Source organism: Plectropomus leopardus, chromosome 21, assembly GCF_008729295.1.
Source record: "Plectropomus leopardus isolate mb chromosome 21, YSFRI_Pleo_2.0, whole genome shotgun sequence".
NCBI lineage: Eukaryota > Metazoa > Chordata > Actinopteri > Perciformes > Serranidae > Plectropomus > Plectropomus leopardus.
Genome location: NC_056483.1, coordinates 23,082,347 through 23,154,435, shown reverse-complemented (window position 1 = coordinate 23,154,435; position 72,089 = coordinate 23,082,347).

Below are 72,089 nucleotides of genomic sequence, written 5' to 3'. Positions count from 1 at the left end.
AAACATGAATGACGACACATTGCAGAATGGTTGCTGTTTGTGGTTAATCATCAATCTGGTTAGCCACTGGCCGTAAGGTCGATAGCTCATCTTGTTAAAATTAGAACATAATAGAATATGAATGTGGACACACACCTATGCAATTTCCTCTTCCATTCAGAGGTGTGAAAGTAGCATGGATCATTAGTGATGATTTTGAAACCTGAGTTTGAAACCTAGCAGAATGAAGAGCCCAGGCTCATCTTGTCTCAGCCCATCTTTGGACCACAGGCTGCCTTAAAACTCCTCTGCTCCTAGAGCTATGAGGTAGGGAGAAGGTGAATGCAGTACCAGAAAAATGTTTTAGCTTTCAGTGGAAAAAAAAATACTCACATATTCCCCAATTCCTACAAGATATTTGGGCATTTATTCTACAGCACTGTTTGTTGTTTCTGAATGTTTAAGGGTGATCTTGTAGATTGTTAAAGTTACACTGGTGGTTTCCAATCAGAGGGAAACTCCATTGGGGTTGCAAGATGACTGGAAGGAATTATGAGACAATAACTGAAGTCAAAAGAAAGAAGAAAAATCTGCAGCACTAAATTTGTATATTTTTCAAGCCGTTATCTATCTTATCTGCGAGGGAATTTGGAAACAGGGTAGATCACTCCTCTGTTGAACTGCTTACAAGGCGCTGACATACAACCTGTAAAAAGAGGTCATAAGCAGATGTTGACTTGTATATATTGAATAAGCTTGGCAATATACCATATTTTTTTTCTGCAAACTTTTGTTGTATGGTTTTTATGCTTTATTACTTTATTGGTGCTGCAGAGCTACAGGCTACAGTAGATAAGAATCTCCTCAGATAGGCCTACCTTGGCCTCTTTAAACATAGATTTCAAATTGCATAATGCCAGATTCATTGCTAGTGTATGGGTGTTATGAATGTGCACTATTAACTCAGTGAAAAAGTTTTCTATCATTTAGTGTGTGCAAGGTTGGTAGACCCAGTTATAGAAAAGAAAAACATTTAAATTGCATTTAGAAGTACTCTTTAGAACTTCTTCTAAAACTGCTTCAGAGAGCACTTACTGATGCTCTGTGAAAGTGTTTCATTTTGTCCAACAAGGACTAAGACTTCTAAGTGAAGCATTGCTTGCTTTACGGACTTTCACATTCATTTTTCATCTTTTTACATACCACATTTATTTTGCATTCTGAAAACTACTCATCAGTTTGACCTCATGTCACAGAAAAAACAAAAACAACAACAATAACAAAAACTATGTTGTGTATATCTTCCGTAACCTGAATGTTGCTAATAACACCACTTAGCTTATAGTAGTCAGTTTTTATTATTAACATAGACACTCGAACTGCACTGGTTAAATATCAGCTAAATACTATTCAGCATGTGCATACAACGGTAATATGTTATGTCATATAGTCAATGCATAAAGTCACATCTTTGTTATTCTTTTACACACACACAGAGTATCCTGAACCTCCTCTCTGGTCCGCAGTGCACATGTGCAACTCTCTGATAGCAATCATACTGCTTTCACAGTTTCTCTCCTCATGTTCAGACATATCATCACTAAGACAAACACATTGTGCATTTCATTTCCCCGGATTTTGACAATGTTGAAAAACAACTACAGATATTTCTCTTTGCAGTTGCATTTGGAAATTTGCTTTGCTACTTTTTGAAAGCTCCACTCTATTGTAATTCAGTTGCAAAAATGGATGTCAGTTTCAGTCAATTTTGCTTTTTTGCCCAGCCAACATTTGTATGTGGGGCCCATGTGGGTAGTAGGTAGGCTGAAAAATGGGCTCTACATTGGATTGTCCACAGATTCCATAATAGCATGCCAATTGCCCAAATGGGTGAGTTTACCCAAGTGGGCCCCACTTTGCTTATGCTCAGGCTACCTGAGGTTCTTATGGGGCCTGCTAAGGTAAACCCACCCATGTGAGCAATTGACGGTGGGTCATTATGGAACTCATGGACAGTCCCATACAGGATCCATTTTTCAGCCCATTTATTAACTAAATAAGCCCTATATAAAAACGTTGGCTGGGTAACAGCACAACACCGATAAACCAGCCAATAACCAGTTAATTTTTTCAGAAAAAAAAGCAAATTAATGTCAAATACTAAGTGTCCTTTCCCTTTGGTCCATTCCACGACACAGTCAGATTTAGCACCACATTTCAAAGTGCTATTCACTTAGAGATAGTGAAACTTTAATGTTCTGTGATGTAAATGTATTGCCTTTAAATTTATTTTCTATTGGCTTGGCTGACAGACATGCAGCTAGCTGCATTAATGTGCAGAAACATGGTGCCCACTGCCCACCCTCTGGTCTGAACTGGTAAACTAGCCTTTGCCGCTTTGGCTGGGCACCACCCGGGTCATGTGACTCCCGCATTGCTTCCCTTTCCAGGAGAGCTTCAATGTTTGCCGATAAGCCCGCCAGTCCCAACCCCAGAGAAAAGATTACATTTGCACAATTTATCCATATGATTCAGATCTTACTTGGGAAGAAAAAAATAAAACACTCAATACATCATTTGTGAATCAGACTGATTAGGAAACATCAGGTCTGTGTCACATGTGAGTTAGAAAAAACAAGAACTGGGACACTTGAAGCAGCAGCACTGCCAGATTGGAAGTGATTGAGTCGCGACTCTCCAGTCAGGAGTTATTGCCTCTGCAGACTAATTTATGGAGTCTTGTTAAATTATCCTCATTGCCAGTCAGCTGAGTGATTTAGACAGATAGGGAGTTTACATAACTGAAGGTCAATGATAGAAAAGTACTCCACTTTAGGCCAGTAATTAAAATTTTGTCAAAATGCTTGCCATGAGGTCGTGTTTATTTCCAGTTCTACAGGGAGGCTCATGAGAGAGGATCTGCTGAGTATCTGTTGCAGACTTTTAGAAAATGATTTCATGTTAATATTGGTGCCTCTGAAATGAATAAAGATGTTTAGACATGTTTGAGGACACAGTGAACGTGGATGGATAGAAATGCACTTTAAATAGACCTGTGAACGTCTTTAACCCTTTAAATGCTCCTTATATTATTTTGTTACCGGCATTGTTTCAACCTGACACCGTCCAGCGGCGTATCATGTTTGCACGACAGGTTCTGTATGACTGCATTATTTCCACTGAGTCAAGTCTGTTACATAAGTGCCTTGGGCAGAAAGATGCATTTGTGTCTTTTTAAAATGTGGCTCAAACTACCAGATTTTCTCACTTAATCAACTGCTGAGTTGTTTTTCACATCTGTTCCTTTGCTACTTGAACACATAGTTGGCTGGTTATACCAGCATAGCACTCCTTCCTCAAACCACCACCACCAATCAATCTGTCTCAATAAAACAAAAATGTTTGCCCAAGATGCATGAAGCAAAATTAAGTGTAAATGGGGTTGTTGATATACAGAGACAACACACTTGTGTATCCTTTGAGATCATACTCAAGAGCATTTCCATAGGGCATGTGTGGATACAACCATGGAGGATGAATTAGGCTTAAATGAGGATTTCAATTTGAGTGCTTAGTTTGAATTTGTTATATGTCTAGAAAAGTACCATACACTATGAGCATAGACCTGATGTGTTTTTTTCAAAGCATCATTGCAGTGTTGTATTTGTATTTGTTATGTATTCTCCATTATGGTGGTCAATGCATGCCATATGAATTCCCACATTCTGGTTGCAGAGATTTGACTGAATCGAAATCATTGAACATGGTGATCAACACTGATGAACAAAGAGCAGCACTTTCTCTCTCCACAGGGGCGTGTTGAAAGCAACTAAAGACAAGGATGAATATTTTTGTGCAGGGCCATCAATCATAACATTTAGAAGCAGAATTGGAAAATGAGTATTATGATATAACCCCAGAGGACATACTTCTGAAAGTAAACCTCCCTACAACAATGATGCAATGACCAGAATACGGTGTGTGTGTGATTAGTGATTAGTGATTAGTAATTATTGCGCTGAGTAATTAGTATTTGGAAAGTGCCAGTCATTAAACATTGATCCAGTGTATGTGCAACACTGTACAATATGTATCTACAGCCACTCGCCAGAAAAAAATGTTGGCACTGTATGTTGCTGCAAACCACGAATACATGAATGTGTGTATGTTTCATAGGTATTACATCAACATTGCTAAAGTGACAAGATATGAGTTGACATTGTCATTGGGAGGTAGAGGGGATGGTGTGTCACCTATGTGGTATGCCTGCCAAGCAGCAGAGACCACTGTTCAAGTCAACACAACAATCAACAAAATTAGTTTTAGAAAGTCATCACCATGTTTCAAGCATCTTTTTAGCCATTGAGTTGACAATTGAGTTGGTGTCTACACACAAAATATATAGGCAACTCCAAATAATCTATTCTAATACACAGTATAATAGAGCTGCAACAGTCAATTTAGTGACTGGTTGTCAACTATTGGCTTAATCTTCAATTATTTGGAAATCAATGAATTGGTTTGAGTACATAACAAATAAAAAAGTCAAGATTCTCTGATTTCAGCTTCTTTAATTTTAATATTTTACAGTTTGGTGGCTTAAACACTGCTGGGAAATGTTGCCATGTGCCGGTAACATGACCCAGGTTCAATGCCAGAAACATTGGTGGAGGCACAGCCACAACTCACCAAAAACACAACCAGGTTTGCTATTTGTTGGTTTCAAACAGTAGTCTGCAGTTTAGCAGACATCCCCTGCACCTCCAGATTGCAAAGTCCCCTAAAAAATTATTTCAAGATTTTCCTCTGACAAATGACATGCACTGACCGTCACTGGGCTTGTCTACATCATTGTTCAGCAATTTTCCAGCACACACTGAAACACCAAGCTGTTGTTTTAAGATTTAAACACTCCAGAGGCCATTTTGGTAAAGATTCATTTTGGGGGGAGAAAAAGCATTTCAGTCTTGAATGAGGGCTGAAATTGAGAAAAAGAGATTTGAACACAAATTAGTTCCACTTGGGAAAAAACATTGTTTCCGTTTTTACCTCTGCTAAGGAAGTTACATTTGAATCCCTGCTCCTGTTTGTAATGTTATTTAATATTATTTGACAAAAACCTGTTTGGAGCAGCAGTTCATGGGCCAAGGAAGGGATCAGTTATTGATGTAGAGTATTCAAACAGAACATTGAAACAGTTTTTCCCCCTTTATGACTATAAACTGAATATCTTGGGTTGTGGACTAAACAAGACATTTGAGGTTTTCATCTTCAACACGTTCTCATCCCAACGCATCATATATTGCTGCTTTGCAGTGGACTTCCACATCTTCATATTATGTTCTAAGTATCCCTCTGCATTTGCTTCTTACATTATAGGATGCCACAACTGCCATGTCAACGCAAGCACAGGGTGGGATTACGCTGCATGTTATGTTTAAGCCACAAAAGCACATAGCAACCAACTCTGGGACTTCAACAAAAGCACATGATGGCACAGATGGGTAAGATTAAGGTAGAGAAAAAAAAAAAAAACATTCAGATGGGACACAAACCACAAGACTCCACCACCCCTTCCCCCTGCTGTGTAAGAGCCTTTGTGGTGCTTATATAACGTTGTTACCGGCAGTATTGTCCAGCCTCATATCATGCTGCCTCAGCCGCTGTTTAGTAAAACCACAAATGGCTCTGTCCAGCTGTGTTCTCAGCTAATTTAACAGATGCAAAAAGTGGCTTTTGGCATTGGGATCTTACGCTGTCAGTACTTCAAAAGCGACTTTGAGTGAGAACAGGTCATCATCTTGGGCAGTGGAAAACACTGACAGAAATTTTTCACAACTTTTTGACATTTTATAGATCAAACTACTGATTGATTGATGGAGAAAATATCGACAGAACGAATGACAACAGAAATGTTAGTTGCAGCTTGACTGTATAAATTCTTGGGCCAAAACAGGCATTTCCCTCAAAAGAGAGATTTTTAGTTGGTGGGTTGATGCAAATCTAAAGACTGTCATTATGTAGGAATGTTCGGTAAACATCCCTGCATTTAGGGACTAATTCGATTAGCTGTGTTTCTAAGGACAAATCATTCTTTGCCATCCAGACTAGGCTCTGTTCATCCCGTCTATCTGTGTGTGCACGTGCACCTGAATAAAGCACATTCTTTATGAAAGCCATCAAGGGAGTGAGTCACACATAATGAACGACTTGAATAAGCTGAAGATTTTGTAAAAAGTTTTGGTGAGCAGAATGACGGCAAATAATTGGACAAGACATAAAACATGGGAATAAAACCGCGCTACAAGAAAACCCTGAAGAGCTTCATTACCACCAAAGACAGGAAGAGATGGCCGCTCTGCGAAAATAATTGAACCAAGCAAAAGTCAAGCTGGTGGAGGGAGGAAAAAAAAAAAGGAAATGCAAAATATGATTGCATTAGCTTCGGGGCAGAATATCAATTGCCTTTGACTATAATTTAATAAGTCACTAATTAAGTTACTGTCCAACTTTTTGGAGCCTGCTTTGTCTGACTGACTCACCAGGGAGTTTGTCCCGTCCTCCATGGACTCTAAGCTGAGCTGTCGCCCTCCCTCCCCCTCGTGATGACAGCAGCAACAGAGATAAGAGGACTACGGGAGTCAGACTGGACTAGTTGTCATTTCCCAGAGCTGCATGCTGCAGGGCAGGCCACATCACACGACAGTTTACTCTGCGGTGGGACACATCCAGCCTAATGAGCCACAACCAGATGGAAACAGGTCATTAATACTGAGCTGATGTTTGAGTCTCAGGGCATAAGAACTGGTGTGAGATAGTTTATGGCTGGTGATGGGTGCATAATAAAGAACTACTTGTAGACTGGGTTCATGTGCTTTTTTTTTCTAAAATACAAATCCAGTAAACTGACAAACATTATAAACAATCAGCCGCTCAGGGGTAGTAACAGAGCAGGAGAAATGTTGTACTATTAAAATCCTCTACTCTGAGTTTATCTGTACCTGTGTAGTTTAAGAAATTGTGGAAAGTAGGCTGTCAGAAGGACAGGTTTGGGGATGATGGGGAGAGACAAGAAGTTTCTTAAATGTGCCCTCTTTTTGGTCACCAAGCAGTTCTCACAACAAAATGTCCAAATTAGATTCAATTCGTGTAGTCTTGAGAGAAAAGAGTTTAACACTCACACCCTCAGATGTGTGCCACTCACGTGTGAAAGGTTTTCAGTTGTGTTGGTGAATGGTTTTCAGTTGTGTGTGTGAGTGTAATAATTTCAGTTGTTTGTGTCAGAGCATTTTAGTTGTGTGTGTGAAAGTATTTCAGTTGTGTGTGTGTGTGTGTGTGTGTGTGTGTGTGTGTGTGAATGATATTGGTTTCATATGTGAATATGAGAGGTAATTCTGAATAATGTCTCACATGGCCCCTCATAGGTTCCGTCCGGCTGTGCCCTCAAGTGATGCCACCCATGCACATTGCATGTGTGCATGTTGGTACCGTCCGTATATTCCTGGCATAAAATAACAATGGCACCAGTTCTGTCTGAGTGCTCTCAGATACGTCCAGCCGTGCTCTGGTTGGATGTGGAAGATGGCCTTTGGCGTCACATTTGTATGCTGAAAGTCCTGACAGAGTGGACATATTCGACAAGTTCGGAGTGTGAAAGGGCTGGGTAGTGATAATGAACATGTTTAATTTCCCTCTAGCCTAACTTTTTTTTAAAATATTTGTTCATTATCAGTTCCCATAAATAACTGTAAAACATTGTAGTGATGAGCTGTGATTGTGTCCATTTTCCAAGTGAGTATTGTACATTATCTGTTTGTAGAATGGCACTTGCTGAAAAAAAAAGAGCCCTGCTTATGTATTTATTTATTTATTTATTTATTTACAGCTGCCTGGAGCAGGTGTGTATTATTGAGGAGAGAGCAACACAGACAGGAGCTGTGCTTCAAGTGGTTTCTGTAGCGGCACCTGATGCCCTCTGAGAGGGGAGTGTTTCCTGCAGCGCATTCATAGTCCTTTGCAGAGGGGAGTGATGTACACTGCCAAAAAAATCTACTTATTTAGTCTCACAATCCACCTCTAAGGCTTCCATCCATCCATCCATCCATCCATTTTCTATATCCACCTATCCTGCTGAGAGTTGCATCACAGCATGAACAAGTCATCAGCTTACCACAGGGCCTTTAAACACTTTAACAAGAGACTAAATCAGCATATAGAATTCTACGTACCTTGTAGACAAGTTTATCTGGAGTCTCTGTCCCTGCAGTTTGCCACCGACTTCCTTTGTGCAGAATTCTACTGAATCTGCATGACAACGATCCTCTTGGGCCAAAACAAAAAGGTAATGAAAAGTGTCATCCCCTACATGCTGAGTTAATTTAAGGTTTTGTATAGATGCTTTTGGCTATTCTGCTCCTCCCACACAAGGACATCAGTTTCCCCACAGGACAGCCTTCTGTGGCAGATCCAGTCTGGACTGTTCACCAACACAAAGTTTCCAAATCACCGTGGCAGAAAGCGCACTGCTTTGACTTGAAAGGGAGGGAAGGTGATTCAGTGGGTCATGACCAAATGCCCACCACCATCTCTTCCAGCTGGGCTGACGTCAAAGGAGTAGTATTAATAATGGCTGCTTACTCTGAGTCAGCGGATGTAGACTGTGGCTATAAGTCTGCTGTAGGGCCGCTATTTAGGCCAGCATTCAACAACAACAACAACCTCAGAGCTAACAACCTACACACTAAAAGTGGCAGGTTTTAACAAAGATTTGGATTTTGCACTAAGACATGCCAACTTTTCAGTTCTTTTGGACAACAAATGTACAACGAACAAAACAACTTTGCAATGCACCTCTAAAAGGCTCGACCCCATCTTGTATGACTCATGTCCTATATCGATCTGTTTTCTGACACAGCCAGTCAGAGTCAATTTGTCATATTTTCACGATGGCATTCTCTTGCCCTAGTGACACTGACTTCACCAATGTACTGATATATCAACATGTTTCTATCCCAAATTGTCACACATCACTGCTTTATCTATGTACTTTTGCATCTACATATTACACTCAACCTGCGTCTGCTGTTGATGTTCAGGGATGCCAACCCCAGGACATCAACAGACCCACATGGTTAGGATCCCACAGCAAAAGCATGTGGTTTATTTTGGGCTCAAAAGCACATGGCAACCAACTCAGAGACTAAAAAAAACAACAAAAGCATATTGTTAGGTTTATGCAACAAAGGCACATGGCAACTGACACCGGAACATAAACAAAGCACATGGTTAGATTAAGGCAACAAAAGCACATGGTTAGGTTAAGGCAACAAAAGCAAATGGTTAGGTTTAGGCAACAAAGGCACGGGTGGTTAGGCTTGAAAAAAATCATCATCCTTTGGTTCTACATTCGACCAGGAAGTGAACAGCAGGCTTCCAGGTAAAACTCAGAGATTTGTTGGACCCATTCACCACCCCTCCTGCCCACCCTATAGGGACCTTCCAGCTGCTTATATAACACAATTTCCAGCAGCATTTGAGCCTGATGCCATTCAGCAGGGCATCATACAGTTGCACCAGGGGCCGTCCAGTCAACTGGCCAAGTACCATAACGCTGCGAAAGGTCCCATCTTGTCCATATTACAAACTGACCCCGTCCAGTGGTCTATCATACTGCTGCAAAAGGTGGATTTTGGCGTCAGTGTCTGACAAAATCACTGACAAAGTGATGTTTCAGGTCTATTGGTGCAAAATGTAATTTTTTTACCAATTCAGACCAACCTGATCGGTACAACTTCACACAAGCTTCTGAGGTACTGTAATACATTCTGCCAGAGCCACACACAGCCAGCAAATGGTAGTTGATTTTAACAGGTCCATTTATCAAATTATGTTTGTCTTTTTAACACTGGAAGTTTGTAGACATGCAAACGTTCCACCAAAACATGTTCCTGCACATTTTCCAAGGGCACCATTGGTGCTTCCTGCACCATCCAAGACAGTTGTGATTGGTCTAGAGAAATACAAACAACTCAGAGAATCCCCCCCCCTATCTTATTTCTATTATAATTAACTGTCACAATATATATTCAAGTTATGTATTCTCACTAGATGCCTTTTCAGGGGTATATTTTTCTCTGAGCACATAAAGACACACTCTACTCTTATATGGGAGTTATTTTCTCACATTGCCTCTATACCTGTGCCCGACAAAGTAGTCAATTTCAGGAGAACAATGGCAAAAATCTCTTTTTCTTCTTTTAAGTTGACAAACAAGAAATCTACACAGGCAGCCCAGATGACCAGATCATTATTTCATGAATGCAGTGTCAGCAGTGGCTACATCAATGTTTAAAATGAGCCATCACAGATGAAGTTAGAGGCAACAAAAACTTGTCCTTCGAACATCACAGCCATACAGTCGACTGTGCCTGCAGCTACGGACTGTGACTATCGCTGCTCTGCTGAGTTACAATTGCACCTCAGTTCTCCTCCCACTCTCTATGGTCATCTAGGCTGTGTTTTAATTCAGCCCAATTCATAGGATAGTAGTTCTCATCTTCACATTTTTTCTGTTTCAGTTGTCAGACAACTGAATGAAATATTTATTTAATTGCGGCTCTTAAACATCACATATTAACCAGCAGTCATTCCTAAGCTGCTGCACTGCAGTGATCAAATCATTTTATTATCATCGCAATGTCGTCTGACAAAATCAACATAAATCTGACTTAATGACAACAGCTCTGTGGTGCATTCAGATGTGATGACATTTTAAAATGATCAACTACAGAGCAAGTTAGATGCCTTCTTCTTAACTGTGACAAACAAAACCCGACCAACTAACGTACTAATTCAGTCATCACATATTGCCGCTTTGTCACTGCACTCTCTCTCTGCATGTTACACTATGGGTATCATTCTGTGTCTGTTCTTTATGTTCCAGGATGCCGCTACTAGGTCAACATAAGCACATGGTGGGATTACACTGCACATGGTTATGTTTAGGTGACAAAAGCACATGGCAGCCAATTCCAGGATGTCTCTAAATGCACATGCTGGCAGGGATGGTCAGGAAAGTCCAGGGTTTGTTGGACCCATCCACCACTCCTCCTGCTCGTCCTATAGGGATTTTTGTGCTCCTTATATCATGTCATTACCAGCAGTGTTTTAACATGATGCCATCCATTGTATCAGTTTTTACCTCTGCTATGAAAGTTTTCATCCTTGCTCCTGTTTGTAAGATTGTTTAACAGGATGTTTGAAGAACATGTTGGGAACAGCTGGTCACTGGCCAAGGAAATGTGAGTGTGGAGATTTGAAACAGAACATTTTTTTTTTTAAATTGTGCTAACTCATGAACTACTACACTTTGCTTTGATCAAACATGCATCCCACAAATTTCTGCCACGTGTGTGGTTTAATCCATTCTGGGTGCAAGTTAACCCTTTAAAACCTGCAGCAACTTGACTTTTCTTGAGCTGTTTTTAGAAGCCTTTTACAATTAATCAAACTCTGAACTTTGTGCAAATGGTTTGATTTCTTTTTTTAAAACATGGGGAAAAGGCAATGAGCAGTTTGTTTAGAAAAGTGCAACACATTGCAAGAATTTAGTAGATTTAGAAATGTATTTATTTTTTTTAAAGCTAGGGAAAAAATCTCATGGAAAAAAGAATAAAAGCAAAGTTAAAACTGTATTTCTTATTATTGTAACTACATATTTAAATTCCTTCATTACATTATACTTTTAAGCACTTTTCCATATCTTTTTGGCCATGGTTTTGTGTTTTTTAAAAACTATTTTTCAGGTAATTTTCTTGTACGTTTTGCTTGTTTCTTGTCAATTTGTGGGTCATTTTTTCTTTCGCTGCTCATTGCCTTCTTCCCATTTCTTTGAAGATATCCAGAAAATTTGCTCAGGTTTCAAAGGATAAAACATTTCCAATCATCTTCTTGCTTTACTTTAAGCACAAGGCTCTGGAATACACAATCCACAAAGATTGAGATAAAAAAATTTCTTGTTAACATGTAGTGTTTGTTATTTCCGACATCTCCAATGGATTCCACAAAAAAGGCCCACAAACAAAGCATTTGACAGAGCAGCCTCTGCCCCGGAGTGGGTTTTAGTATACATGTATTCATGTTGCTGTGTCCTTCCTCTGTGTTTCATAATAAAAGCCCCATTCTGGATCAGTGGATTCATGCATGAAAAGTTTTATCTTTGTTCATAGGGGCCTGTTTAATCCTCCCACAAAGTTGGAGGATACTTTCCGTAACCTTGGAATTGAATAAATTGACAGGGATGTGTAAATTCAGCTTTTTGCAGATTGTCAAATTAAAGTTTTCATGTAAAGAAAGAGAGAAAGAGAGTAAAAAAAAAAACAAGAGCAGCATGATTCGACACTCTGGCTCAAATTTTGGCGGTGGCGGTTCTTCCCAGTCACAGCAGGGATGCAAAACAAATCATATCCACTGGCAGTTGTCCTTGAATCCCAGTTTGGAAGCATCGCTGGTGCCCAGTCCTGCTCGTAAACAGCATAATCTGTGGAAGCAAACAGTCTGCTGCTTAACATGCGCGGCACCGTTCCCTGATCTGGCAGCCACACGTGGACAATGTGAATGACCTCTGATCATAAAACAGGCTGCCTCTGTAAGACAACGCCTTGAGATGCCGCGTTATCACCTGGACTCTCGCCATCTAACAAGACCTTTTAATAGAGATTGGTTTATCTATTTATGAGGATTTATTGGAAGGAAAGATATTTCCGGCAGGCTTGATAAGAAGCCTTAAGGGAGGTGCAGGGGGCTACTGCGTGTGTGTTCTTGTCACCCAAAGACTTAAATGTATGTGAGGGACTGTTTGCCTGAACGTGAAAAGCATCTTTTAGATGCAGTTTTCAAGGACATTCACACAGGAGGCTCTGAAAGTGCACTCCCAAACACCCATACAAATGAGAGCTATACACACACTCGTACAACAGTTCTACTACTGTTCTGAGAACCTTCAGTACATGTTGAATAACCCCAATTCTTACCTTAAACCCAGTATCTTTCTCTTAAATTAACTGATACCCTTGACAAAGACTACAATTGATCCCAGTTCCTATTTTAAAGGCTTAGTTCACATGGTTACACATTTTCTTATTTACCTAAAAGTGTTGTTGATTTATGCAGATAGTCAGAGATGTTGAAAGGAAAACTGCTTGTCACTGCACAATGCAACTACTTGAAAATCAACCAAATTGTGGTGGGGAGTGGCAGAAGGGATTTGATAGAACACAAGTTATATTTCAGTCTACTAATTCTGTGTGGCACTTAATTGGGACTTTATCATCCTGTTAAATGGTCATTATCCGTGGTTGTAAACCTCATAGATATGGGTCAGTAGGGGCCTGCTGCACCTACTTGTGCTTTCAGGAGGCCACCCAGCTAGCAAGGAATGTTCCCACAACATTGGCTAACGTTACTTACAAGTTGCAATAGTATTTTAAAGAAAATATTTTAAAATAATGGTTAAATAATGTTTAAGAATAACGTTTTAAGAATGTTTATCATTTCAAATAATGCCCCTATAAGGTTTAGTGCTGACTAAAACATATTGTTATCACTGCAACATTCTGAGGATGTTTTGGTGATGTTGAGAGATGACAGATCATAGGATGTTATTTTATAAAATGTTTAGCAATGTTACATGAGCACAAAGGAGGAACATTTTTAAAGAAACATTCAGAACATGTATTTGAGGCCTGAGAATACAGACCATTTTAATGAAAATGTAATGTAATGTGATATGTTAAAACAAAAGAAAACCCTATTTTTAAGAAGAACGTTCTGGTAACTAAAAGAAAACTTGCCACTGTAAACATTACTAAAACATTGCATTGATTGCTTTGTACCATTGTCAGATTGCTTTTAGTACCAAAAAAAAAAAATATTAGCTGGGTAATTAGCCCATTCAAAGGCCATTACCAGTTTGTAACCTAGTCTCCTGGGTGAAGTCCTGTGTTTGCACTCTCATGGCCTAATAATGGCTTTCTTAACCTGATAGTAGGTATGGCAGCACCCCTACTAACCCATATAATGGTTTTCATCACTGATAACAGCCATTTAATGGTCTGATATCTCTATGCTGCCACTTCAGCCATATTTCACAAAAGTAAAAGAAAAACAAACTGCAATTGTGGCTTAGAATACAATGACTGGATTGCATCTATAACATACCACTGACAACTAAAATATGCTAGTGATTTTAAAGGAGAAAGTGTTAATTGTCTTGATGGAAAGAAAACAGAAAAAAATCATGCCAGGTATTATGTAGGACAATCCTTTTATAAAACATATAGTTGTTTTTTATTCAAAGGGTTAATCACCTTTAAACTGTCATTTAAAGTTTTTCATCTGCATTGCTGACATGTATCCTGCCAATATAATTTAGTGAACAGCTCAAAAAAGTGTTTGTGTACTCTGTAACTTCAGATTTCAAGATATCCATCTCAAAAAATTTGGCTTGCATAACATGACTTTCTTTAGAAGAAAGCCATTTCAGCTGTTTGTGAAAGTTGGATGGCTGAAGTGACTCTTGACTGTGTTATGTCATGCTCCATTATCGGTATATTGTGTAAAAGAATGAAAGAGAGAATTATATTCTGCACAGTTCCATTTGTGGACTATGTTGCTAATGATATCTGACCAAATTTCTGAAGAGCTGCGCCTTCTCTGACAATGTGAGCATCAGTGAGCTAAATGAGAGCGGGTTGCATATGCAAAAAAAAAAAAAAAAAAAACCTACACATATACACAAACACACACACACACACACACTAACACAGTTCTTCCAAAGTGTGAAGAGTGTGAGTGCTGACACTGAAAACTGATAATCAGCATTGTTCAGCAGTATGCGATACAATAGCAACATTAAGCATATATACCTGGCAGGCAGAAATGTGCTAAAAATGTTCTGTTTGACACTATGATGTCTTTTTAATTGTGCCTTAGAGGAAACGAATGAAACTTCCTCCCCTACCACACAATAAAGCTGTCTAATATATTCTTTATCAAAGCTGTTAATACAGTGGGTACTGTGAAGAGCTCTGGGGTTACAGTTGTAGAATGGAAATGTTTTTGTAATCTCTCCTACATTTCATTCTGTCGACTTTTGCCTGGACAACTTCTGCATCAGCACATTCCGCCACATACACTCACAGCAGACAGGAAATCTGTACTTCCTTTGTTCAAATGTTCAAGCTTTTATTACCTTGAGGGATGAAATGAAAACCAATTACATCAAGGTATTTTCAAAATTAAAGTCATGTTAAAAAAAAGTGAAACTCATTTTGAACACAAACTGGAATAAGTGTGGGAAGCTTAAATACCTCAGCAACAAAAATGAGCTCACTGGGTGTATTTGAATTTAAGGTTCACTAATCACATTCTGAAGCATGACCAAAGCTAATTTGCTTTCAACATCACCTTAAGTGAAGTTCTTGAAATTAGACAAATTTAAACCAATGAAAGCGGAGAAAAGGTTATTATATCCGGTGTGTAAATTTTAATATGCAGATTTTATTATTTGTGCACATTCTTATCCTCCATGCTCATGCACAACCACAAAGTTTCATTTACACGTCATAAAATAGATCGTTAAGTCTTGACTAAATGGCTTAAATTGATTAATTTATAAAAACATACACTGACCCTTTGAAACCTAAGAAAATTAGTTTGATTATTTATTTATTTATTTTGCAAAAACAAGAAGGCAAGGGCCAACTAAACAGAAGATGGCCCAAAACATCAACAAGAAAAAAAAGAAAGAGAAAAAGAAAATAACCTTAAAATAAGCAAAAAAAAAAAAAAAAACGAGAAAAGTTTTTCACCTTTTACTCGTTACCTCTAACTAATTTCTTGCAATGTGTGTACCTTTTCTTGCCAAGTTGCTCACAGCTTTTTTTCTTCATGTTTTTGAAATAAATCAAACTGATTTGCACAAGTAACCAGGAGCACTGGACCTAGGTGCTCCCTGTAAGCCCACATGGCCCTGTAACCATTTACATGTAACTGTAAGAGAAGAACAAACAAGGCATAAACAGTCCTTTTAACAGCTAAAATGTCTGGGAATCCAGCAGGTCAGGAGACAAAAACATTTTAAGAAAATTCTGTTGAAGTTTTAGACACAGTGGAAGCGAAATTGAAGATCATTTCTGGAAGTCTCAGATGAGACTTGTAAATAAAGCAACAACTCCTCCAACATGTATGACCACATAAATCAATGGTTCCTATCCTACAACCCACAGAAGTGTTTCATAAAACAGCACCCTAATGGTGTTATACTTAAATGACATAATAGATCATATATGATCATTAATGGTTGCACTTTTTAATACTTGGTTAGGTTTTGAACAAACCCCAAAAGAGATCAGGGTTTGACTTATAATAATTATGTTGGTTAAAAAGTGATGTAAGGTGACCTATCTCACCTGACATAAGACACATACGTCCCATGATATATGACATGTCACATGATATTTTACATTAAATAGATAAAATAACTCAACATTCACTCTTGGTTTTACATGGGACACAAACAGCAGTCTACTGGATGAAAGCTCTGTGTTTGTTTGATCCAACCACATCACCTGACTTCTTCACTATGCAGACTTTGTCACTCTTTGTACTATGTCACCTGACTTTCTCCTTCATTCCTGTTTTAATGGAATTCACCACTTAACAAACCCAGCTGACCACCAACTTTGCTGGTGTTGATATTTGGTTGAATTTACGTTATGACATCAGTTGATTCCAATTTAGGACGTCTAATTCCAACTTCAATTTGATGTACTATCAACAGATGATGTTGACATTTTATTCTTTCTCAATTTTTTTATTCTATCTTGATTGTGTTTAATTCTGTAATTAGTGCCAATATTTCTGTGTTTACTACTCATATTTTTTTTAATTGTATTTACTGTGATTGGTATTGGTTATTACTGTGATTTTTGTTTTGTAATTGTTTCTCTTTTGTATCTGCTCTTAACATGGCACTATTGGTTGCCTGTTATGTTGCTTCTGCAAGTAACTCCTCTTGTTTTTGCTTTGCCTTGTTTGTCAAAGCACTTTGTACACTCTGTTTTAAGGTGCTACATGAATTAAGGTCCTTGGCTCTTAAAACATTCTGAGCCTGGTACAATGCACCAAAGCAATGTTTAAGTAACATTATTAGTGGCAACTTTTCTAGAATGTTCTGCAATGTTCTCCAGTCCTCAATAACATGTTGTGATTGTTGCTTTGTTCTTCCTTTGTTCTTGTGTAACATTGTGGCAACATTTTCTAAAAGAACATTCTATGATCTGACACCTCTCAACATCACCAAAACATGCTCAGAATGTTGCTGTAATAACTATATATTATTGCAAGTTGTAGGTAACGTTAGCGAGTGTTGTGGGAACATTCCTTACTATCTAGGATAGTGATTATTTAAAAAAATAAAAAACAATAAAAACAAAAACAAAAAAAACAAAACCCTGAATGCTGACACACATCTATTTTGATAGAATCCTGGTGTGATTCAACACACTTTTACTATCCCTTTACCAGGTACTCTAAGGGAGGTGATAGTGCACCTGAAATTTTAAAACTTTAGCTTTGATTATTTTACTTTTCTTTTTTTAATTTAAATCTACTGGATCTCCGATCTGCTTAATATGCATTAAGTGACCAAATATTAATGTGGTCCTTATAGTTTTTAAGGATAGGACAAACCACCTCACTGTCAGTGTATGTAAGTGCAATGCTAATACGTCAAGGCAGACCATATTTGCCATTTTGCACACAAATTAAAATTGGTGTCTGAGTGTTGCCTCGGACATGCTCTGATAGCCTCAATCGCCTGCAATCTTCATTTCCACACTCTAATTGATGTAATTGTCAATTAATCATGCTTTAATGCATTCACTTATGAATTTGATTACACCCCGTGTTAAATGCTATTCACCTAAGCTTGTTTAAAAAATCGTCTAAGTGACAGCAGTATTAATAAGATACTGCCATCCATTTTTCTTTAGACACTTTGTTTGCTTGCATGGTTCATTACATTGGCCTTTTTTGTTTTTTAGTGGACAAATGCCATCATAATTTCCATCAAAAGTTCTGCTTTTATACCATACTGTGACAACATGTTCTTAAAATACAAGTTAAAAAAGAAATCAATGTTGCCGAGTCAAGTCATGTCATAAAAGATCACTGATAAAAAGTAGGACTTAACATGGCCAAGAAGTTGACAGCGATCTTGAAGATATTATTGTTGAGAGGCTTAGGTAAGGACAGAGATATAAAAAGATTGTGAAGAGCTTTCACAGAAATATTGCGGTGATGGAACCTTCAGGCCACCGTGCTGAGATGGATGACCGTGAAAGAAGCTCATCAGGAAGCTGCTCCGAGGTCAGCAGTAACCTGAAAACAACTGCAGGCCTGGGTGGCACTGAGTGGACGCTACATACATACAATAACACTTTAAGTATTGTTCCTTGCTTTAGCTTTGCAGTCCATCTTCACTGCTTTAAACATCCATACATATGCCTTAAAATACACTTGAATTATTTCAATCAGGAAGACTGTCTTATTCTATTTATTTACATTCTCTCTCTTTTTTGTCTTTTGCCATTTCCAACCTTTCTCCGCTGCTGTCAGCTGTCTTTTCATTATCAGTTGTGCCTTAGGATGGTCACAATAAATAGCAAGTCTTAAATGTGAAGTTTTATCACACAACACAATGCCAAAGATGTCAATTTTGAGTGAGCATGCCATCGGCATGCTGACCACAAAACCATCCACCAGAGCTGCTGCCCATGAATTTAATGTTCAATGTCTCCAATATAGTGTTTTAGAGACAATGTGTATTTTTGGGACAAATCAAAAGTTATCATCACCCTGGTTTCCTTGACAAAAAACTAATAATTTTTCCATTGAATTTTGGATTACACATTACACATGTTCAGCAAGATAACCTTCACAAATAAACAGCACTTTTAGGATTTTTTAAGCACAAATATAGTTGCCAGAGTACAAAGCTAATGTTAGGCTATAAATGAAGTACACTACAGTTGAATGACTTCAGCGTTGCCACCGTTTGCCATGATGACATTCATAGTCTCTTTAAAGGACTTTTTGGCAACCACCTTTTAATAGCGTAATAGCTTTAAAATTTACATTTGAATATAATGTAAGAATCCTTACTTTAGACATCTAAAGAAAAAAAGAAAAAATAAATTTAAAAAATAACTTACTGACTTCAGGACAAGGGAACATAAAGTGCCATAATGCTGACAATTTTTTTTTTATTTTGGGACTCATTCAGGCAGCTCTTTATACTGTTTCTTTGAATTTGGCAGTACATCCAATCATCCTCACAACCACATGACTGCAAGATCATCAAAGACTAACCACATAGACAGCTGATGCAACAGTAAATTTGCAAAACCAAAGAATCTCTTCCGAAACTGTCAGAAATGGTCTCAGTTGCCCGAAAATTGGGAGAAAATATCAGAGGAATTTGCGATTATGTTGCTGCATGAGGCCTATTGTGTAATGTGATCAAACTGCATGAATTTAGAGTGGCCTTTTTTTGGGAGCATCCCGAAGCACACCTGTGTAATAATGATGCTGTTTAATTAGCATATTGATCTGCCGCACCTGTCAGGTGAATGGATAAGAAATTTTATTGGGTGCAAATTGGTTTAAGCAAATTTGTGAATGAAATCTAACAACTAAGCCTTGAATGTGCATAAAAATGTTTAAAATCTTTTAGTTCATCTCATGAAATATGAGAGTAAAAAGAAAAGCGCTCCTTTAACAAATCTTTCTGTGATATGAAACAACTTTCCCTTTACACTTTGTTCCTTTGAGAAGCAAATTATTATAATCACAGTTGTGCTAATCACTGTAATGAGGTACAGTACCAATAATGCACTCCTAGCTGTCGATCATAAACAGCACTCATCATTCAGTCTCCTGCCCACGACTGCAGTATAGTCTTACTATGATTTAAGTGATAAGTCAGATTTACATGAGAAAAAAAGCATAATGTCATGGGTTTCATCTCAGGCCTTGCGGTAATAAAAAAAAAAAAAAAAAAAGAAAAAGATCTGAAATGTTGAAATAGTGTGTAGACTCTGGATACCCATTCCTTAACAGCCTCGAGCTCTGCCAGCTCCATAATCCAGCATGCGTGAAAGCTTTGGATCATCAATTTTCTCTCACTTTAGCTCGAAATGTGTTGATAAATAATTTAGCCGAGAGAAAATGATAAATAATATAGGAGTCAAAATATTATAGCATTTATTACAGTGTCCGGCAGAAGCCACGCTCTGTGGCCTTTCCCACCTCCTCGGCTGCATTTCATACGTACAGTAACTTGTCTTGTGCAGCAGCTCACCTCCAGGCAAAGCATCTGCAGTCTGTTCTGCAAAGTCAGTCCTTCTAACTCCATCATGGGGGTGTCTCTCCTTCAGCCGCCACAGCAGACAATGAACAGCCCCACCTCCCCTGTAAGACTTTCCAATTAAATCTCTTCCATTTGTCGACTTGGAGATGCCACCTTTAAGTGAATTATGGTGGAGAATGGAGACGGATAAGAGGGGAGGGTTATGAGGGGCAAGGAAGCTTCTGTGTGCCATGTGTGAACTTAAGATAATGTATCCTCTCAGCTCTGAAAGGAGCAGGATTGATAGATGGATAGAGGGAGAAACAACAGAGGAGATAGACAGAGAGAAAGGAGAAAGGGAGGGAGAGTGATGCATGACCCCCAATTTCTCAAGGCTTTGTAATAAAAGGCTGCTGTGTGGTGTTCTCTGTCTCTGTCACATTAAAAGTAAATAAGACTAATAGCAAGATGCTGTTCAGGCTGGAACGCCCCAAAGTGAAACGTGTGTGTTTGTGTTGCAGGCGTGTGTATATTTCACCTGTCAAAAACAGTGTCTGGTTATATTGTCGTTCAACGCCTCCTGCCCAAACAGCGCCAGCCTCATTATGCATTCATGTGCTGGCAGGATTATGAACCACTCAAACGTCCTCCCCGGGATGGGCACTGAAGTCTGGGACATTTAGGATTTTAGGGGGAAATGGCCAAACTGTGACGCAGTTCCATCAGCTTGCACTGTTGATGGTGGAAACTTTTCAAATCACATTTATCAAAAGTCATCAACATCACTCTGAGGAAGAAGAAGAAATCTACCACACAATATCACCAGTTTTTGTTGTTGGTATGTTAATGGTTTTCTAATGCCAGACGTCTTGGGGTAGTGGAAACAAGGACAGCATGACATTGAAAATCCTGACACTGCATCATTTCTCAAACATAGATGTATAGATATAGACTGGAAACACAGCCTGTGCTCATTCCCAGGTCATGAAATGTTTTTGTTATGCCCCTTGTTGGTGATATTACAGCCCGTTATTATTCCATAGTTGTCAATATTGCCATGTCACTGATTTCGGACACTTTTGGCATCCATATGATACGGCACCAGACAACATCAGGTGAGAATGCAGCTGGGCAGAACTAGTTGGGGTGTTATTATATGCCGGCGGACACCTGGACAGCATCTGTTGTGTCAGCTGGATAAGCGGCAAGATGGCTTCAGGTTGAAATGCTGCCAGTAACGACTTAATATAATGAATGCAAAGGTGCCTATAGGTGGGGCAGGAGGGGCAGTGGACGGATCAAGCAAACCTGGGATTTTCATGCGGAAGTCCAGTGTTCGCTTCCTGTGTGTTGAAATGCGCTTCTTGTATTTTTCCACCATGTGCTTGTAATGCAATGTAATGAGCAGACGCCAGAGGATACCTAGATTGTAATATGTAGACACAGAACTCCAAAGTCAAGTGGCAATGTGAGACGACTTGGGATAAGAATGTGTGTAACAGTGATGCAAAGGGCAACCTTTAGCCTATCTATGTGATGCACAGCTGTAACACATTATATCATGTGATTAATGTTATGAAACCATCACAGGGAGGTTGAGGCAACAAAGCCATTTAGGATGCAATATGTATCATATGGTTGTGACAGGTTCTATTCAGTTATGTTCTCAAGTGACTCCATCCAACGCCATTGCACACAGGTGCGAAAGATGGCTTCTGGCATTGGGATCTTACACCAAAAGCACTGTCAAAGCAGAGATATTTGACAACTTTCAAATGAGAATGGGCTGGATCAGAAGCGCCTCGATAGCAGTGTCTATCCTGTCTATAGCACCCTTCATTGTACTCATTACTCCTCATTAGTTCCAGCACACTGTTTAACAATGCTTTAAAATAGCTTTAAAATAGCTTAACAATAGCTTGACAATGGCACTAGTCCTAATGTGGTGCTGATTGGCTAAGCAACCCCTCTAGCAACAATTGTTTGTTTTTTTTTGTTTTAACCAAGAAATGACTGACTCATGTCACAATGTCAACTTGAACTTGGCAGAGTGGGTGGATTACAAGGTCTAGACTCAGCCGAGCATTTCAGAGTTCATTTCAGGTAAGCAACATTATTTAGTTAATCAGATTGACAGCACTTTTATGGTTGTGCTTGTTTTAACCCAGGTCTTTCCTTTGAGCTTCACTTTGTGATTGAGGTCGGGCTGAGTGGCAGTGTAATCATCCTGCAACATATGAAAATGCTGGAGCTAATTGGACTCATGGGACTCGAGCAAGTGGGCTGATTTGGAAGGTGGGTTAGAATGAGTTGTTAGTATAGTTTGGTTTTTTTTTATTCTTTTGTTTCCCTTGTCATTGGCAGTTGAGTCCTTTGTTTGAGATTTGAATGCTGGGGTTTTGCTGAATTTAATTAAGAAGGGTTTTGACAGTGGCAGTTTGCTGACTGTGGGCAGGTGGACAAAACCTGAGTTTAGCAATATTGTTCGTGCATTCACTACTTTTTTGTATCAAAGTTTGGTTGCCTGTGCAGTTTCATTCCACCAGTGTACTTTGAAAAGTGAAAGAACTGTATGATGCTGTGTCCTTACCCTGAATCACTGTGAGATGATCAAGTACAGCTCTACATAGCTCAAGTTGTAGAAAAGTGTGATGTGACCATCAATGGTATCACACAGTTCATGCAGAGAGAAGGCAGGAAGTAGGGTGTCTGCATTTTCCTGAGCTGTTTTATCCATGCCTGTGCTCTGTGGTGATATACAATAGTTGTCTGCGTCTGTGTCAAGCCAAGGTGCTCCCATAAAGAAGTCTCTTCTTGTACTTCCTTTTTTGCTGGCTTTTGCCCTTGTAAAAAGTGATGTCAAGTATTGTCCAGACTTAAATGCTGGCACTCCTTGGTCCGTTTGTCGATTGACATTTATGAGCATGGTGCCTCTCTGGCTACGTTGCAGTCATCCTTCCTAGCATTCTGCACAATGGAGGCAAGGGCAGAAACAACTTCTTAAATTGAGTGTCAGCAGCATGTGGCAATAACTTTTTCAATTGGATTCAGGCATGCTAGACAAGCATATCTTTCACAATACTTGTCTGTACAACATTTCTTATTCTGTTGGGATATGTGATACTTTGTGTTCTTGATGTGCAAGCTGATGATTCAGTTTGGGGCAAGAATCATGTGGTGTTTTGTAGCCAGAATTAAACTGCTGTAGAAGCAATGTTTATGTTGCACGAGGTGGTATGGTGCTGGTCATATTAAGACAGGCTATTCTCATGAATTGTTTTGTACGTGTTCCTACGAAGAGATATCCATCAAAATCCATACTTATGTCACGTAATGATAAGCCAGTTATTTTGTGCATAGCTCATGTATTTTGGAATGCTGCCAGCACGTTATCAATGCGCTGACGGTAGTAAAAAAGTAAGAGGTCCTATGCGGTCCAGGTTTGGGCATTGGATGGGTCAAAAACACAGGACTGTCCTCTGGGACTAACCATGGAGAACAGTGTTTGGAATCATGTGAACTTTTAGTCGAGTTTAAATGATTTTAAGGTACATCCTCACCCAGCCTGTTCTCATTCTGAAATCATCAAATACAACTACATTGTCAGTGATTTTGGCATGAAGTACTAACACACAAAAACTGGCAAAACATGTTGCAGCAGAATGATTAAGGGACAGAAAGGACGGTTTTGGGAGGTGCATTGGTGAAACTAACCCATGACTTTCACCTCAGAGGCCAGTTTTAGCTTCCCGTAAGGATGTAGAGCCAAATAATGATGATTTGTCCTAAACCTAATCATGTGCTTCTGTTGTCTAAACTTAACCACCGGACCTTTCTAGCCTAATCCTAAACATGTGCTTTTGTTGACATCCCGGCATTGGTTGCACCATCTCGGGGTGTCAACAGCAGACACAGGATGATACCTTGAGTGTAATATTTAGACACAGAAGTCCATTGATAAAGTGGCAATACATGAAAACTTATGAGAATGTGTTGCCTCATCATATTTTTTTTTCTTAACCTAACCACAGTGACCTGCTTTAACCTAAATACGCCTAACCTCATGTTTTGCTTAAACCTAACCTCTGTTACTTCATGCTTATTTCATATTAAGAACATTCATAGGGTGCTAATTTGTAGTATATGACACAAATGGTTGGGTGAGGATACACTGATTTGGTATTTACACTGATTTACACTGATTGATTGATTTCACTGATTTTGGTAAGTGTACACTCACAAAAACTGAGATTAGGAACCCTTCTGATAACAGTTACGAAGTTGGCAGGACATTAAAAGTTACACAGAGTTGACACATTCCATCAGCTTGATGCTTAAATCTCTGCTATTTGGTGTGTAAAAGATTTAAACACAACCAGCAGCGCCGGAGGAGCAGATTCCAAGCTTCCACAACCATGTTCACAGGGATGATTTAAATTTAATGTAATCATGCCTTGTCCTATGCTAATCCAGGCCCATAGGAAGTGGCTCGGACCAAGCCTTGCACATAGGAATGTCCTGTTTATGTCCACACTCCGTGTTCAAAGTGGCAGCTAACATGACATAAGGATGAACTCGAAACTTTGACCTCAGGCAGTTTTGTTCAGCTCCTAAGCCTGGTTTTCATGCTAATGGTCAGCTCAACATTTCCCATGGCTCTAATCTTTGTCTGCGTTCAAACCTGACAGATAGGCTGTGTGTATGTGTGTGCGTGTGTGAAAGAGAGAGAGAGAGAGAGAGAAGCTGCCACTAACGAGTTCCCTCCTGAGCGGTATGTTTTATTTAACAAACAGCCAGACCACAGTTCCAGTTGACACCAACAGCCATAAACAACCATGAAGTGAAACTGCAAGGCTCAGCCAGAGCTACATTAAACATGAGTAGCGCTACATAGATGTAAGGCAAAGAACTAATTTACAGCAGCTTTGTCTGCAATATACAGTAGATACAGCATCTGTTCTTTTAGCAGCTCGCCTCCTTCTGCATGGATTAGAGTTAAAAGCATTACAGTGAAGGTCCTTGGACGAATAGACCGTATAAGGGCAGACTAGAATATTATTTTTTGGTGCAGCTGCACTGGCCATCTGGAATAGCGGTGCAGTGTTCCCTGAGGACCGGTCAAGCTGTAAGCAGCGAGTCCAGAGACATCGATACTGAAACCAGGCCTGTAGCTCACATTCTCTCCCTCGACTAACAGTGGGAGTTGAGCTATTGCTGGACGACAGGGGCTAGATGTCAGAAAGGTCAAAATTTAGGACAAAACAAAATACTGCAGCACAGTACATTACAATAGTATCTCCTAAAAAAACCTAAAAAAAAAAAAACTTGCATAAAATTTTGGCTGGTGATGAGGGGCAAGAAGTGTAAGGTGTAGTTTGGATTTTTTGTGGGGTTGTAGTAGGTCCATAGTTAGTGTATTGGATACACTAGATGTATGTCAGCACACCTCCATTAAAGGTAAGCAATGTATAGATGTGGAGGGCGTCACCTAAAATGTTTAAAGCAATTAAAGGGAAACTCAAAACAGCTCAAGTTTTCTATTATTGCTTTTGTCAAAGCTACCAGACTCCATTGAGAAAAACAGTAATTTTAGCTCGCTGAACATGGGAGCTGCTGGTCTATTGCTGCCTTAATCACTTAGTATGTTTGTGTTATTGTGTAACTTCAGGTCAACCATTTTAAATGCCAAAGTCACACAATAGCTCAAGCAAAAACCTGATAGAGGCAGTGACCAGCAACAGTAATGTTAAATCCAGCCCGTTTTGGTCCCTAAAGTTTTATATGCTGCTGCTTTGTCAATGATTTTGGCATGAGCTGCAGGCCAAAAGCCACCTTACGCGATATAATGATACGTTGCTAGGCTGTATCAATTTATAATGACGCCAGACCATCAGGCCATCATATGCCACCAGTGGGGTTGATGACAGTTGCTGCAGCTTTATGATACATGGACAGGCGGGATCAGTTGCTAACACAACCAGATGGAGCCTGTTCTGGCCTCAGGTTGAAACCTGCTGGTGACAATGTAATAAAAGGAGTTGGCAGGAGTGAGGGTGGATGGGTCCAACAAACCCTGGGCTTTTAACTGGGAGCCTGTTGTTCACTAATATGAATGTCAAGAAAAACCATGATGTTATTATCATAAGCTAATAATCCATGCCTTTGTAGCCTATTCTTGAACCTGTGCTTTTGATGACATCCTGGTATTGGTTGCCATGTGTCTTTGTTGCCTAATCCTAATCAAATGCTTTTGTTGACTTCCCGTTATTAGTATCCATGTGCTTTTGCTGCATAATCCTGACCATGTGCTTTTGTTGACATCCCAGCGTTGGTTGCGGCACCCCGAATGTAGATGCAGGAGGATACCTGGTACATAATATGTGGATGCAAAATCTACTGAAAAAAATTACAATATGTCATTAGATGTGATGAGAATGTGTTGGTGAAATCACTGTCATTTTCAATGAAGTCTGGCACTGAAGAAGGTGATAGAACAGTCTTATTTTCCCATCAGAAATCCCACTTTGGTGGTGTTGAAAATATTTCAGTATAGATGTATTTTGGTGGCTTATGCACTCCAGGAATTGAATGATGCCATCCTATCAGCAGCAACATGCCCAAGCAACCAGATGGAATCTTCATAGTAGCTGCTGTTTTTAATCAACTCATCCGTCAACTTCAAAGATGTAGCAGGGTCAAGGATAAATTTAATGTAAAAATGTAATTTTCATTTTTCATTTTTAAAATTTGTTTAAAAACTGACTAATAATCTAACTTCTACCTTAAATATGTTTTGTTTCCGCCCCCTCCACAGCAGTGCATTGCAAAGTTTCAGTGTCAGTACTCCTGCCTGCCTCTCCAAACTGAGGATGTATTGACTGGCATCTACTGTATGTAATACACTGACAATGGATAAGTACCTCATACAATCCCACTTCAATAGATTTGAACTACCTTTTAAATTTTGTGGTGAAGCTGGCAGCTGCAGATGACCGAACCACTTAAAAGCAGTCAGTCTTTTGCTAAAAGGAAAACGGGGGTGGTGATTTCCACTTGATCCATGTGAACTGAACTTAACACTAAGTTTCCCGGTGTCTGCTGTCCTCTAACTGTTCAGTGTAGGCTGTCTTTTGAATGCTGTTTTATAATGTACAATTCCTCTCTGAATGCGTGCCTGTTTTGTTTGTTAGAGCATGCACAGTGTGAACGCTCTGGCAACGAGCAGTGTATCAGTCATTTCTGCAACTCTTAAAGTCTTTGATGTTGTTAGTTGAGTGGGCTTAAAGACCAACTTGTGTTACTTACGTAATTACCCGAGCTTTAAAAGTTCTTCTGAACAGTCAGACGTATGCATGCTTTTGATCTGCTCCATATGCACGGGCCCAGCAACAAAGGCCTTTCAGGAAAGATGTATTTTAAATATCCTAACTGACTTCTCACTGTGACACTGATGTGCTACAGAGCAATGAAAAAGTCATTATTAGCTATTTTATATATAAATATCTAGTCATCCTTTTAACGGTTTGTCTAGGTCAATCAGAGTAGCAGAGATAGCCTTCAACCCAATCACATCTTCCACTTCTGTGTTGTAAATCCTGAGGTGTTCTTAGGTCATAGGGGAAATGTTGTCCCTGTGGTTTGCTCTGAATTTGGCCTCGGGTCATCTCCCAGCTGGATGTGCCCAGAGTACCTCCTCAGGGAGGCATCCTCAGCAGAACAACCTCAAGTGTTTCTTTGTGGGTAAGGTCTTAATCCTGTCTGTAAGAGTGAGCAACATCAGAATAGAACTTATTTTGACACCAATCTTTTGCTGTGCCGCTTTTCAAGGACATGTTGCCAATACTCAACCAGTTCTGTGTCATGGCATCAAGGTCATAGGTTTTGTTTTAACATTGCCCCCTCAATGCACATATGACAGTTTGTTCTCACTCCGAGAGAAAACAATAAAATGAGATGAGATGAGATAAAATACGATAATCCAATCCTTTATTAGTCCCACAATGGGGAAGCTTGCATTGTTACAGCAGCAAAGGGATATCAAAGAAAGGTATGTACAAGATAATAAAGCAAAAAAGAACAATCTAAACAGTATGATCAAGACACAAAACTCAACGGTTAAAAAAAAAACAAATCCACAACAATTGCACATTGTTATAAATTGCACACTGTTATTAGTATTAGTCTTTAGGTAGGTGTACCTTATGAATTGGCAACTGAGTGTGCCATCTCAAGCTTAGATCCACTGCACTGCTGCTCTGCTCTGCAAGTCAAATCCACCTTAATATTTCACCTGAGGCATCGACCACTTATGGCAAATATACCTGATATTATTCATCTTGTTGCCTCATGGTGAGGTGAATTATTTTTTTGTTGAATTTACCAAGGCATTGTGCAGTTTGTAAAATAATTAAGTAACAACTGGTTGAGGAGTAGTTGGAGAGATGGTTCTTTTTCAGAACCCCTGAGGGATTTTGTTCCACAAGATATTCAAGCTTACAATCCATTCCGGTGCCCCCTGCTGCACCAGGTGGTTAGGATAATGAGCTATTAACATTTCATTTTCATTGCCTTGCTTTCATACAGTAAGAGGTGCGGTCACTGCATAGTGGTTAATATTTCAACAAAGCCCTCTGCGATGTATTTTTAGTCGTCTACAAGGCTCTTAACAAGTTGCAAGGGGAGAAAAGCACACTAGCATGAAAGTAGAAGGTTGAGTACCATCCACAGGGGGCAGGCAGTGGAAATGGCGGGAGAGAATGACATTGTAGACTTAGTAAGCGAATATGCACCAGACTGGGGCTCTCTGTTTTGCATAATGTACATTTCAAGGGGTGTTCATCAGCATCTGGTGGAGACTTGTGATGCAGAAGTATATGCACTGTTTCAATGAACGTGCCTGTGCATTTTAATGCTATCTTCTAAGTTAAGTGTTCTTCCGCACTGTTGGCTTAGTCTTAATGACGAGTCGTAAGTATATTCGGTGCCGTTTACCACCAGGATTTTATGGCTGATAGCTGTGACATCAGAGATTTAGTGCAGATCTTCCTTGGGTTCGACACAACTGATTGATTTCTGACAATATGTCTTCCACAACTTGATTTTCAAAGTAAAGACAGGATGCTGTCAGCCCCTTATGAATGTGCCCGAGGAAAGCCACTGCATTTTACTAGAATTGCTCACATCACTTTCAAATGGTCCATTAGTTAAGACTGATCACCTTTATTAAGTTTCCTCAGGGAGAGAAACAGCAGAGAGGTGAGACAAGTGAGCGTCTGATTGGGAAAAATGTCCTCTGCATTCGTGAGCGAGAACTTTCACTTTAAGTGCTGCATGACAATATTCTCTTTGGCTACAGCTTTTGCATTCAAGACTATAGCTTAATTAAGGTGACATCAGTATTATCCTTGGACTCGGGAGAGGCTGGTTGTGCTCACTCAGTAATCTAATTGTTGGGTGACATTAGTTGCAAAACGTGAATAAATTTGCACTTAAAGCTACTTTGGACAGGAGTTGTAATTTGAGGCATGATGCAAAGAAAAGAAAACTTTATCTTTGCTTTCTAACTCAGAATGGACAAGTTGTACAAAGGTTCACAGGGTAAAGTAAGAGCTATTTTATCCAAATAGGCTCTGACTGCATGCTCTCATGTAATTAGATTGTGTTTTTATTTCCTGTTAAAAGTCTGGTAAAAATAGCTTTAATTGTGGATTCCAGTAAAATATGACATCGTTATTCCTGGTTTCCTTCCTCTGATTATTATTCTATTGGAAGCAACCTGCCATGACATCAGGCCGTATATAATGTAGGAATAACCACAAATAAATAAATAAAATATGCTTTTAGTGCTCACAGAAGTGCTGTCTGTCTTATATATATTTTTTCTAAAATAAGTTTGTCTGTGTCCTGTTTCATGTTTTATGTAATTGCCATTAATACCAGTTTTTTCAGCAAACACTTGTCAAGGCCACTCTAAAAATCCAGGCTTTTGTGCGTTTGTCAGGGCAGTGCAGGCGGAGCTCTGAGTGAGTTCTTTTTTAGTTCCAAAGCTTTTTTTGACTTGCAGTACCTTGCACATGGAGGCACAGGAAGTAAAGTTAGAGGTGACAAAAGTCATAATTCTATCCACCATAGGTTCAAACCCAGAACCCTCTTGCTGTGAAGCAACAATGCTAACCACTGCACCACTATGCCACACATGTACGTAACATAAGATAACAGTGGCAGCTGGCATCAAGCAACAGGCATAACACAACACATTCTCATCCCAAATCACATATTGCAGCTTTGTCAGTGGACTTCTGCATCAAAATATCACATTTTAGGTATCTGGTATGACCATCTGCATCTGCATCTGTTGTTGGATGCTGGTCCCATGATGTCAGCAAAAGCACATGGTTGGATGATGCTGAATGTAGTTATATTTAGGCAACAACAGAACATGGCAGCCAGTGCCAGGACATCAGCAAACACACATGCTGGCATGGCACTTAGGCAACCAAGTCACAGATGGTTAGGTTTAGGCAAAAGAGGCACATGGTAAGGAGTAGACAAAAACCATAACATTCACACATGAAGCGAACACCAGACTTCCGCATCAAAGTCTGGGTTTGTTCAACCCCTCCACCTCATTAACAGTGTTTCAACCTGACGCTGTCCTGCCACGTTTTGTGTGAATGTGACAGGTTACGTCCGTCCGTGTTCTCAAGTAATGCAGCCCATGCGCATATCAGATAAACAAAGCAGTTGCCATTTACAGGTGCATAATAACACCACGGCCGGTTTTGTCTGGCCGCTTTCTCAGCTGATGCTGTTCAGTGGCGTTTCATGCAGATATGGAAGGTGCCTTTTGATGTTGAGCCCTTATTCCAAAAAGAACTGACAGAGCAATGCTATTTTACGTAACAAGAACAGGCTGTGTAACCACAATCACTGGGAACCTGCGAGACAAGAAAGCACAAGATGTACTTTCGCAGGAGTTTTTGTGCTGTACAGTACTTGAGAAAGTGTACTTGCCTTTCACAACTGGCAGTAGCTGCATTTTGCTGTTATATACCATGACATGTACAAATTACTATAAAACCATTTTGTTTTCATCTTTCTTTCTTTCACTGATTCTACTAACAATCCCGTGATTGCATTCTTGCTGACTGTGGGGGTGTTTCTGAAAAGCAGTGAGCATGTAAGCATGTATCAGAGCACGCCATCAAGGTGGCCCTCTGATAACACATCTCTGGGCCCCAAATTGCCTGTCTAGAAGTCAAGGAGATTAGATGGAAACAGGCCCTCCTGAATCTAGCAGTCATTACTCTCAAAATAGAAACAGTCCATAGAGTCCATGTTGGCAAACACACACATACACACACTCGTGTGCACACACACAGCTCTGAAAGTGTCGAACCTGTCTAACCAATCTATCAGGAGAGATTTTGGAGGTGATAATGTCTTGTTTTCTTTTTTTTATTTTCAATGTACTCCATATCACGCTCACCCTTTAAACCCTGTGTATTCTTTTAGTGCTTGTAGAACATGAAACAGGGACAATAAAGCGCAGTCATTCAAAACATTGCAGCTGAATTAGATCACTGTTGCACTCCGGAAATTTCAATATACCGTGTGTTCTGTATTCTGAAGCCGGACTGGTTAATTTTTCACCTCTGTGACTTCAAATGGCTGCAAGAGATCACTGTTTGAAAAATGTGAACTTTAATACCCGAGAATCCTGAAAGGTGATGTAAGTGCACTGCCATAGCCTTGGCAGCTGTGTGATTGCTTTATACCAAAGGATACCAAAGGGATGAGGGAGGGAAATGATTGAATGTTGGTTGATTGTGGTTTTCCCCGGGATGAAGAGCTGCCTCGCGGCCGGTGTTTAGGAAGCACTGCTGGATTCTGCTCTTCAGACTCAATTTGTCCTCTGTGGAGATTTTCCACCAGCGCCCAAACAGACACAAGAATTTCATTTGGTGCAAATAAGTTAAATCTACAGCCGTTCAATTAGTGCTTTCAGGGTGCTCTTATTTGTGAGTTGTGGGCTTATTAAGGCTGATGTTTGAGTCACTGAGGATAATTTTGTCCACAAATTTGGTTCACATAAAGCTTGAAAACAACAACTGGACAAATTAAAAATAAATACTAAAAAAAAATTAAAATACAAGGCAAAAATGACTGCAGTGAATTTTGTTTTTTAGAATGATTCCATTTCCAGTTGTGATCTTACTGGATATATGTAAGTGTATTGTTTATATAAGTAGGCTTATGGACATATTTATTCTCTGTGCAATGGTCATCCACAAACTAGTTCACTGATTACAACAATTTGGTCTGTTCAACCTTCATCTAGTGATGAATCGGGAATACCTGATGAAGGTTGGACAAAGTAATGTCGTGGTTACATAAATATATAAGCAGTAAGCGTGTGTGGGTTCCATGTTTTCAAGATTGCACCTTCCTCCGATACACATGTCGCACATTTAGGTGTTAAGAGATTTTATTCTAGGTCTAAAAACTGTTAAAAAGCATCCAGGGCAGTGCACAACATTTGGGGGCAGGTGCTCAAGAGAAAAAAGGGCACTGCATATATTATTATTTATGTATAAATGATTAGGTTACAGCTATTTCAGTACTTAACAAAAGTTTTAGTGTCATTACTCTATGAGGGTGTTAAATGACAGTGATTTTAGAAAAAATGTAATGTACATGCAAAAAAAAAAAAAAACATTGGAAAAACTTCAATGAAAAATTCAAACTTTTTTTGTTTTTGCATTTCATTTGATTTAGGATATTTGATTTTTTATTAACTTTTGTTTAGAGGCCATTGCTGCTAGTCATTTAATCGTTTACTTGTTTTTATTGTTTTTGTGTACTGATTCACTTATGCAGCTGTATAATAAAATAAAAAAAATCTACAAAATTATCAATTTACACAGGGACACCTAATGGTACCTAAATGGCTAAATGGAGCAAAAGATGATGTCTGTTGGATTAATTGTAAAGCCCTCTGAACCAAATATGCGCAATTTGATTTGGGTTTCACTCAGCTGATTCAAACAGTCATCTTCCTGTGACTACTAAAACAATGCTGATATCATTAGAGAGCTGAGAATCTGCTCTTCTCACCAGTTTATCAAACTAAAATGGTGCTTCAAGGATTAGTGTGAATGAAAATAAAGGAACAAGTAGCAAATAGAAAATAGAAAAAGAAAAAGCAAAAAAAAAGGGCACTTGTCTAGTCAGAGGCCAAAGGGGCGAGTGCTTGATCACCATCTATGTGTGCCTGTGGCTGAAGACATTAATGAGCCACACTGCTGAATAGGGTGACATGTTCTTTCATTGGTGCTGAAAGCCACAGAAAAAGTAAGGAAGTCAGAAAATACTGGAGATGGACTCACACATTCTTGGTTTTGGCATTTCTGTGGGATTCGTTGGTAGTGTAAAAAATACAGTATGTCACCATTCAGATGTGGCACACCTGTACCTGCACATTCATTACAGTTATCTCGATGCGCTGCCTGCAAGATACTTTATCTCTGCAGCCCACACACAGGTGAAACAGCTTCTCTTATTAAAGGATAGGGTCACAATGAACAATGCACACATGCACATATGTGTATTTCAACAGTAAATGGTTGCTATAGGTGTTCCTGTCACCCACACGGGGTCATAAAGAGATCCCTTCCTAATGCAGCTCCAATGTAAGTGATGGAGGTCACAATCTACAGTCATCCCTCTGTGCAAAAATACATTTCACTGTTCAGCTGCGGTTAACACAAGGCTTCAGTAGTCAGAATCAGACAAAACAAGAAAAGTTTCTTTCCAAAGTTACAGTCTTTTTAGTGCAAAATGTCGTCTTTGTGGCAGTATCTCTGTGCTGCAGTTCAGCAAGGACACACTGTTTGGGAATACAAAAAGAGGGAGTTTTGTACTAAAAAGACTAAATTTGGAAGATATGCATTTGAACTCAGACTGCTGAAGCTTCGTATTAGCTTTAGCTCATCCGTAGAATACTTTCCTGGAAGAAAACAGAATGGTGGATTTTCTCCCCTATCGCCTACATTGGAGACATGCTCAAAAGTGTATTATATATGACAAAAATAACTTTTGTTAAAAAGTGCCTTTAATCATATGTAGTGTTAATTTTTCTATGTTTACAACCTGCTAAGTAGGCTGTAATTTAGGTATAAAATAATAGTTTTGTTAAAAAATGTAAGATACTGGAAAAGAACAAGAAAAAAAACAAACAATTATATGTTGTAGTGTTAAAAAAGTCAACTGTAAAATATTGTGAAAAAAACTAATACTGTATTTTCATCAAAATACATGATTTCTTATTTGTTTGAGATGACTCGCTGTGATAAATACTTCTGCGCAGTAACTTGTGGTTTGTGACCTTTTGAGTTGTGGTCACTGCACTCCAAGCCCGTTCTCATTCCGAACTCGTAAAATGGTACTGCTTTGTCAGCGCTTTTGTGCGCAGCGCCAAAGGACACCTGCCTTATTCACGTAATATTCAGATGGTCAACATCAGTTGAGAATGCGGCCGGATGGAACCTATTATGTCAACATGATGCACTGCTAGATGGCAAAGATAAGAGCTTTGAGACGTCCTTCAAGATGCAGCATCAGGACAATATCTGGTTAAAGCGAGGAGCGATAAAATGACAAATAAGTCAACAGGGACACACCGATATAGTATGTCGGTAATTTGTCAAAGTGACCTCTGGTGTCACGCCAATCTTTAACCGCTTTAATATCGTGTGTGACAAACTTTGTGTTCTGTGATGTCCCTTTCTCACCTGCAGCTTCCCAGGTGTGCTGTGTTGCCTAACAATGTGCATTGGTCATTAAGGTGCAGCTGGTCTGGGAAGGAGCTGCTTCAGAACTCCTGATCCAGCAGCAGAGGAGACAGGCTTCTGGTGTTGGGACTGCTGGTCTTGCTGCATCTCTGCTTGAGATTTTTATTGCCTTGTTTGCTTATCTTATGTGATTAAATCTCATCAAGTTGATTCTTTTAAAGGTGTTGGTGTCGCCCACAGGTGGGCTGAAACAGTAGCCCTGCTGCCAGTTGTTTTTCTTAATAAGAAAATACTTTACAGTGCATCCAGTTTAGAGAGGCATGATGATTACAGAAAATAAAAAAGGCATATTCTGAGATGGATATAGTCTGTATATTAGACTGCTTTGTCACAGTTTGTTAACATTAAAAATATGTTCATTATATAGAAACATAATGGCAACTGTTCCAGCTTTATGTGTTCTATAATGAAGTACCTTTTCTGCCCACAGACCCAGGTTAGTGTCTTAGTGAGGTATGTTGAGTCTAAAGCCACAGTTTCCGGAACTACGACCAGGGCACTCTGCTAGATCTCTGTAGCGATTATTAATAACTACGTTAGAATTTGGATTTTGCACTCGTTAAAGTAAAAGGGGTACCATTCTCCATTCAGGAGAAAATTAAATCTTAAATTATGACAGTGTTAAAACATGTCATCACTTTAATCAGTCTCACAATCTGTACCGTTTATCCTGTATACATTGATCTTGTTTCTCTCATGAAATAACATCCACAGACAATGAGTTGGCGATAAATGAAAATAATTTACTTAGGCTGATAAAATGATGAGTAAATAGAGGAAGTAGTATGACATATAAGGGACAGTGAACAAATGAAAAGGAACCTAAGTGATGTATGTTCAGGTGATGCAAATGATTAATTATGGATGATAGTGGGGGAAATACGTGACCGTCTAAAGCGTGGATGCGCACTGAACGGTGAATTAGAATTTAGAAATTTGGCATTAAAGCTTCGCTATATGACATCAACTCTGATCACCAGAAAATGTTATTCTGTCGACTTGATTAGACTTCCCCGGGGAGGTCCAGGTCATCGCTTCACTCCAGGGGAGAGCTGCGGCGCGTCTTCCAGACGAGGTGACCCGCTGAAAGGCGGCGCCGGCGGCCGGGCAGGTGGAGTCGGTGTGCGGCGGTCTTTAACTGGCTTCGGTGTTCGCCTCGGCGAACCGGTATAAGTCTTTAAACAAAGTCCTTAAGAGCAGGCAACGGATGCTGATAGTTAGTGCAGCAGGTGTTGCTTCCAGATCCGTGGCAGAGTTGATGGCGTAAGTAGTAGTAGTAGTCCCATTGGTCTAACGGAGTCACTTTAAATTATTGATTTGAGTTTACTTAAAACAAATTGCAAAAGTGTCTTTACTGACCAAAAACTGGTATAAAGAAAAGCTTCAAAGAGATTTAAAAAGAAAATGGCTTCAAAAAGTAAAGTTCAGCAAAGCTGGTGAGCTGTTGCGGCTCTGCTTATAAAATTGAAGAAAAGAAAAAGTTGCGAGCGCGGATACATGAGAAACGCCGCAGCAAAAGGAAGCGAAAAGAAGCCTGAAGAGAAGCCTGAAAAGGCTTGAAGAAGCAAAAAGAAGCAAAAAGTGAAGAGAGAGGACTTGAGAAGAGAGGCTCTGAGCTGAGCTCACTCAGTTTTTATCTTTCAATTTGGGGTGCGGATGGAAGGCGGCGTTAGCGAACTTTTGCACCGAGTGATCGCACATCTGGCATTAGTTTCTAAAAGACCTAATGTAATTTAGGAGACATTTATTTCTCTGTACTTTATGACGAATTACGCGATCTAACCTGTTGTGTATAAATTCACGTATCTCATCACCACTTTAGTCTCATCACAGTAACTTCAAATACATGTTAGGAGACCTAAAGGCAATTTATAACGTAACACATGATTCTGAAGATCCTTTGCTCAATTCTTTGAGCAAACATTATACAATGAATGCACAATAAGATGTATCTATAAAGTTGGTTACGAGATTACTGATAATTAAGGTCACTAGATGGCAATAGGGCTCCATCACAAAAAGGGAATAAAACATGCTTTTACCTAAATCATTCAAATTAAATGATAAAAGAATGGGAGTTGGTCCTTCTTCTTCATCAAAGCACATAGACAAACTCTTAGCTACAAGGAGAAGGATTAGAGAATTAAGTTAAACTTTAACTTGCAACCTAGGTCCAAGCGATTCTGTTAGATGTTAGTCTCAACACAAGGATTTATAATGACTTTAAAACATGTTCTGCCTTTTGTCATCTCAGCAGGGGGGGCAATGAATGTCTGTTGCTTCATATGCCTGAGTGACCCCAGGAGGTCATTCAGATGTCTTACATCCTGTTGTATGCTGGATGTGGCCTCCAGAATGCCTATCTCCCACACATCTTATGATGAAAAGGGCCAAGTACTTATACATGTACTGACACTTTCTGTGGCTTAAAAGCAGAATGTGTTTGCAGATGCCTACATGGAGTATCAGTTAAGTTAATCAGCAACCCTCTGTTGGATGTTTTGGGTTCGTAAAAAAGTGTCTCTCGACGTGTCCCCCACTTGCCCAGGGGACGTTGAGCTCTGGAGTTCCTCAGAGGGAAAATGTAATGACCATGCCAAGGCAGTCCACTACAATCTCCATGGTATATATGCATCGCAGGGTTTTTTGAGGTGTTTTTTTTTTTTTTAGACCCAAACCTACAGTTTATCAGTAATGCAGAAAATCTCAGCATGAATATTGTTTACTTTATTTACACAACTGAGGCTCTCAGTGACCTGCTGAATGTGTGTGTGTGTAGTGTTTTCTGCTCACGTTGTCCACAGTGACTCTAAAAGAAGCTTCTGTAAAACCACAGATTGCAGTAAACATCAACAGTTCACTATATTTTTTAATAAGGATGCATTAATTGTACATGAAATACAATATGATTCCTTAAAATCATACCACTTTTTCTGTTTATATGCTTGGTTCTGGTCTTATCAGAGTTTGTTTTTTACGCTGCTATTATATTACAGCTGAAGAGTCTATTGGTATTTATCACAGATAATATTCAATCAGTAAAAGTCATTTTACTTTGATCTATCCAAAAACTGAAGTGGGATAGGACAATGTCATACCTAAATATATTTCCCCATTGTTATGCTTAAATCTGATGCTTCAAGATTAAAGTTTAAAAGCTGCAAAATGTGAAGCTGTCGCATTAGAAAAACAAAGTAATAAAATAGCCTGCATAGATCGCCCTTATTAACTTGTGCATTCACTATACGTCACTTTATTTCAGCTCTTGCCTTAATTGAAGCAACAGTGTCACTTTGCGCTTTAATACTTTTTAAAATATTCTTTAAAGGCGGAAGTAGGCAGCATGCAATGAATCATTTATACTTGTCAAACGATGCATTAAATGCATAACTGACTCATTTTCTGTGAATGTGCTCCGGGCCTGAAGCAGAAAGCCTGAGTTAACAGAGACAGCTGATAACATTCTTTATAGTACCCTGTTATCTCTGAGTGAGGCTTTTTCGAGCAGCTCAGTCAAAGAGAGCCTGGCTCTGTTGAACTGGCTTTGTGGTGCATACGCATGTGTGCTGCATTGCCTAAATAGGTGAATTACTCGTTAAGGTGCAGCTGGTCTGGGAATGAGCTGCTTCAGAACTCCTGTTCCACCAGCAGAGTGAAGAGGTTTCTGATGTTGGGACTGCTGGTCTTACCGCCTCTCTGTCGGGGATTTTTATTGCCTTGTTTGCTTATCTTATTTTAATAAATGCCATGGATTTGACTGTTGAAAAAGGTGTCTTAAGTTATTATTTTGGTTCAGTGTTGGAGTGTTGTTCACTTCATAGGGTCATTCACAGATGGGGAATATGAAATTGGGGCTGGTCCAGGACACGAACGTCCATGAAGAGTGGTGAATGCAAATATTGGATCTTGTCGTATTGCTGTCTGTTTAGTTGTGCTTTGGACTGGGTAACTGCTTCTGCAACATGGAAGTTTTGAAGTTTTAAAGAGCTTGCCTCTTTGTTATTTCGCCTTTGTTATTTTTGGTGGTAATTCTGAGTGGGGGCATGCTTCAGTGTACCACAGTTCTTCCACTGAGTTCAGTGTTTAAAGTTGCCTTGAGCTCAGCAGGTCTCCGAAGACTAGTTAGGTTAGTTAGCCATCTTGGTAGGCAGGTCAGGGTTGGATTGCCTCAACAGCTTGTTTTTCCTTTTTTTGGTACTTTTCACAGCAACTGCAATGTGCATCAAAGTGTGGTGAGGTGCAAAAACTAAAGAAATGTATATGTCTCCTTCTGGCAACAAGGTCGTGTCGAGCCTAAATATAGTTGATTATAATGTTTTAATTCAGTGCATCACGTTTAAATGTTCAGAGCTACTGAATGAGCAGCTGTCACGTTAAAAAAATGGAGTGATGTAATAGCCTAAATAGATGTCTTTAAGAACATGAGTGGCTTCTGGTCTTGCTGCCTCTCTGTTGGGGATTTTTATTGTCTTGTTTGCTCATCTTATGTTAATAAAGCCTACGGATTTGATTGTTTTAAAGGTGTCTGTGTCTGTGGTTCCCCCGGTAGAGCTGCCCACAGGTAGGGTGAAACAGCAACCGTGCTGCCAATTGTTTTTATTACTGGAAAATTCTTTACAGTTCCAGTTTGGAGAGGCATGATGATTACAGAGAATAACTTCTTCAATGTACAAAAAAAGTTATATTCTAAAATGGATTTACCAATCTGTACATTAGATTGCTCTGTCACTGTATGCATTGATTGTGTTTATTCAGGCTTTTTGTGCCCTGAGGAAGGAACACATTGGCAATCAACATCTTATCTGAAATACTGCACCATGTTTTACTCAATACTGTGGACAATTTTTTAGGATTTTTTTTTTTTTGCTTTACATGAATTAATTATAATCTGAATATACTAGAAGTGGAAAAAGCAAACCTGAAACCTGAGAAAATTTAATTTCCTTCAAAAACACAGGAAAAAACCTAAATTAGCAACTTGACAAGAAATGTACCCACAAAATCTTGCAAAAGGAGACATGGAAACCAAATTAGCTGGGCATCATGATTAGCTGTTATCAAAAAACAAAAATATCCAGACAGCCCATTCTGATTACAGAGTTTTCAAATACTGCTGCTTCTGCAGTGCTTTTTGGCATAAGATTATGATGCCAATTCACCTAACCATCCATGCCAGCATGTGTGTTTTTGATGTCCTGCTGTTGGTTGCTTGTGTTGTTTAAACATAACCACTTGCAGTGTCATCCCACTATGTGCATATGATGACATCATGTCACAAAGTAGAACGTCAACAGCAGAAGGATACCTTTCACTGCAAAATGGCAATATGTGATCACATTGAATGAGTCCATGTCGGTCCAGACAAATACATTTAGAATTATCTCAACTGCATATTTTTAATTTTTTTATGAATTTTTTTTTTTTTTGCTTCTTTTCAGGTAATTTTCATGTAATTTTTCTAAATTCCATGCTGATTTTTTGGCCATTTCTTGTTTAGTTGCACTTCACCATGTTTTTGACAGAAATCAAGCCAGTTTGCTCAGGTTTCAAAAGGGCAATGTTATCATTTTTAGTGTATCTCTGAGTGCTTTATATAAGCAAATAATAGCTTTGTTACAATGTCATTTATCGAATGTAGCACTATTTACACAGATCCTTTTCAATTACAAGCATCTCTGCGTTTATAGTGACTATACATCATGTAATGAGAGGATGCTCACCTAGCAACTGGCATAATCAACCTGCACATGTTCTCTATATCATTACTCTGACCTCCCACGTATTGTAATTACCTCGTCAGAGAAGAAAAGGAACGTGTGCATAACACTGAGGGAACAGTGTGGAAGTTGAAAGAGAGCCAGCAGCGGTTTAATCAGACAGCAAAAGCAGCATTTGAGGAGAAGTTCCCATTCCCTACAGTGTGTTTCACATTGGAATCAAAGCTCTGCACCGAGGCTACATGAAGACAGGAAGCTAGGTGTTGACTCAGGCCTGATGGGTTCAGCGCCTCAGATGTGAGGTGTTAGGGAAAAAAAGGAGAGAAAAAAAAACAAAAAAGGACCAGGTGGGCAGGCAGATGACAGAGGCTGTGCTCCCAAATATGATAGCGCCTCAAGCTAACCTGTCTGTGGGTGATAAGCGTCAAACGCCAAAGCGCCAGGTTGCTTAAGCACATGTAGTATTTAACTGTAGCTCAACACATGTATGGGATTCTCTCCCTAACTTTGAGTTAGTAATTTTGTGTGCCCGGGAACCACTTTAGCAGTTTTCTAAAATCAAGGACAGCATCAGCGTGCAAGATTGGTAAGACCACAGGAGAGCACATTCTTAACAAACATTTACACAACAAAAAAATGTTGCAGAAAATAAATATACTGCCAAAAGCCCCTCCTTTTTTTCTTTACACATCAGCCATCGACTGCGTTTACATGTGTGCTACAATCCTGGTTTTAACCAGGTGTTTGTGAAACACAAAAACAGAATAACCCATTCAATCAAACAATCAATTAAAATTGATTCAATCTGGGTCCAACCAACCAGGGACTTTTATGTGGGATTCCAGTGTATGTTGCCCAAACATAACCACGTGCAGCATAATTCCATGTGTTTGAGTTGACATCATGGTCGCGGCATCCTGGAACGCAAAGAACAGACGCAGAAGGATACCTAGAGCGGGATATTGGGGAAGTTCACTGCAAAGCAGCAACATGTGATGACTTGCGATGAGAACATGTGGAAATATCTGATACAGATCCTTTTTGCTGAGAAGGAATAAGTTAATTGAGGTGTTGAGAAATCAAAACAGCTCTAGATGATCAAAAAATCTAGACTCTGTTAGAATCATGTATGGAATATGGATAAGCAGGTTTCTCGTGTTCCAGGTAAAGAACACATCCCAAATTAGATCAAAACCAAGAGCAGACTCAAACTGGGATACAAACATGAAACTTGCTCATTAAATACAGTATACAGTATATTCTTTCAACACTTTCTCTGTTTTTGTTTGGTTGTTTTTCAGAGTATGTCACCTTGTTTTGTAGATGCATGTTTTTAATTAGTGATCGCAGTCAGTGAAAGTTGGATCTTTCTGGATCCTACTGCACACCTTCACCTCCTCAGCAAGTTATTTACTGTAAGTGTTACTGTGGCCTGCTTTCCGGGTGGTAGACTTCTAACACCGTGTGCAGCATGAAATCAGATCACAGTTGCTCGTGGCATAATGGAAAAGAGTTCCACTGTAAACAGACACACCAGCTGCTCAAGGAGTGTTTGCTGTAGTATTAAACCACACATGCTGTTTCCACCAGTCACTCTGTGTGATGCCAAATGAACTTAAGAATTAAATCTTAAAAGATTAAAAGCTTAATATTCGATTTGCTTATTATTAAACAATAAAAAAAATAGAATTTGAGTGATTTTCCTATGTAATCGAATGCAAACAAAATTCTCTCAAACGTATCTTGTCTGTTACCCCTAAGGCTGACCACAAGTTAGGAGGGAGGCTGGAGGAAGGACAGAGCTATTCCCTGATGTCAACTGCTTGCTTCTGCAACATATGAAAGACAAACACAGTGCGCATGGTGCAGAAATTGAAAGAGCAGTGTTAGGTGTTAGATGAGATAGTTTTCGTCAAACAAGCATGCAGCATCTGGGGAATAAGCCCCTAAAGATAGAGCAGCACATATACTCTGGTTATCTTTAAATTACATACAGTACTTCAGCACCCAGGAAGGTCCTAATGTGTAACAATACACGTGGGCTGATGCTGAAATATATGTAGGGTTATGAATGTATTTCAGACATTACAGCTGCAGACATGAGTATTAATTCCTTTGTTTGCAAACAATGTCTGAAAAACACTGTCTGTGATGACTGTAATGTGTCACTCAACACCTGTACATGTCGATTTGAAACTTGCTCATTAAAAAGATGTGTCAGCCGTGGCGGAACAACAAGCCGCATGCACGACAATGATCTGCCTGTGTTTCGTCTCTGATACAACAAAACAAATGTTGCATTTCCAACCCAAAGGCTCCAGTTTGACACCTCGTGAAACTTGAGTGATGAGTTGATAAAACTCTGTGCAAAGTCCAACGCAAGCACTGCACACTTAACTGATCATTAAAGCACCGATCATACTGCAGGGATGCTAGTAATATGAACACATGATAACAGACTGAGCTGTCACAACACATTTTTTTTTTTTTTTGCCTGAGTGGTTGATGGCTATTATTCCCTTAGAGATGCCCGTTCAAATGTCATAAGAGATGAACAAGCAAAATTCTTCCAATTGTTAAATGCAGGCTATATTTAAAATGTGATACATCTTGTGTATATTATTGTTATTCATGCTTATGTATATTTGTTGTTTATTATAGCATTTCACGTTTTTATGTTTTAACTAAAATATTGGTTTTATACATTGCATGCTAGCACAAGGAGCAGTTTTATATTTTACACTCTTTACACACAGCACATTATCCATATTATGATTTAAATATTCACAAACTATTGCTATTTGCTTATAACCATGTCTGTACATTTACATTTTAACACAATTTACATAATCAGCGTATAAAACATACTTTTATTTGAAATATTTACACACTATTTCTTATTGTTTAATATTACTGTATTTCTGTTTCATACTTTATATATTTGTATTCTTGTGCTGGTACTTATTTCTACTAGCTATAATTCTCTGTACTGGCATCAGAGCTACTGTAATGATCCACAATTTCCCTCCAGGGATAAATGAAGTATTTCTGATTGTGATTTTGATATTGCCCATATGCCCAGCTAATCAACAGTTTAAATTAAATATCTCCTCAATATTTCAGTGTCTTGCTTTCCATCTTACATAAGTTCAAAACTGGAGCCAAACCTTGACTATCAGATTATCATTGTCTCATTTTAGAATGATGTCGTCTGCACCGGTCCCTGAGAGAAGCTGCTCCGGCTGGAGAGCTAAAGTTTGATTTTGTGCATGCCCATATGAGTGCATATATGCAATATGGTACCACTACAAAGACACAAATATTTAATGAGTCCTTAAAGCCCGGAAATGAGTTGAATGGGTTTATGGTTATAAGCCTGAAATAAGGTCTGTGGTTAACACAAGCTTAAGAGACTTTCACATTTTGTTACAAAACATCAGTAAAAAATATCCCACTCACAAACTTTTTTTGTCTAAAAAAAGGTGGATGCTAACACAAGGCTAAACGAGACTACAGAACATCATCATGACGAACCTCTGTGTGGATTGCGTATAACATACGCTTTTACTCTTGGTGATTGCCTTTAAATCTCAAAAACCCTAAAACTGGTGTATATTCATTATGTTGATGACAACACTCAGAGAAAATAAACAAGCAAAGAAAAATAAATGAGAAAAAAAGACAAAGCATTCTATCTGGAATGGACAGACTCTTCCTTGATCATTTCCTCCACAGGCAGTGGAAAATCAGTATGTCTCATCATATGTTGAGAGATGTGGAGATTATTAAAAGCATCAGTGTGAAGTGGCACTTTGCGACAAAGCACAGAGACCATCTTTTCAGCAAACACACCCACTCATACAACTGCAGTGAAATAGCTGAATAATATTCCAAGCTTTGTGTGTGTGTGTGTGTGTGTGTGTGTGTACACCTTTGTGACTGTATCTTTAACCCTTTAACTAAAAAAAGGCCTTTATGACCGAGGTCATTAAATAGAGCACCGTTTGAAGGCCGACTCGAAAGTAAGCATCGCTCTGGTTCCCTCGTCATAAAGCCTATGGGATTTTTCCATTGGATTTTGGATTACAGGAGAAAATAAGACCTTTGGCAAACAAATCTTTATTATACTTATGATACTATACTGGATATGAATGTGCAGCTGCCTGTAAGCAGGAGCACCATGAGGGCAGTTCTCCCTGCTGGTCAGCTGCAGTTCTCCTTCTCTGCTCCTTTATCATCACATGAAGAGCTCTGTCCCTGCCTCTCTGTCCCTGCTTGCCTCTGTGCCTGTCTGTCTCTGTGTCTGCCTATCTCTCTGCCTCTCTGTTTAGACACAACATACAAGCATTGTTGAAACACTGGATGCATATTTCATTGTTTCTTATGATCAAATCATATACACCATATTGAATATAACTCTTATAAACTTCATAATAATAAAGAATTTTGTGTGTTTTCCTGCTAGATTTGCTCTTGGAAAAAAATATAGATGCCGAAACTATTGTTGGAGATCATGAGCCTGCCAGTGTATGTGAATCGATTGCTCAACATGGGTGCTGAAAGGAAGCAGACAGTGCTTCCATGGAAAATCGGTGCACTTCGCCGCTTTTCTACGTTCACTGTGAACCTAGCATTACAAGCACCACTTTTAGGATTTTTGAGCCCTAAATGCAATCACCAGAAGTAAAAAGCTAACATTGAGATATAAATAAACTATGCCACAGTCACATGATTTAACGTTGCCATCTCTACGAGGCTGTTCAGCGCGGCTTGGCATGATGACTTTCTGTAGTCTCATTTAGCCACTTGTGAGCAACCACCTTTTTAAGACACATAAAAGCTTCAAATTTTGTGAGTGAGTTATTTTACTAATGCATTTTATGTTGCGGGAAAGAAAAACGTGAAAAACTTTTTTTCAGACTTCAAACTAGAAACTCATTAATAAAAAGGGGGACGGGGGGCGGGGGGACTGAAGGTGCTAAAATGCTAACTCATTTCCTGGTTTTAGGACTCAATTACTGGGGCACTCTGTATAAGTACAATATAAAAAGTTCTCAAAACATTTTAAAACTTAATATTATTATGATTAATGAACACTGCAAAAACATGTACTAAACAACACCGAATTACAGCCTGATTTATGACAGAAAGCAGAAAAAAAGCCTCCTGCTAGCTGAGATGAAATGAGGACACACTGCTGTGGCTGTCATGGTGATAAAGACTTTATTTTAAATGAGGGGAGATGAAGGACCTTTTTCTTTTTTTTTTCCTCCCAAAGTTACCTTGACATGCCAGCTTTGTTAAATGTTATGGTGCAGTGCATCTACCAATTAGAACTACAGAAAATATAACGCATTCATTTTCACACCTGTCTAGAGAATAGGCTGCTACTCAGCACTGTGCAAAAGGAGAGGGCATTCCAAAAAAACAAGATGTTCTTTAGACAAATATAAGTATAAAAAACAAATTTACAAAAATATGTGTGGGGCAATTGAAACTTGAACAAGGACACGCTCTGAGTCACTGCGGAGAGGTTGAGCCTGATAGAGGTGTATGGAGCAAAGGACCAGGTCACAAAGTCAGCCTCAATGACGGTCTGTTTTCTTGAGTATTACCAAGATTCTCAGCAGTCCTGGGCGGGGAGCAGCCATTCACTCGTCAACACTGATTAAAGATGGTTTTTTTGTAGAGGATCTAAGCGAGTTCAGCACCGGGCCGAGCAGCATGGATTAGAAAAAGTGGAGGGAGGGCGGATACAGACTGGGGCCCTGAGGGGTCCCGGAGGAGACGGTGCAGCATGGAGAGCTCCCCTCAATTAAATCTGAAGTGCGGTGCGACAGGTGGAGGCAATCCCGGTGAGATCCCCAGGTCAGCACTGATGATGAGGAGCATCTGCTGGTTGACAGTATCAAAGGCAGTTGGTAGGTTGAGGATGAAGAGGATACAAAGCAGGAGCAGCTCGAGCAGAGAATAGCTCTTCAGTCTCACATGAATCAGCCCTTTTAAAGCCAGACAGAACTCTGTGGAGATACAAAGAATTTTACTGGTTCAAGAAAAAGAATTGATTCTTGGAAGTCTGTATGCAGTCGTGTAAGAAAGCAGTTTGTAGAGTAATGTATATAAATAATTAAAAACACTTACTTAGAGAAATCAGGAAACTGTAATATTTGTTGATAATGAAAAGGCTCATCTAACACCAGAATCCTCCACAAAATTGCTTCACACGGGATACATTGTTTAAACAGAGGTATGGGACAGAAGTCCTATAACTGAACTACTATAACCATAACTTGAAAGATGACCAGTATGAAATGAAACGAAAGAAAGCCTTTCATCAATTGTGGTCACAATCATAATAGGGATACTTTGTGAGAACATGCTTGACAACAAATTCATCTCATTGGTTGAAAAGGTCATGATATGTCATGTGTGTTCACATCCTGTCTCTGCTGCCCCTGAGTGGCAAAAAAACATCAGATATCCTGCATGATATCTGTTTATTATTCTGCCAGTTGCATTTAGTTTTCAGTTAAAAATTTCCTTGTTGAAATGCACCACAAAACTCGTCACATTACTGTGTCCCTCCTCCACCTTCATTTTGGCTCATTTACAGTGTATTAATTCTAAAGTGGCCCATTAAACAGATTACATTCCCTCTTGCATACGAATTATCATTAGGTGTGAAATGTGTTGTGATATTTGTTGTAGATTATCACACTTTATTAGGTTTGATGGCAGCATGTGCGCTTTAATTTAGAGGGTCTGCATCAAAAACTTAAGGTTTTTATCTCTAGAATAACTAAACCAGCCACAGTGCACTAAGTACACTCTACCTGGTAGCACTGTGTATACACCAACTCTGTCTTTTTTGTTTCTGTCATAGGACTCAAGATAAAAAGTTGGTTTGAGAAATATCTAACACCTGCACACTAGAAGTCAACTTTGGGGTTGACGATGTCATATACAACATAATGTTACTTACATTAAATATCTGTGTAACGCTGCATGCGATTTGCAATCCAGAGACTTATTTAAATAGATCTATAATGATAATTCCAATACGGGGCCCAACCTCCAATGCTGTGTTCAGGTCTCTTCAAACATCCATGGATACATGACCTTACTAAACACCCAAATTGTCCTACCAATGAGAAACAGTTTGGTTTGACAAGAGCATATCGACCAACCAACTGACAAACTGACCAGGAGGTGACAGCCTTACAACATGGAAAGTGTTCATCCTCTGGGGAGCATGAGTGCATATCATTCAGCTTTTTATATATTTTATTCTACATTCCTCTATAGAGGAACAGTCAGCGGGTAATAACTACATGCATACATGTTACTTTAAATATGAAAGTTAATTTTTGACTCCAGATAGTAGTTTTGAGCTCTGGAAAAATCGTACAAGTTCACCTTGAGTTCATGTTATATATTATATTGTCAAACAACCCACACTGTGAAGGAATCTGAACAAGAGTCTCAGTGAGTATTGGAAACAGACAACATCAGCTCTCTTCGAAATCCAGACCAAAACCGCTCACAACATCATCATCTGGGAAGGGGTCCAAGGTCATCGACCAGGAGTCTGTGGACGACTGGAGAAAGATCAAGGAGGACATTGACATCTGACACCAGAGGCCATCCTTGAACAGAGACAGTTCAGTCTAGCCATAAGTTCAAGCTCTGGACCGAATTACTGGACTGATATACAGTCCAGTATATAGTCCATGATATTCCTATCCATAGGGCCCTTACTATATACACCAACAGAGATCTGATACAGACAAAAACAAACCTTTCTTGTCTATTTTAATTTGACATAGGTGTTGGTGTCATGGGTTCTGTGACATAGAAACCCAGAACTCTCCTGGGTAATATAAAAATTAGATTGGTTTTTGTCAAGACTTGTTATGACTTTCTTTAAATTCTTGAAGACTGCTACTTTTGCTAGTTGGATGAGAGGAATCTCTTCAAGAAATTCAAGCAAGTCCAGCTGCCTACGGGTTTAGCAGTACCTCCAAAACATTCTTATCTCAAGTCATCAGTAGCAACGATTTGGACTGTTGCATCTACATATTACACTCTTACCTTCTGAGTCTAGCATTAACGCTTTGAGATGCCGCCACTGTGATGTCATCAGCACAAGCACATGGTGGGATAATGCTGCACATGGTTAAGTTTTGGCAACAAAAGCACATGGCCGCCAACGCCAAATGTCAACCAATGCACATGCTGCCAACGTGCTCATTCAATATCGTCACATGCTTTGCAGTGAACTTCCACAAAAAAAATTATTTGTTTTAGGTAACCTTCTGTGTCTGCTCTTTACATTGTGGGATACCGCCACCATGATGTCAACTAATGCACATGGTGGGATTATGCTGGACATGGTTATGTTTAGTCAACGACAACACATCTAACAGCGTCAATAAATGCACATGCTGGCACAGGTGGTTTGGTTTTAGGCAAATGACGCACAAAGTAAGCTATAGGAAAAAAAAAATCACATTCAGATGGGAAGCGAACACTGAATCAAAGTCTGGTGTTTGTTGGATCCCATTCACCGCCCTCCAGCCCACCATATAGGGACCTTTTGTGCTACTTATATGATGACAGTACCGGTAGCATTTCGACCTGATGCCACCTGTCTGGCTGCCATGGCAGGTGTAGCCCAGCCATTGTAAAATAACACTGTGACCGGTTTGTTCAGCCAGGTTCTCAGCTCATAATGTTTAGAGGTGTACAATGTGGATGCGAAAGGAGGCTTTTGTCGTTTGGATCATACACTGAAAGCACTGTCAAAGCGGTGATATTTGACAACTTTGGAATGACAACAGGCTTGATAGATCATAGTCGTCAAGACTTGCTTTAGTTTCTTTAATACTGCCACTTTCATCACTTGGATGAGAGGTGAAACGTCTTCAAGAAAGCACTTAGAACTATGAAAAGTACTTTATACAACCCTTACTTCAAAAAAATCCAAGCTATCCCTGTATTATATTTTTTTTATTTCCACAGACTTGTAGCTTTGACTTTTTAATGAAACAAACAAAGTTCATCTTTCATACTGATGATTAATTCGAGAAGTTTCATGCCGACCCAAGCAGCACAAGTGCTCAATGAGTCACATCTGTAAGAAAAATGAACGCGATTTCTACTTCCGGAACCAGGGGACACAAAAATAGATCCTCCGAAGCTCCTCACCAGCTTCGAAATGGAGAAGAAAATGATTTCTTCCGTAATTAATTTTCCAAAGTTATACAACCCAGCCTCCAAGGAGCAATCTGCAGTGGAGTGTCTTAGTGTTTGATAGGTCTTCGTTACCTTTTACCCTTAAGCAACACACACACACTCACATCTACGCAGCCTCTTGCATTGCTTTGCTGTACTGCTATTGTTGGTGTGAGGTCCCCTTTGGCCCCATCAGTATTAGTGTATAGTAATTTTTTCAGGAATAAAAAGGAAAAAAAAAGTACAGAAGCAGTGTGGTGGCAGTCTGTCAGAACTTCTGCCACATATTTCATATTGCAGAGCCAGGTAGTGTATTCTCTCTCTGCACATCCATCCAAAAGCCAAAGTGAGAGGGGAGGGCGAGGTAGGTGTGTGTGGAATGGGGAGGTGTTGGTGATCGATTCCAGTGCTCAAAGCGAGTCAGATGTGAGTGTGTCCACAGAGGGAGAGAGAGTGGAAAAGCTGCACTGGAGCTGATTGCCTACTCTCGAATTGCTCGGAGATGTGACTCTTCTTCTTCTTGAGCTCCTCTATAGGGTAGTGTGTGTTAAATACTTGATCACCTGGCTTACATCCTCTGCAGAACTTGGCTCTGCCTCTTGTCCTCAGCAGCACGGAGAGACATCTCTGATACATTAGTGATGCTTGTTTTAAAATGAACGACAAATGAGCGCAGCACTCCCACGAAAAAACTTTGACCATTTCTGCGAGCCCACAGTGGGCAATACATAAAGAGGCAGTCAATACCAGCCAAACCATTACACTGATAGATAAGGAGCTGAAATTAAAAGAGACCTAAACACTAATGAGGGAGATAGGCGGAGACAGACAGAGAGCTGTTTTGCCTTCTCCATCGATTAGCCAGAGCCAATGTTCCGCCTTATATGCATATGGACAAACTGAATTCGAGGAGAGACGGGGGGAGGATAGGGGATGGGGGCAGAGGCTTAAAGATTTGTTTTATAAATACTTTGGACTTGCGCTGGCAGACGAGGACGGCTGGGCTTTAATGAAACTGTCAGGCCATGTGAAAGCCTAATGAGGTTCCCCTAACGCTACATTAACGGTAGCCCTCGGCCACCTTCTCATGCCAAATATAATTACATCATCATTACCAGCGCCATCCAGGTCCTGCTGGACACACCAACCCCCCCCCCACTGCCTTTCTAACTCCTTGATCCCTTCTGCAACCCCCCCATAATCACACAGTTTCTCTGCATTGCGGCAGGGAAAAAAAAAAAAAAAAAACAGTAATTGATAGTCTCATTAGTTTTCCCATGTCCTTCCTGTAGTGCCATTTTCACATGAAATGAAAAGAAGGGAGACAAACAAAGTGCTGCGTAAGGCAGAGGGAGGCGGGGGGGAGGAGGGAGGAGAGCGGTGTCCCATAAGTGGTTGAAATGTAAGTCACTGTCATCACATTTTAAGTTGGGATGTTTTTCCTGTGGAGTAATATCTGGGGTGTCCCTGAATGTTCACGTTCAGCAAAGCAGTAACACAATATAACCCCTTGGTGCATTTTATGTGCTTTGCATTCGTCTTTTTTCTTTTTTTTTTTTTTTTTCCAAAAATAATTTTGACTTCATTCATGCATATGATGTCAATTTTGGCAAGATTGTGTATTTTTATTTAACCTTGAATTTCCAGCTCAGCTCCTACAATAAGTCTAAAGTACACTGTAAACAAAAACCAATGTGCAACTGAAGTGAGCAACAATTATATAGCACAGTCACCAAAAAATGGTCACTGCACTCAAATATTCATCACAACTCTGCAGAACAGAGAGACCAAACAGTCATCATCTCAAACAAAGAAGACATCATAACCAAGTTACTGTTCAATTTGCCAAAACCTAGAACAAGCTGTTGAGGCACCCCAAACCTACCTGCTTACAAACATGCATCTGGCACTTTAAGCTTTGGAGTGAGTGTGTGTGTGTTTGAAGGGCACTTTGTCATGACATTCTTAGGAGTTGTTCTTTTACTGTTTTTATACTTGATGCTATTTTAAAACTAGATGATAATCATTTTTTATGTATTTATTGTAATGTTTTTTAAATCTGAATTGTTGTGATGTCCTGTCTTGGGCTGCTGAATTTCCTGTCTGCACAGCACATTTAGCCCTGGATACAAATAAAGAAACCTTGAACTTTCAAGCTGTTTAACTAACCTAGCCAGTCTTCAGAGGCCTGTCAAGCTTGAGGTGATTTTAAATGCTGAACTCGGTGGAAGACCAAAAACTGTGATACATTGAAGAGTATCCCAATCAGATTTACGACACAAAAATAAGAAAGGCAAAATAACAAAGAGGCAAGCTTTTTTAAACCTGCCCTGTGGCTCCCCAGTTCAAGTGCTCAAAACTGAAATACAACAGCTACTCAGTCTAAAGCACAACTAAACAGATAGAAATACATCAAATACAATAAGATATCTTTAGAAATAATAAAAAATAACATGGTGGGTTAAGTCAAAGGCGAGTAAAAGCTCATTTAACTCCCTAGCCTTGTTTTCAAAGGCATTATCCACATGCTAATTGAAGTCACCAGAAATTTGTACACCCTCATAATTAGTAAAGCACATGAACGGTAGTTCTGATATTTCTGGTAGAAAAAAGGCTGTGTGCTTTGGATGCCGAAAAATAGTGATCAGCAGCATGGAAGAACAACTTTCCAGTAAGATAACCTGATACTCTAAGGATGGTGAGAAACTGCTGAGATGTAGCCGCTTACATTTAAAAAAATATCTGAGAAAATAGCTGCCAGTTCTCCTCCTCTCAGCCCCTCACGTATCCACATATTACCCAACAAAGTGACTTCTCGTAAGGTGATGCAGAACACCTGACTACCGGGTCGAAAAGGGACAACCGCAAAGAACACATACAGCACGTCAGGTATTATATACTAAAATCTTGCAACTTTCTCTTTTGCTTCTGAGGTAGAGAACGTAATCCATACGTCTCGAGCTTCTTAACTTAGACCAAATGTAAACATAGGTGGTTTTAGTTGTTGGAACAAGAGACCTTTGCTATTGTATCCCTACATGATTTAAGTATTATTCTTTTTTTCTAGGCTGCCACTTTCTTTTTGTGGCATGATCAGGTGGTTAAAGGGTTGCGACAATGTCACCTAGGGGGATCACACACCCCAGGAAAGTAAATTATATTATAAAAAATAATCATTAAGATCACACAAGGTTCATTGGATAACCACTGGGCAGAAGGCCATGAATGTATAAGGAAGAAAGTTTTATGTAACAGAAATTTAATCTTTACAAACAAAACAAATGTCAAGCACCAGGATAGCAAAACAAAAGTCTAAAAGTAGCACTCTGGATGAGGGACTTACCGCAGCAGCAGAAACGAAAACAGGAGAAAGGGGTCCTTTAACTTAAACACCCGTGACACAGCACACCAACACAAAAAAAGGGACCATGAAGAAACACCACCACCAGGAACCGGGAGAAGAAGAATTATTCAAACAAACCAAAGTGCGATTATAAATCCTGGTGCTGACAAAAATGACCAAAAACAAATGAAAACAACTAATCAAACAAAGTAATCAATGCAACAAACAATATTATAATAAATTGCTGATAGAACGTAACTCGGAGAAAAGAAATAACAAGAAAAAGAATTCAGCACAATTCTCGTAGGAGTCAGTCCTATACAACAGAGGGCCAGTCTCCAACGGCAGAGCTCCAGCACCAGGTATAGCTCTCTCCGTCTCCAGAAGAGTGTGCGCTGGGGTGCCAATAACAGACTGGTGCACCCACACGAGGACAGCTCATATGTTTCAGCCAGGAGAAAGAAAACCAAATGGAAAAGATATATAACAGAGCAAAGGAAAAGATAAAGGAAAACCAAAAGAGATAACTAAAAGATGTACACGAGAGAGAGCCAAAACAGTCCTCCCTGTGGCTGCCGGTGACTGGCAACTTAACACTAAAAAATGAGAACAAACAAATTATTATTAAGTCAAAAGGCTAAGGTCACCGTGCCAGCTTAATGAGGATTTGTGCATACCATTTTAATGGAGGAGTTGCGCACAGCCGAGAAGAGCCTTGAAGGCCCACAGCACAGTCACTGCAGCAGAGAGGAGACAATAAGCAGCCAGGAACGCATACAGGGCGGCGTTTCGGTGCATTCATTTGGGGTTTACTGTGTTCATGACACATATGGTATTCATAAGCTCCAAAAGTGGAAATATTCTGGAAGCTCCAACTTCACGAGTTGTGAAGTAGCTGACTAACTTAACCCCTTGAATGCAAAGCATGTCAAGTACACAGCTGCTTGTATCGTAGCTACGAGTTTAAACATTGCATTTGAGCGCAGAATTTCACTCATGCAGAGACATGAAAGTTGCTTGGGTCAGGGATTACTTTAAAGTTGTAATAAAATAATAATAATAATTATTATTATATGACTTTATGTATATAGCACCTAAAAAAACTCTAAAAAACAATGTTTACAGAGTGATTTCACAAACAAAGCAAAGTAGAAAATGGGATTCAAAACACAGCGATACAGCAACACAAACAAGACGAAACTAACGGTAGAATAAAATTAAAAGACAGTGATGAAAAAATCAAATCCAAACTCACACCACTGTGAAAATGGAATGCAAATTTGACAGATCTGTGCAGAAACCAGTCACTGTTGTAATGCATTACATGTGAGTGTAACAGTGACAACAATACCTCAATATCACACCAACAGGAATACTCTGGACACGGATCAGCAAGTTTTATCTCAATCCAAGAACAAATAATGTTTCTGCAGCACCTCAGCGCATCCAGATACAAATATTGACTTATGTGAACACGGCTGGTGATTATGGGCCGAGTGATTTAAATAGTCCTCCAGTTGTAAGTTTCTCTTTTGACCACAAAGGACATCCACACACAGCCTGCATTATGCTCCATAGCCTTTGTTTATCAAAGACTCAATTCAGATCCAACAAAGCGCGGTGCTCGTTTGCATAAAGTTTCCCCGAGCTTTCACTCCATTGGTTTTCTATCACGTTACTTTTTTACAGATGGAGCTTAGTCAGCAGATCATGCACAATGCTCACCTCTGCCCGAGACAAAAGAAAGCGTCTGCATTCCGTTGTAAGAGCTCAAACGTGAGTTAGAGCAAACATGGTTTGGTATTGATTACCTGCGACAGGAACCTTTTCAGCGGGCTCCGAGATCTATGTGCATTCACTGAAAAGACATGCATGAGGCGAGTATTGATGCCAAAGCATTATGCACGGCCTATCCATAATAATACCTGAGTGAAAGAGAGGAATTAGCCAGACAATTTCCTCAGACACAGAAGAATGATGCTCTGTGAAAAAAATCCCTCTACAAACAAGTGAAATATTCAGTAATCTGGAGAAATTGTTTGTAGAAAAGATGAGAATTTTAAAAACACAAAACACTTGACGGCCTTCAGAGTTGCAAAAACAATGTTGAAAATTCAATGCAGCTGAGGGGATAAGAAACGTGAAAATTTCTTAAGACCAAATTCTTGTGTTTATTTACACCTGATTGCAGGGTCTTTCATTGAAGGCTGTAATAAACCAACACATTCCACACATTCAAGTTTTTTGATGAAAATGCTGCTAAATAAAATTATTATTTGGTATTTGAATGTGAAAAAAAAAATCATGTCATCCCAAAAATCATCTCAGCTCTTTTATGCATGGTATCCCTTGGAATTATGTTAATATTGGATGATTCAGAAGCGCACCATTTGCGTCCACAGCCAGAGTTCAGTGCCAGTACAGGATGCCCTTTATATGGCAAATGGAAAAGAAAGGTCAGGGTGGTGGATTGGTATGCAGTTCTCTTGACCTTCATTTCACTTTTACTTTTCTCCTTTTTTCTACAGTAACCACAACATTTTTCTCATAAAGTCTGATATTAGCTGTGCCATAATATTTTATTCGCCATAATCCATATCCCTGAACTTAACAATACTGCTGATGCAACCCTGATTTTTTTTTTTTCAAAAATTAAATTTTGAAAGAAAAAAATGTCTACCATCCTCTGTGGCACAGGCAAGATTAAAAAGTTATGGTTCTATTTAGGCAATTCTGTGAGGTTTTGGAAAGTCTTGGTTCTTGTTTGCATATTGATCCATGTTATGAGTCTTGTCTTATACCTGGTCTGATAGTGCAGCACAACTGTCATTGCTTATTTCAGGCTGATGCAGTTACACTGCCAGCACCCACATGGTTTAAGTAGCACCCATCTGTGTGCTCACAGGCATGTAGGTCTTAAAATGAGGTGTGGTCAGGTGCATTGATTCTGAGGCAGCAGAAAGCAAAAGTGCCATTGACCAATAAAAACCTGGTCTGAAGTCAATTGTGCAGTATTTTACTGCTATTTAAAGGGTGCATTTTACAGATAGTGAGATGAAACCTAGTTGTTCACAACGCTTGAACTCTGTGCTTGTTACCCACACAGGAAAGTACAAATAGGTTGTGAGAGGTAGGTAAAATAGCACATTATTAATGAGGAGGAAAATATTTATGACATTGTATTTATGATATCTGTAAAATGTGAACATAGCAGAGAGCAGAGAAGAGCAGAGGAGAGCATGGAGTGCACTCATGGTCCTAATGTGGTTACTAGCAGCATTTCATGTGAATACAAACTGGTTCTGTCCAGCCACCTTCTCGGATGCAGAAAGTGGTTTTTGACATCACATCTGTACACTGACAGAGTGGTAGTTGAGTACTGAACAAATTTCAGATGCTGACTCAATGATGGAGCTAAATGAAAAAGTCAGTGAATCACATATTGCATCATATTTAATTGTGAGGAGAACGTGAATGTATGTATCAAAGTTCATGGCAATCAGTTTCATAACTGTGGAGACATTTCACTAAAAAACAAAAAACGCTAGCCTTGCAGAAGGGCTAGCGGAGAAGTCAGAGGATCACTGTCATTACGACATATCATCTGGAAACCATGAACATCTGTATGAACATTTGTGCCAATTCATGTCTGAAAAAACTGATACTGGCATAAAGCTAACTGTTAGCATTGCTAAAATAGCAACATGATGTTGACTTTTTAAAAATATATTTAAACCACCATGTTTCATCTGCCTTAACCAAAGTGTTTTTGATCTTATTCTAGCCGCTCAAAATGAAAAACCTAGATGTGTGCTGCCAAAGTCCTGCCGCAAAACTATTTCTGATGAACATCCACACAACAATGAACATATGAGTCCTCTGAAACACATTTATTAGACAACACTGTTACCAGTTAGTGGTTAACAGTTTCTTCATGTAGACTGGGTTAAATTTCCTATTAAGCTAAAAAAGAAAAAACGAAAAAAAAAAAAAGTGACACAGAATTGCCCTTTTTGCAGTGTACAGAATTCAGAGGGAGGCCTTAAAAAAAAAAAAAAAAAAAAAAAAAAAAGACCACATTTAAACTTATTACAGTTTTTGAACAGGGTGAAATTAAGTTTATGCTTTTTTTTTATACCATTTCAGAGAAATGCATATTTATGACTTCTCAAAGAACCAAATCATCACACCCTCCTGTTTCACTGGACTTTTTTCTTACCTTACGTGTAATTAAATTCGAGAGGAGCTTTCAACTTTGTTTTCCTTTGCGTTTGAGAAAAAGCATCTGTCTGTCTCTGTTCGGTAAGCAGTCAGGTGCTCATATGCCAAAATGAATTAATATGGTTCTCACTTAGCTGTCAGCTCAAATTACCTCTCAAACTTCTAAATAATTAACTGTGACAAAGCAAAAGATATACGGGGGGGGGTTGAAATGTGCACAACATAATGAAAATGTCAATACTGAGGAACGGCTTCAAGAGAGGAGACATTGAGAACAGTTTGTGTTCTTCTTCTTATTTTACAAACTGAAGTTGTATATGGCCATTGTTATGGTGTCAGTTTATTGCACATTACCTGCCAGATTTCAGTCAAACCCCTAATGTTGATCCAAGTTTTTGTTGTGAAGACTGCAAGGCCACAGTCAACAATCAATTTTATAGATGTGTGTATATATATATATATATATATATTATATATATATATATATATATATATATATTACAGATAATATGATCCAGTTTGCATTTCAGCCCCCACGCTGGTGATGTGAATAATAAAGTAAGAAGCAGCGCGTCTACCGGACCTGCATACCATAATCCATCTGCTCCGAGCCTGCTGCCGACTGTCCTATTGTTTATGTGCATCTGTGTGACTCTGTCGACGGCATTATTTCCCATTTGTACCATACAGAGGATATTAAAGTGTCTGCATACCCTTTCAAATCTTATAGTTTAGTTGCCTTGAGGCCGGGAATAAAGTCTCATTAAATCACACTCTGAGTTTCATTTAAATATAGTAGCATCCAAAGCAAATCAAAGCGAAACAAAATGCTATTTCTGACTTGATAAAAAGGAATTTATATGATGAGAATCACAGATTTCAGGGAAAAGTGTCACATGCGCTTTTCTCTTTTGATGGTACCGGGGCCGGTGCTTTGCAAACTTGTTTTTGGCGTCTGTTATTGAGGACGCAGAGTGCGTTCATGTACGATCTTCCTTCAACTGTCTGCATTGTTTTCAGCAAGGAGAGATTTCAAAGCAAATTGCAGTCAGATGGCCCAGTATAGTTAAATGAGGACTAACTGAAAGGGAAAAGAAAGGAGAGGCAGGTTTGTTTTTTTCTCTTAGGGCTCTCTTTATGCTCCGAAGCTTGGTCTCTGTTCAGGTCCTGAAGGTTGTGATTAAGTTAAGGAGGATGAAGCACTCATCACTGTCCAGTGGGGTTGCTGTACCTTATTATGAATTTATACTTCTATACTACCTATATGTCTTTTAGTTATTTTTAAAGTAACAAGTCACTGGTCAGCATGTTTTGGCCTATTTGCAATAAACTCTGTATACCTTACAACTTTAACTACAGGAATGCTTTAATTTACAGTCTTATTTTGTGGTATTTAGCAATTTTGCTAAGGTAGCATATGAAATAAATTAATGCAAATTTTTAAACCCAACTTTTATTGAATGACTATGGGATGATGATTACTTTTCTTATTAAAACAGATGTTTCCACACCATAACAATAAAGTTTTCTAATAATAATATATGTAGTCATCTTGTTATAGCATGAAATGGTTTATGTAATAATGCAATCCCATATCAAGTCATTATGTGATATTATACATGAAACGTTTTGTCTTATGTGTTTTTCAAGTTTTACAAGATATTTTCATGTTAAAAAACAATGTTTTAATATAATAACAGAAACTTTTCTTGTTTTAACAAGTTATTTTTATGTTATAATATCACATTTTGCCTTGATAGAATATCATATTATTACATGAAAGGTTTCAGGCTACAACAAGATAAACACGTTTATTATTATAATAAGAAATGTCCCTGTTAAGCCATAAAAATATCATGTTATAACATGAAAACATCTTGTTTAGACATGGAAATATCTTGTTTTCACATAAAAAATGTTGAGAAAAAATGTGACAAATGATTTGTTATAACAAAACATTTTCTGTATTATTATTATTATTTTTATTTTTCTGGCCTAGCTGTTCTTTGCCTCCATAGATGATACTGTGACATGCACAGATATATACAGTATATAACAGATAACAACTGCTATCAGGTAAAAAAAAAACAAACAAAAAAAAACAACAAAAACTTCCAAAGCCAAAAACTGCACAGTCTGTATTAGATGATGGTCAGTAAAACTACTGTATGCAAATATGCCAGTTGTATTTAAATGTTTTGTACTCATATGGGAAGCTAAGAGCAGCACTTACAGACAGCAGAGTGCTCCATCAGACTGCTGAACAGCAGCCAGTGCTTTGTAATGGGACCCACAGTGCAGCTACTGTTGAACATTATAGGTTTGAAATAATCTTATGGTCATTTTATGCTCTATTTGGAACTCAAAAGCAGCTCTCAGCTTCTCGGAGCTGGACAGGCTTTCAATTCTGGGTTGAAGTAATCCCTTTGACCCCGATGATAGATCAGCTGACTGTTCATCATACATTGCTCGGTCCCGGCATCTTTTTTATGAAAGATGCAGAGAAGCCTGGAGCTTTGAGCAGTCACCTTCTCTTTCATTTTGTTGTTTCCCAGATGAAAAGAACCCTGCCCTCCAGGTTAAATCATCTACTGTCAGTTAGGGAATAGAGAGCCCAAAGGTTTAGTTTGATATTAATGGCTACACATTGACCATGGACGATGACTCAGTCGTCACTCAAACTACAAGGAATTTAGCAGAAGAATAGAAATACTATGCCAATATTAATCCAGCTTTGTATGACCAAAATCAGATCAAATGGTAAAACTAGCTGCTAATCAAAAATAGTCAATATAGTCAAGATCATGTTAATTACTACATTTTCTCCCTTAAAATGTTTTTAGAAACACATTTCAGTGCCCTGTTTATCTGTAATAGCGAGAGTTTGTGAGCAGAAAGTGGGTGCCATACTGCTTCCTGTGCAATGAAAACAGAGGCAGAGAAAAATTAGATCTAACACTAAAACTAAGTGGCGCTGATCAAACATAAACCAGGATTCTGTTACTGCATCATCTGTTTCTTTCCTCAAATGTTTTCAGAGACATGTTTTAGCATGTTTAGCATACACATATTGTGCAGTTTATTACTCTATGTTGGAGAGTGTACCTGCAATCCTGCACCAAATAAAACACATGGAAGAACTATACCACTGCTAATTAGCACAACTGGTGTAGGTTTTTTCCTCTCAGTTCAGAAAACAGACACTGCAGTATGTGAAGGTGTGTCTGACAAAATACAGCTTAAAATTGATAATGCAGCAACAGAGGATGGACAGTGCTAATGTTGGGCTCATTGCAGTGAAGGAACATACCACCCAGATGCAAAAATACATGATATTTGGATCTATGCAGCTTGTTTTTCAGTATCATCAGGGTTAGGCATCAGGGACATTGAGCTTTTTGAGACAATTAATGTGCAGGGCATGCTTTTTAACATGTTATTGTTTTCATTCTGTCAGTGCTTCACTGTTACATGATGTTAGAAAAGTCAATATTTCTTTAGTCAGACTAAAACTGGACTGTTAAATACATGTAAACATGTCCGTGTGACTAAAATTTAAATTTCTCCAAGTTGGACTAACACACACAGATAATAAAGTCGGTTTACTTTTTCGTGTATAGGCCTCAATTGGACCTGAGCTGGCCAAGGCATTCTGCACATGCTCCATATTTCACGCATCGGGCTTTAACCCAGAAGTCAAACAACATCAAGCTGAGAAAATCAAAATACGAAGAAATAGGGAAGAAAACAAAACAAGGAAAAGGTGCCAAGTCAAACAAAGACCAAGAACAAAATGTTTAGTGCCGAAAAGTTGTCACCGTTTGACATTGAAACTTGAAAAAATAGTTTTTACAGCAATGTAAGATAGATATTAAAGGGAAATGTGTTATTATATATGGTCAAAATAATTTTCAAGCAGTTATTTTATTTAGAAAAAAAGATGTTTGTCATGTGAAGGACAGTTATTTTAAAGGCTGTTTTGTAATAGTTTATTATTGCATTATACAAAGGTCATGTAACAAAAAGGCTGAATGGTGAATAGATAACAACAAACAACAAAAAGTAAATAAACAACCATTAATAAAAACAGAAGTGTCAGCTATCAGAATACATAAAGGCCTTGATTTCACTAACAGCGCATTCCTAAAATAAATAAATAAAAATGGCAAAAAAAAACCCAAACAAAAAAAACAACAACACACATTTAATATGAATTTCATAGTGTCAATAAAGATAGGCATATCCTTTTATACGTTCACATGTGCACTTCACACTTTGGAGATGCAGGCTGCTCTGGTAAAAATAAGACTTGGTCTGTAAAGATGTTGCAGAGAAAAGATCAGTGCGTGTGCTCTGAGTGAGATGGGAATTGGCACACATACTAGAATGGCTGTATGATAAATGGACCTTCACATGTGTAGTAAGTTCCTAGTTGTCCAACTACTGAATTGCTTATAGAAAAAAATTAGACCACATTTTGAGTTCTCCAAAAGGCATGTGGGACACTTTCAGGTCACTCTTCCATAAAGCCCAGCTCAGTGGAATGTACCGCTTTAAATGGTCATATGGACAGATAGTTTAGTCTCTGCTTTGAAGCTTTGCAAGTCTTTCAGGGTCATCTTTGGTCTCTTTGTTGTCTCTCTGATTAATGTGCTTGATCCTTGTGTTTTGTTTTTTTCAGGAGCATTTTTTTGATAGGTTTGTTGTGCTGCTATATTTTTTAACACTTTGTTTTAATGGATTTAATGGTGCTCAGTGTGATGTTCAAAGTGTCAGATTTTCTTTTTTTCTTGGAACCAAAACCAGATTTTTACTTCTCCAGATCTTTGTTCCTGACCTGTTTGGAGAGCTCCCTGGTCTCCATGATGCTACCTTCTTGGCTGTAGACCTTGCTTAGTGATGTGGAAGACTCTGGAGCCTTTTAGAACCAACATATTGTCATTCCAAATTGTCACATTTTGCAGTTTTGTCTGTAGACATCACTGTCTATTAATTATGTTTAAGGTATTCTTCTGCATCTGCTGTTTACACTTGGGATACTGCTACTGTGGTGTCAACAAATGCACATGGTGGAATTGCACTGCATGCAGTTAAAAATATCACATTCAGATAGACATCAAACCCAGAACTCCCACATTATAGTCTGTTGTTTGTGGAACCCATGTAATGCCTCTCCCTGCCGCCCTAAAAGTGCCCTCATGCTCCTAATATTATGTTGTTACATGCACATGCGCAAAGCTTTATCCGGCCGCTTGACGGCATCCCTGCATGTATCATGTGGACACAGCAGATGCAATTTGGCTGTCGACTGCAACTAGGTCTGTCTGACTGTGTTTTTACCTCCAGCCATCCACTGGCATTTCATCCACACACGAAAGGTACCTTTTGGTGTAACACACTTGCGCAAAAAACAATGACAAAGCAGACCTATTTTATGAGTTCAGGGTAAGAACGGGCTGTTTAGAACAGGTGTATATGTACTGAAATCATGTGACACTTAGATTGCACACAGGTGAACTTCATTTACCTGATCATGTGACTTTTGGAGGTAATTGGTGGCACCAGGTCTTATTAAGGAGCTACTTATATATTTTTTTTTTCGTTTGTCTGTTTTTTTCTTTTTTTTTTTTTTGTTTGTTTTTTTACTGTCACCAGTGTTGACTATTCTGTGTTGGTCCATTACCGAGCAAACAAGAAAGAAAAAAAAAAGATTCAAATTCAAATTTGAGGTTGCAATGCAACAAAACAGGATAAATGTCATGGGAGATGAATATTTTTGCAAGGCACTGTTATCTCTGTCTGTCACTGAATCTATAAAAAAAAGGATGACAAAAATATGTTAAAGAAATCACTGCCTCTGTCAGCCATACATGTGAAGTCAAAAATTGTTTTTTGGTTCAGATGCTTTGGTCCTAAGTTTGTAAATGCTTGTATGTAAATGAGCACTGCAGCAAGGACACACCTGTCCCCTTCAGCTTCAACACATTTACTGATTCTCTGAAATTCTGCACAAAAAAAAAAAAACAACCAAAAAAACAACGCAATTCTTTGATTTAACAAAACACCCCTGAGCTCCAGTGGACTCCCACATACGATATTTTTGTCACCTGTGTCTTTGTCTGCTTTCACTTGTATTCGCTTCCTAAGCAGTGGGGAAGAATCTGTCATGTTGCTCAGGAGGACTTCCCAGAGGGAAGCAGATGTTCTTTCATCAAGCTCTCCAGCAGAGTTGAGCAAAGGGAAGGAATTGAAAAGCAGAGGAAGGAGACTGAAAAAAAAAAAAAAATATATATATATATATATATATTATATATATTATATATATATATATGAGTGCAACACAGAAGGCACAGAAGGAGACAGACTTGGTGGTGAATTAGATGGATGTGGAGGAGAAGGAGAAGAGGGTGCCTTTCTTGGGCCCCGTGCCAGACACTCTCTCAGAATGGTTTTCCTGCAATTTGAAAATTAGCAAATGCTAATGATCAAAAGCATTGCATGGCATCACATTTGAAATGCTTTCTGCTTGTCTTTCTTTTTCTGGATAGAATTTTTATTATGTCAAAGTATTCTTCTAACAAAATCGCCACAATGCTTAAAGAAGAAATTTCATTCAAAGTGAGCATCTTGGAGTGTTCCTGTTTAATTATTTTACCACCATTTGCTTTCTTATTTGAATTGCAGATCCCGCTCGCTCAGAGTAGCGTGTGTGTCGGTCTCTGCCACAACCTCTCCTTCCTCCATCTCAACTCGCAGCAGACACAACAGGTGCCGTGTTTAAAAAAAAGAAAAAAAAGAAAGAAAAAAAAACAGCTTAATGAGAAGATCAGTAAATCATATGTTTACAGAAAAGCCCCGTGTGACAGCTATTCAGAGAGGCTCGCTTTGCTCTTTGCGAAGCCAAGCAAACAGACTGTCTGGGCAACATGTGTCCTATTAATTCTGTCCATGAGGGTTCACAGACTGCCACTGTCGCCACTCCGGCAGAGGAGGAGGCGCAGTCACATCAGGACACATATGATTTATCTCTGCTCGCCGCCCCTGCCCGCGCTCAACAACACACGCGGACGAGGGATTCTCAAAAGGTGGAAATATGACTGCGGCGTTTGCAAATGCTGCATCATTTTGAGAGAAAACAAACTGGTGCTTTGGGCATTGTTAAAATCACAGTGCTGAGTGGATGCCATGTAACGCTGTTGATAAGATGGTGTTAGATAGCTCTGCTGTGGTTTGTTGGATAAATGAGAACTCGTGGAGAAGAATGAAAACAGACATTTCTTTAATCTCGTCTGGGAGCATCCAGATAGAAGATATCTCGCATGGTGACATCATCATTCTATATTCCTGTGGCTCCTTATTCAGTGTTTTCCTCAAGTTTTTAGACAGCAGAGATTACAGGAGAAATTTATGAAAAAAATACATTCGTAGAGAGTATTGGTGAAATGTATGGACGTGGATCAAACCAGGGTACAGTGATGTAAGTAACAACAGCAGAGGACGACTCACACACACACACACACACACACACACACCAAAAAATGAATCAGACTGTGTTCTGTATTTCAAAAGTCGGATTTTCATATGTTGCAGGGCTGTACAGAGAGTGAAACAATGTGCAAAAGTACAAACGTTTCAGTCCATGTTGGACTTTCCTCAGTGTCAAACTTACAGTGTGGTGCCAACTGCATCTTTTTTTTTTTTTTTTTTTTTTTTTTAACATGCTCACAAAGTAATTGATCATCTTTGGTAATATAATGAACATTTAAAATCCTGACAGCAGGGGCATTTCTAAGATTTGAGGACATTGGGGGCTTATGCTGCATTGACATGATGTTGCAAGGTTGTTGTTTCTGAGTTGGAAAGTCATTCTTCCAACTGTCATGTTCATGTGCTTTTTTGTATAATTCATATATTATATGTTTATATTTAATCAAGGTCACTCTACATAGAAACAGTTAACACTAATACCATGTAACACTTAACGTGATCAAAAATTTATATTTAATATGTGAATTAATCAAAAACTTTCTTTCCATCAACCAAATGTTGAATTTTGGCCGCCATGTTTATGCATTTATGACATCAAGTCGGCAACCCGTGTTGTAAAATACTGTTGTTATCAATGTTAGTATACTCACCTGGCATGCTTTATAGGTAAAGGTTTGCTTGCTTGCTGCAGCTAATAGAAACATACACTAAAATGTGCCACTACTAAAAGTAAATGACAGGTATTAGGCATAAAATAACAAAACACATAACTTTTTTACCCTCAGTTGCTGACACTGTTTCCATGCTTTCAGCCATTTCTGCTTTCTGTGTACTGGTAGATCATAAATACAGTAAATATGATATTTTCGAGGAGTAGGTGAGGCCAACGTTAGCCCAAAAATCTACTTTCCCTCCCTGGTATTTAAATAAATTCTAAAAATGTATGAATATTTGATATTTATGAGTAGGACCGATGTTGGTTCAAAAAATAAAAATAAAGAAAGTTGTGGTGGTTACCTTCTGCTCTGTTTTAAATTTAGTCATTTTATTGTTAAAAGCTATTTTATTCTCAAAATAAATCTGATACTCCCCTGACCCTAAAGAGGGAATGTAACAAATTTTGGGTTCGTGCAGGATTGAAAAGGTGATTATAAGAAGAGTTTGTTGTATAAACCAAGTTTTTGAGTTTGTAGAAAGACTGATGAAATTAATGCTGAATAAGATATTGTGTTGAGTTACAGTGGCTAGTAGCCTGAACATGACATCATGACCTCAGGTCTTCATCCTTTCGAGAGGAAAAGGTATTAAACACCTGCATCTCTCTCCTGCAACTTCAGTCTGACATTTGACAATATATGCACATCTAATCGAAAGACAACAAGCAACGCCAGGAATCAAACTAACACACTTAAAACCAAACACCGAAAAGGCAAAGGCAAAAAAATGAGTGAAGGGCCTTTTAGGGCTCAAAACTATGAAATAGCAAATAAAAATTCATGATGATAATCTATCTGTAATGTCAACAAAACCCAGACACAATACTGAATCTACAACTGTTTTTTCCACTCCATTTAGACAGAACTTTTTGTCAACATAGAAATTGTTGATGAAAATGTTCTAAAGGGGCTGCAAATGGGAAAAAAAAGAACAAAAACAAAACATTTGTTTTTGAGTTGTACTTTTGAAAATACTGGGATACATAAGGCAATATGTCCTGTTATTTTGGCACATTCTCATTTCAAAGTTATCAAATACTGCTGCTTTTGCAGTGAAATCCTGATACCAAAATCCTCCTGTCATGGCGGTATGGTACTTCTCCGGGTGGCATTGGGGAAGAACGTGGCTGGACAGAACCAATCACGGTTTGATATGCTGCCGCATGATATGTGGACCAGCGGCATCAATCTGAACGGCATCAGGTTAAAATGCAATCTAACGATATGTGGAGCACAAATGTCACGAAAGTGTGGATAAGAGGGGTGTTCGCTCCTTGTTTGCTTCTTTTTCTGCTAAATAAATCAAATCAAATCCAACCATGTGCTGTTTTTGCATAAACTTAACCATCCATGCCTTTGTTGCATAATCCTAACCATGTGCTTTAGTTGACATTCCAGCATCAGTAGCGGCATCCCATAATGTCAACAGCAGAAGCAAAAAGACAGGGTGTAATATGCAGACACAGGAGTTTATTGAAAAAGTGGCGATAAGTTAAACATTTTGGATAACACCTAATGTTTTTGGTTTTTTTTGCGGAATTTTCTGAAGAGATCAAGACCACGTTTATGTTTGTACTCTAAATGTTAAGCTAAAAAGCTAAAATTACACAATTACCGATGTATTTGTCTCGTTGGAGGCTGTTTTGCTCATGGTCACATACAGTGAAAGTCTGGCCTGGCTCTGCTATCACTGTGCAAACACTGTAATCACTGTGAACTTCAGAGAGAAATTAAAGCTGTCTTCCATTTGGTGGCATCCGGCAGCACAGGCATTAACATGTTGTCTTTCAGATGAGAGACTCATTTTATGTTCAGCTTCGCTGCCAGCTGGGATTCAGTGTATGAGCGTATGGGAGCTCCAGTCCCACAAATTGTGTTTACACAAACCAACAAAAAAAAAGATTGCTGTGGAACACAACTTTTATGGAGATTCTCTTTCCCAAATGAGCTGAAATTAATGCACGTCTGCTTTCTCCTCCTCCACTTTTAATTAATTTACTGTAATAGGCTGCAGTTTTTATCCACCACAAATAACAACAATATATTCTGATAAACAATGACAGAATAGTGACTAACAAGTCAGGAGTGGATTTCCCCTACATGCACTTTGACTGCAAAGGTGTCTATGCCACTCGTCTTGCAGATTCAAAAGCTTTTAGAAGTATAACCACTGCATTTGAGTGTGCATCTGCATATCTTTGTACTTCACTTTGTGGTTGTACCTTCAAAAATCAAACGATGAAATAATTCATCAGTATCTCACTCACAGCCACATCACTATGCACAATAAGTAGACTAGAGATGGAGAGATACATCAACGACTAGCTGGTTAATCTCTCAGTGAAATGATGTTTGGACTGACTGCAAACCAAATTCCTCTGAAAGATAAAAGAACTGAAGTGAACTGAGCTGCAGAGAATACTTGGGTTGAAATTAATGTGGGCTTGAACTAAACTGAAATATGAATTTTACTTAACTGAAGTGATGCTGGCAGAAGAAGTTTCAATGTACGATATTCTTATTCATCAACGTATGATATCGTATGAATTGGCGCCCCAAAAGCAACATAAAGTCTTTATGCAAAGGTAAATAGTTAATCTAAAGATACAGATGCTACTTTTAGGAAAATGAAGTTACGGTGGTAAAGTTTAGAAAAATAAACGTAATGAGGATGTACCCTAAAAAAGAATCAAAGTTTGTGTGGTTCAGAGCATCCAACACGTTCTCATCCCAAGTTGTCATAAATCACTGCTTTGTCAGTGGAATTTATGTCTAAGTATTACCCTCTACGTATCTTCCTGTGTCTGCTGTTGACATTCTAGGATGCTGCAACCAACATCGGGATGTCAACGAAAGCATGTAATTATGTTCAGACAACCCCCAGCACGCCCTTTAGTGACCTTCCAGCTTCTTATATTACATAGTATCATGTGGATTTTGGCGGAAGTATCTTGCATAAAAATCATTGACAAATAAGCCGTATTTGATGACTTTGGAATGACAATGGGCAGCAACATCAGTATCCTGTAATTGGGAGCCAAGGCGATGGAGGATGGCATCACAGCTTGGCAAGACAGCTGTCAGCAAACAATGAAACCAGTTGTTGCTTAGGGACTCATGGCTGTGTTTCCAGCAGGTTTTTAAGCACCAAATGTGGGGTTTTTTCAAGGACCCGTTGCTTTTTTTTTTTTAATGGGTTAAGTTCCCCCCAAAATAGTGCTTGCTTCACAACAAAGACATTGGTCTGTGATTCCTGCTGGGATAGTACCAAGGAAGAGTTTTTTTGTTTTTTTTGAGACCGAGACATCAGTGTGTTTTGTGTCATATTAACGCAACAAAAAACAGTTGCTTTATACAGAGACATAGTTGTGTTTTCTGCTCGGACAGTTCCACAAAAAATGGTTCATTGCTGCATTTGCAGCTGTTTTTTAGCCACTCCACCTTCTTTTTAGTGTCATGAAATTGTTGTTTACCAAGACATCCACAGCTTCACCAGTGATTAAGCCACTAAAACTGTGTGTTTTCAGACCCAAACATAATCTTTTTATAACCAAGTGGTTTTTGTGCCAAAATATTACATACATTGACATAGGCTTGTTGAAATGTAAAGATTTAACATTGCCACTACTTACTAGCATACAAATTTAATGTAGCCATATTTTGTGAAAATGCACAATGCCAACATGTTTTTTGAAGTGCAAAAATCATGGACTTCCCTTAAATAAATATATTTTACCAAGATGGCCAGTTTAGTGATAGTAATTTGTCTTCCACTTCTCTTTGGGATCTATTTTCTCTGCCATTTTTCTACTAAGTTAATAAAATTCATAACTTCAGATTTATCGACATTCATATTCATTGATTTTCTCTCCACAATTCAATGTACTCATGCACATGATGATGTAAGGAAAAGACTGCAGACTCCTACGTTTATAAGATCTGTGAATGGGGATTATGAATGCTTTTAAAATATACACAACCTTTTATTTCAGCAAGATATTTAAGCAGAGCAAAAATAAATTCTTTGTCATGCCTACAGTCCATTGTGATGGCTAGTTAATCCTCACATATGCTTTGGATGTAATTCTCCTGCAGTTTGTATGTTATGAGGGCCCTGACACCCTTCCCCCTGGAGGTATGTGAAGCAGTAGACATGATGAATTGAGTCAATTCAGAGGCTACAATGAAAACAATATTCCATAACACATATTTTTTTCCAAATATAGTGATGTGATTTTGCCAGTATATGCAGGTTTACATGTTCCTGCAAGAAAAGGACAGTTAGCATCTCTTAAGAAAATATGTTGTTCAAAGGAAAATGAGGCAGTTCCATGGATACAAGGCTCGAGCTGAGAAACCGAAAAACAGCCCGAGGGTGCATGTGTATTTGCTGCCTTTGCAACTCTGCTGTGTGTGTTTGTGTGTTTGCACGCGTATGTCTGTGTTTGTAGCACATGTGCGTGTTACATGTGTGGGTTTCCTGTATGTTTTTCCCCCCGTGTGTTTGTGTGTACAAACTTGTGCTTTAATCTCATTTTATTGACACTGCTGCGTTACCTGCTGGATTATAATGTGGGATGATCTTTTTCTGCCCCTCAGCTCAAGGTGCAGCCAGAGATATCCCACATGCTTGCAAACCCCCCCTGTGATGGGCTGGAAAATCAGCAGGAAGGCACGGCTTGTTACACAGCAGTTGTTCACAAGGATAATTTATCGCATTTTTTAAATTTTTTTATTTCATTTAGTAAATGAACAGAAGCATAGCAAAGGTAACATAAGGTTTGGAAATGCATTTTGAGCATGATGTGAACACTTGTTGCGCTTACTTTATGTGGGTGTTTTTCCAAAGACTTCTGTTAACTGTGTGCTCTCTGTCCTTGAGAAACTAAAGCCTGAACAACCTCTTACTTGAGCATTAAAGCAGCAGAACAGAAATTAAACATGGCAAGTAGGAGATTTTGTTAAGATCCATGGAAGATTTTTAAAATAAATATGTGTAACATTAAAACTACTGACAGGAACTCCCAGGACAATACACCCTGCCACACCTCAAAAACTGCAATTTTATTTGTCATAAAATATACATGAAACTGCTTCACCTGAAGACAGTTATCACATACATCTACAACTGTTGAGGATTAAACTTCACAATGAAGCCACAGGCTTATTTCCATTGTGATTCACCAGGGGGGCAAGATGCCAGGTCTGGCAAGACCCGCAGGTGCATACAATATTGATATAATTACATGCAGAAATAAAAGATACATAAAAGGACAGCACTGTACTAATTTTTGCAAGGTCCCTATTTTGAGACTATTTGCTTACCATTTCTTCAAAGCTTGCTTGCAATGCCTTTCTGCTTTTCTGGAATCTAAGGCCACATTTAGATAAGAATGGCTCTCCTAAAAATGGGAAAAGTCTGTATTTTATGGAAAAAAAAAAACATTTATATGAAAACATTGTGAAAATGATCCTTGTATACATGGATCCACAACAACTGAAAACTAGTAGTTTGCAGTGTAACTTTGTAACGACACACCATAGAAGAAGACCACAAAGTGGCTGTGATGGAAGCATTGGCATTTCTAAAAGATTACATTACAAACACAAAAGTTTGTGTTTTTTCGGCCCCTTTCACTGATAGGAAGCATTGGTGAGACATGCTGATACTCCACCTCGCAACCTGCAGGACTCAAAGAACGCCCTGGTGCCAGACACCACAGGACACCTCCAGAGTCCTTCAAGGCATTGACTCAGTCTTATTTTTAGCAACATATAGAATGTTTTTTGTTACTTCCATTGATTTTGCGCAATAGTGTCTTTTTGCCCCTGGGTGAGAATAGACACATTTGACTATTTACACCATTCACTACAATGTGTTATTTTATAGGGCACACTGCTTGTTGTGATTGGCTAGTACTTGTGAGTTGGCACATCAATGTCGAAAGCAGTTAGGACAGGAGCAACATGTTCTCATAGCAATTCATCACATGTTGCAGCTTTGTCGTGGACGTCGATATGTTATGAGTTAGGTATCCTTCTGCGTCTGTTGGTTACGCTCCAGGATGCCGCTACCATGATGATAATTTGGCATGTGGTTGTGTTCAGGCAACAACAGCACTTGCAACA